Genomic DNA, 70916 nt, shown 5'->3' with positions numbered 1-70916 from the left:
TTTTAAAAATGTTAGCTTTTCTTTAATTATCACTTTATCACAATCTATCACTTTCAGATAAAGTGTTTCCTTAATGTAAGGCTACCTATAAAGAAGTGAAAAACAAAGCTGGTTGCTCAAAGGTTGTCCTAAGTGTCATTTCAAAACTCAGGTTCAAGGCGGATGAACTCAGACCAACTGATCGATCACTCTGTCGCTCTGTAGTACAAACAAAGTCCCTGCGGCCTCTCGGTGACCCCACGCGTCTGTGTCTGTCTCTCTCTCTCTCTCTCTCTCTCTCTCTCTCTCTCTCTCTCTCTCATCACGCAGCATATTGGATTAGTTCTGAAATAATAATAATGATAATAATAATACTAATAGAAAGACAAAATTTCTATTCTGAATCATATATTTGAACCACTTCGGATTATCTCCAGTTTGATGTGTTTTGGAGACCAAACTTAATCCTTGTGACTGCTGTCAATGTAGGCCTGTGATCAATAATACGAATCCTTATGAATGAGCAATTATTTTAAGTTAACATGCAGTGCTGTTTAACTGGTGAAGTACAACTCAGTCTTGTTGTGTGTGAAAATCGTCTTTAATATCAAGATTTTGTTGTGCATTATGAAACTATTCCTAAAAAGAGAGGGAAATCTGCCTGCTGTATATTTCTCCTGAAATAAAAGAGGTAGTATGAGGAAAAGGCCCTACTTACACTGTTAAATCTCGTGATGTTTAACCTTACCAACGTAAGAGCATTTAACCCACAAGAAACAATTCATTGTACAGTTCTGCACAACATTTAACGGTTCGGTTTACAGGGGTCCAAGACCGGTTTGGGGACACTAAATAACGGTAAGACAGTCCGGAAAGGCTGTCAGGGCTGCGCTCTCTGCGGTGTACCTCCACCTAAGTGGTCGAGCATTCCTGAGGATGCAGCCCTGTCAAATATTTCATGATGGGACGTCATGGAAAAGTGCACGACTGCGTCTGCGATGGAGCAACAGAGACTAGAACCAGAGTAACGAAAATAATCCGCCACCGACGCTGTTATGCCAACTACTTCCTCACGAAATACACGATATAATATAATTCCCGTATTTCGGATTCAGATTATAATTATTATTCTATAGAAAGTATTACATTAGAAATATTATGTTTGATTACTTACAGTTTTATAATTACTATACTTAACAATGGCATCAGTTGTATGTTCGTAAATAAATATACAACATTTTGGAGCCTTTTGATAGTGAATAAAAGATTGTAGTGGAGTTGCGCATCACTGCATGACTGTTGTTGCGTGGACATAAAATGGACATGCAAACTTGAAAATGGTTTGGTCTGTTTAACAAGGAAAGAATAACATGAAATCGTGTGAAGGAGTGTATGAGAGAGAAAAAACAGTCCTAATGGTATGAAGTCATCAGCGGTAATTAAATGCAGTGGGCAGAGAGGGAACGGGAGCGCGCCTGCTTCTGGTGCGCGCTGGGTGGTCTGCTGCGCTGATAAATGTGTGGCCCTCACTGCAGGCAGTGGCCGAGCAGGCACCGGTTAAAACAATACTTCCATCCAGTTATACGCCGGTTTAAATACCCTCCTCAACATCACAAACCAACATTGGCACGTCTGTCATTTTAAGTTTGACGATGACAATGCTCCAAAATAATTCATTTTTCCTTGCGGCATAGTTCCACAAATAAGAAGGCAGTGGCACGTGTTTTAGCAGTTCCGGTAATTCAGCATTTAATATTGAATCAATTCTTCAGATTTTTATCAACAAGTTTTGTTGGATTATATTTATAAATACACTTTATTTATAATTATAATACACTGTATGTATGTGTTGTAAATACAGTATATTTATAAATGTAAAAAATAAAACTGCAGCTTGAAGGGACATTTACGCACAGGCAACAGTCTCACAGCATTTGCTTGTTTACACACAGGATAGCGACTGTAAAAAGGCTCATTTCCATTCTGCCAAAACCCTCAGTTACCATGAGCATCTAATAGATTATAGACAGGGTAACCCCGGCAGGGATCAGAAGCACAACTAACTGAATCCACGGAGAGTCAATGGGCTGTCGGCTGCAGCTATCGACCTCTCCAGGGAACAATAAGAAACATACTGTCAACAATTTTAGGTTATGGACTGATCGTATTTCAGTAGCGTTTGTTCACAGCTATTTAAAAGGCAGTAAAACCGAACAAGATCAGGTTTTCTATACGATGGAAACACAAACAGATAAACAAATTGGAGCGTGTCTTCTTCTGGGTGAATTACGTTTAAACCAAACTTGTAGCCCTTAAGGCAACATCTTGGCTTCGTTTTTCTAAATTTTATTTAGTAAATGATGTTGAACTCAACCAACTAAAAGTTCCAGGTTTCCCAATGTAGTTCCTGATTACACCGACCACAGTTCTGCCTGTGGTATTGTGATTAAAAAGTTGTATATTCACTTTACCTTCATCCCTGGATCCTTCGATGTTAATCTGTCCGTAGGAGTCGATCGTAAGTCCGAGTCCAGTTTTGTGCACTCGCAGTTCGGCAGTTTCCACCACACTTCTCCTGCGTCCCATGCGTAAATATTATGACTTCATCATACAAACAATATCCATGCGCTAAAACGTCCAGCATCTAGTCAAGACAGTGCGGGCAGGCACATCAGATTGAGTATTAGCTGATCTAACGGAGCTTAACTTGATTTTTTATTTAAAGAAGGCCAGGGAAAATGTTTACATTCTGCTGTATAAACATCCTGCCCATGTTCCTGTCTATCTGCAGAAATCAGAACGGAGGCTTTGAATATGAGGGGCACGTTTTATGCTATATGCATTTTACTTCAAAAATTTTACAATTATGTCATACATCTAATAAGAATGGATTAATATTTGCCGTGCTGATGTGTCATTATTGTGGCCAGAAGAGGCGAGATCGTTTTTCTTTCACTCATCTGGTTTATGAATGCCCTACACTAAACATTCTAAGAAGCACAAGAAACTAAGAAGTACAAGAAAATAATGCTTATGTAAGAAAACAAAAGTAGGAGAAACATGCTGAAATATATAAGGCCTCAAATACTAAAGCCCAGAAATATTTCATGTTTCACCTTCAATATGTTATAAAGTCTTGACATTTCGTTTTTTCTTCTTCTATAGTATACATTGGAATAAAGGCGATTTATTTTTGTTTTGTAGATGTAGTCCCTATTTCAGTGTTAGAAAGGGGAAAACATTTCCCTGAAAAGTGAACGTATGCACACAGATGTGCATGCTCACAGCCCACCACTGGAGTAGGAGGGAACTGGGCGGGGCCCAACATTAGGATGGCCAAGACATCCAGCTTCCAATGCGCTGATGGCAACAGATAAGTAAAAAGTGAGCTCCTCGGACGCACGACAACACACCAACTGAAGTGGAAAGCGGCTCCTGTTCTGCTCCTTATCCTATTTCGGACGCCGCGTACAAGGCGGTGTGGCTTCTGACTGCTGCAGGACTTTACCACAGGGAAGAAGTCTGCTAAAAAAAGACAGCTCGCCTCCTACTTGTGCGTAAAGTTTTGTTTCAGTCACCCTTTTCTTTTTTTTTTTTGTATGTTCGGCTCTTAATGCATCTGCTTTAGTATCGTGACTGTAGTGTTTATAGTACAACAATTAGAAAAAAAAATTTGTTTGCAATCTCGAATATTACATTTAAACTAATGACGGCAGAGGTCCAGCAGTCCCCCGCGCAGCCTGCCCAGAGCAGTCCGATGTCTGCTCCGGAAAAGCCGCACGGGCAGACGGCGGTGATGGAAACTGCCTCCTCCACCACGAAAACTAAAAAGACAAACGCGGGGATCCGCAGACCAGAAAAACCTCCTTATTCATACATCGCTTTAATAGTTATGGCTATCCAGAGCTCTCCAACTAAGCGCCTGACGCTCAGTGAAATCTACCAGTTCCTCCAGAGCCGCTTCCCGTTTTTCAGGGGCTCATACCAGGGATGGAAGAACTCCGTGCGTCACAACTTGTCCCTCAACGAGTGCTTCATTAAGCTGCCTAAGGGCCTCGGACGGCCAGGAAAGGGCCACTACTGGACTATCGACCCGGCTAGTGAGTTCATGTTCGAGGAGGGCTCTTTCAGAAGGAGGCCTCGGGGTTTCAGGCGCAAGTGTCAGGCGCTAAAACCAATGTACAGCATGATGAACGGCCTGGGATTCAACCACATTCCAGAGTCCTATAACTTCCAGGGAAGCGGCGGGGGTCTGTCCTGTCCTCCCAACAGCTTGTCTCTGGACAGTGGGATCGGGATGATGAACGGACACTTGGCCGGTAATATGGAAGGGATGGGTCTGTCTGGACATACCATGTCTCACTTATCGACCAACGGAGGACATTCCTACATGGGAAGTTGTACAGGCTCCACAGGGAGTGATTATCCCCACCACGACAACTCTGCCTCCCCTCTGCTCACCAGTGGAGGGGTCATGGAGCCTCATCCCGTCTACTCGAGTTCTGCCTCCGCGTGGGCTCCAGCGCCTTCGGCCTCGCTGAATAACGGGGCCTCCTATATAAAACAGCAGCCTCTGTCTCCTTGTAATCCAGGAGCCAACCCACTGCAGCCCAGCCTGCCTACACATTCACTGGAGCAACCTTACCTGCACCAGAACGGGCATAGCACCACAGATTTACAAGGTAAGACCCATGGCACCATTTACCTTAACATTGTGCCATCGAGCAAAAAAAAAGCTCAGGCAATAATTAAAATACAGGGGGAAAAAGATGACGCAGAATATTTTTTAATACAAAAAGCAAACAGTGGAATTCTAAATTATATCTTCTGCACACTAAGTAACCTATTGATTGTACACAGATTTGTACTTTGTGCAGTTGGAAGCCGTGACAAAATATAAATAGGCCTGTTGCATTAAGGAATACTTTGCAAAGGTATACCTCTAGCACAATACAAAGTATTCCGAATCGAGGCCATGAACGGAATAGATAAAACTGCTCTCCGCATAGTCAATCCTATAAATGAAACAGTTCTCTGATATAAAAACAAAATACCAGCTGTTTTAAACTTGCACAATTTCAGTTTGGGGAAGCTATAAGAAAAAAATAACTAGGATTAAAAAAAATGTGCTGAAGTCTGGCGGGACAGTTTAGAGCTGTGCCAAACATGGGCAAAGAAAAACAAGCGAACAGCTTGCCTCGCCCCGAGGTTGAGTCCTTCGGGAATGGCGTGCAAGAGGGCCACTGTTAATTAGACCTGCAAATCTGCCTCCCCAATTTAACTATCTCAATGGTTCTTGCTTAATGGATTCCTGTTCGATGAGGAATAAACACGCATGGTTCTTCGAAGAACCTTTACAAATTCATCACATCATTCTAAGACAAGTATCGTTATTCATTTTCCAGAAAACGTAATTTAGGAGCATAAAAAAAGAGAATAAATTGACCCCCCCCCAACAAATTAGGACCTTTACTAAGGAACTGTCTAACTTTAATTGTATTTAACATTTTCAAGTCACTAATAAAAGACTGTTATTTTGTATTTTAATATTTGCTATGTTAACAAGAGTTTAATCACTAATCATCATCATATAAAATAGGAGGTAAATATATAGTAGTTAAAAAAATTAAAAAAGGCCTTGTGAAATATTTGTTTAGAACTGTGAACATTATTGTGATATTCAGTCTGATCTCATTTTACCTCCCTGGTGTGACATAATAGATCGTAATTGTTTTACCTTCAGGTATTCCTCGGTACCATTCCCAGTCCCCCAGCATGTGTGACCGGAAGGAGTTCGTCTTCTCGTTTAATGCCATGACCTCCTCAGCGATGCACACACCGAGCAGCAGCTCTTACTACCACCACCAGCAGGTCTACCAGGACATCAAGCCCTGCGTCATGTGATGCCTTAACGGACACTCAGCAGAGGGGCGGACGGTGCCACGGACTCGAAGCAAGCAAAACCGAAACGAGAAAACCCCTAAAGTAAAAAACCACTGAGACAGAAAGTATAGCCTCGGCGCTGCATGGAGAGAGCTCATCGTACTACTTTTACGCAATGTTTCATGCAGCGACGATAACGCGGAGGCAGGTCAACCATGAGTCAAATAAATAATAATATAAAATAATAAAACATTTTCATGGCATCGAGCAGCGGGATACAGACTGCATAAATCCGTGCTGTTGTTTGGTACGAAGTCCTGCAGAGCGGATGATTACCACTTCACACTTTGTATATTCCTGGTGTTAAAGTAGGCCCCTGTTAAAAATGTCCATGTCCAATTGCAACATCTGAACTTGAACTTCGACAATTAGACTGAGGCCCATGTTTTCCTTTCTGGACTTTCTTACCAGCGTTGAATTTTGAACTTTATTTTGGACATTGCATATTTATGTCCATATTTACTGTGTACAAACGATGAAGGCACTTTTTGAAAGCCTAAAAGCGCAACTTTTATTTATTCAGTAGGGCTTTATATTTTAATTTCAGGCGAATTGGCCAAGGAGGTTGTTTGCTTTATTGGCAATATTTGTCAGAGCGCTAGTTTGTTTTTAAATGGAAATTGAGGATATATTATTAGCACTGTTTTGTCATTTGTGTTACATCTATGTAGACCAGTACTTTCAGCACTGTATACTTGTATATTGTCAGGAAAATTAGCAAGGCTCCGTTAATGAGGGCTAATGTTGAGGCTTTAATACTACACATTTGTTAAAAAAATTAAATAAAAGTTTATCTGTTGGGCCTGCCTAAACCCACAAAACATATTAGTCAATTTCATTACAAACCCATGGTTGATTTTGTGGAACATTACATCTTTATAAATAATACAACAAAAAGCTAGGCATAGACCTGCTCTTTTTGTAAAAGTGTAATGACACACATTTAAAGGGAGCTATACAGGTAAAGTGGTTGCAAATAAACATTCCAGTATCAATGTAAATCTCTGTAGCTAATGAGCTAGTGATGATTTCTTTACTCAGTCAGAAATACAAAGGATTTGAAGGATTAAGAACAATCTTTTCGTTAATACATCGCAGTATTTAAAAGGACTCAGGATTCTAATATGTTAAAAAATCTCATTAGAAAGGGAGATTAAACCCAATTTATGTGGATTTAGTTAAATCTTCTTGTAACGCAGAAGAAAAATATTTGCAGCACAACATGCAGATAAGGGTCCCACTATAGAGAGACAATAGAAACGTGAATACCATAGTGGTGTTTTGGAGTTCATGACTGAGGCCAGGGTTTGTTTTTAGCTCTAAGCTGTTCATGCCAGTCAGTTTCACTGGCAAAACATAGATCAATATTATCTACAAAAAAGGCTGAATTTATTATGTATTTCCTATAAAAGCTTTTAAAAGTAAATTATATTATTGTATCTATACAGCAAGGATGTGCGTTTGAAGTAATGAGAGCGTAATATATCAGAGGCAGGGATCTTATCATGTTTGGTTAAAGGTTAACAAGACGCAACACTTCTGTCACAGTTGTTTCACTGAAAAGATATATAAACAATGTCTGCTGAAAAGCTTGGGGATGTACAAGATGCACTGTTGACAGAATAGGCTTTAGGAATATAAAAATCAAAGTGACCCCAAAAAAAGTCTTTCAAGCCAAGACAGAATTACTGCAAAACTCATAGTTGTATACTAGTCAAAGACTGTTGTAACTTGGAGTCTTACTAAAGACTTTTTCTAAATGTATCTATTTTTCAGGGAGGTCAGTGGTGTTGAACTCACAGTGCTCGTACACAAACACGAGCTGAACTTCACTTTTTCCTACAGTTAATCAAAACCGAATTCAAATAAGTTCAAGTTACTGAATCGTAGTTCAGTACACGTGTAAATCTGTACACATTGCCTTGTTCAAGCTGTTTCAATACTTTTGTGGCCTCCAAAATCTTACATGACCAAGGATTGAACTCTGTAAAATCAGTGTGCCATCGAGCAGTTAGCAAGCTGGAGAGTAGTGGAATAGCACATTAACAAACCGATGACACTAGCTGAGGTTTAGAGATCTGGAGTGGCTCAGGGAGAGAGAGATGGGGCTCCACAGCTGTTCCACTCACCAAGCCTGGATGACAGGTCCATAAAAAGCTCTGTGCAGACAGACGCTGTATGCATGCAAGTTAAAAGGACAGTTGTATGCTGATAGGAATGAGAAGGTATCATGAGAGGAGTGGCTTGTATGGTTTGTATGTGTACTGCACTCTAATGCTGCAGCTTCAGTAAGTATCCAGTGCAGCCACTGTTGCTGCAGGTATTTTCAAATCAAGACAACCATGAATTTTCAGCATAGGTTTTTTTTTTTTTTTTTTTAAAGAAGAGCATAAAGGTTTGCCCAAATTGCTGATGTAACACTTAGAAAGCTGACCTATTAATGAATTTTATTTGTATTTTTGATAAGTTTGACACTTGCAAGTGGACAATAATGCAGGAGTTATTTTAAAAAGTTAATAAAGAAATCACCCCTAAATGATGTCGTCATCAAATAAAGATACTGCTCAGTTCGAAAAAAGAAAGGCAACAAGCAAGTCATTTTTTTTAGCTCAAAGTTTAGTTAAGTTCAAGTAGAGAGTAGTCTTCTCTTACAGACTGTAAACGCTCTAATAGTCTATTCAGACATGTTAGTGCATCCTATATGTTAATTGGTGAGGTTAACTTTAAGTGAAAACTGACTTAACTAGACAAAATGCTTTTAATGTATTTTGTTAAAAAGAGGTACAAATATAAATGTTTAAAATCCCAGCATCTATTTTGAAATTTTCAGGAAAAAACCCAAGCCAATTACCAAAAAAAAAAAAAAAAAAAAACAGCCCTAGTGAGGTTGCTTGCAAAACTTTTAGTCATTCTGAAATAAAATACATTGAGGTGTTTCAGTGTCTGAAATGTGCACAATGTAAAGGACTCAGGATGGCAGTGGGCTGTACAAGGTTTATGCCAATTAATGTCAAATTGGGTGGATCCATTTCTCCAGGAGTAGTGAAAAATGGTCGAAAAATTGGTGGAAAATCTGTGTTCTAAATGGCCGATATGGATTTAGAAATGTAAGACCTTGAATTTCTGATAACATCCAGCGGTCAGTAATCTTCCAATGAAATGTAAAAATAACCACATGATGGCACTATCAGCTTTCTAACTAATGGGTCCCTTCTTTTGCCCATGACCATGGTTAAAGTAGATACACATCAAAACATGAGCTTATTGAAGACGCTAACACTGGTTGTAGAAATATATCAGAGTCAATCCTTGTAATTTTACAAAAGACAGGGGATACAGTCCTTGGTTTTGAAGGGAAATAACTTCAAATGGGCTCCTGGGATACACCCACCAGGAGGCGTGTCGGAAAAAAACAAGGCACAGAGGTGTTTGGTTAATCATTCTGAAATGATAAAAAAATACTTTGTGAAATGTGTTACGATGCTGGGATTCAGAAACTGCATATTTATTCATCATTTTTAGAGCTCGTTAGCCTTAATACCTTATTTTTTTAAATGTCTATGTAACTAACCTGAACTTGTATTAAATCCATATTTTTGTTTTATTCTTTAAAGCAAACCAAACTTTTCTTCAGGTACATAACCTTTTCCACTTTTATGGCTCAGTCACCACATCGACGGCACTCTCAGTATCCGGCTGTGCCTGTTGAGATTTCGGAGCCGTTGATGGTCTTGGTCTCCTGTTCCTGTCATGTCCGGACCTCTTGCCTCCCCGCTGGCTCTTAGCCAGCTCTGCCTGCAGACTGCTGCCGTTCAGACTGAGACCTTGCAGAGCCTCTAGGGCCTGCTCAGCAGCCTGGGGGTCAGTGTAGTCTAGGAAGGCCCTGTGCTGAGCTCCCTGCCAGGTGAGTCTCAGTGGCGTTGCCTCCCTCTCTCTGAGGGCCGTTTTCAGCTCACTGACACGCAGCCCAGCAGGAATTCCCCCGAGGTAAACTGTGGTCACACTCACTGGAAGCTTACGTTGAGATGAAACTTCACTTCCACCCTCCTCTGAGCCCTTGTCCCTAACGTTCCCCCCACTTTTACCCCTTCTTCTCTCATTGGTTTCTCCCTCTTTACCTGCATCTCCTCTGCTTCCTTTCCTCACTCGAGCTGGACGCTGTCTGGATTTCTGTTCTGACTCCACTGCTCTCTTCTGTCTGAACTCTCCCTCAACATCCTGCTGCATGCTCTGTCTTGGCCTCTGTCTAGTTTGTCTTATGGGTCTACTGGTGCGCAGACCTGACTCCGGTGAAGCAGGCAGGGCCCCCAGTGTTACATCTTTTCCAGCCTGTTCCTCAAGATCAATAAGCTTCTTTAGGATGGGAATCTTCAGCAGCTTGTCTGTGTTCAACTGGAGACACACAGAGGGACATATTCAGTGAGGCTGAAAGTTAGAGCTGTCACAGAAAACAAGCATATCCCTGCTCTGAATCGACACATTGTACCTTCAGATGAGTTGAAAATTACAAAGCTGACACATGAACTGGTATTATTCCACCCTGCCCACAGCTCATGCTAAAGTAATAACCCTCTTCATAGAAGCAGAACATTTCACTTCCGAAGCAGTTAAAAATAAAGCCTGCTCTCCTGGTTTGTTGGGCTGTAAGCGTCTTGGCAGCCTTTGATGCCGACCAGTCCTGTAAAGGATATACGGGGCTATTGTTTTTACACTGGCCTGTTTGACCCGTCGTTCCCCTGCCAAGAGCCAAGCTGGCTGGGCAGAGGAGCCTTTGATGATCAGACATGGCCTTCCTGCCAGTGAGGTCACTGGGTCCTGTTTACTCACAAGTCTGTCTAAGGAACCAAGAGGGGACACACGGACACACACACACACACACACACACACACACACACACACACACACACACACACACACACACACACACTAGATGGAAGGACATGTCTGACGTGCTCATGCCATAAATAAATAAAAATTGAAGAGTGACATAAAAATGGACACAATAGGATTCATACTGTATAATGATTACAGCACAGAGAAATTAGAAACAAGCAGAACCAAGCAGTTCTCTTACAAGGTGTGGTTATCAACTTATGTCCAGTAGAGGGCAGTGTCTCAAGTCCAAAAGCTCAGCGTTCAGGAGTGAAAGTATTGACAGCTACTCTTTTGACCACTTGTGTGGCCTTATGAACAACTGCCTGACTCTTCTCATAAAGTCAGAGCGGACGCAGGGATTAATTTAACACCGTTCTCTGTCACAAAGCACTCTGTTATGTTATTTTTATTTACCCGCCACCAACGGGTAGGTTGAGCAAATTCACCCGCCACTGCAAAAAAGATCACCCATTTTGGTGGGTGACGGCCGGGTGCTAATTTACAACCGGTAGCCTATGAGGGGGGACTATTTTCCTCAGTGACTTAAACTTTGTTTAAAACATATTTTTTTCCATCAACCTAAATATTGGTGTGGAAATTTCAGCCATTACTTAAGATTGGTATGGACACGTCCATACGGTCCATATTCTACACCCATGATCTGGATACGTTCTTTGTTACTGAAAACAATTCTTTATTAGAATATTATATTTAGATTTTCTAAACTAAACTTTAATATTAAGAACTTGAAATGCAGGACAACCACATTGTGCCACACTGTGAAGAATATCAATATATACATCGAATTTTTATGATATAACAATTACTTTTTTATATTTGATGCCCTTTTAATTAAATGTACGTAAATATTCAAAATCAATGGCCATACAAATTCTTAATCTGAAATGTGAGTCAGTATAACAAAGCTTCTGTTTACTTTCAAAAGCACCACACACACAGCAGACATAAATTCAATGATATTATTTACCTTACTCCAGATGATTCCCAGTGGTTTGGGGAACTGGCAGTTTGTTTTGATCACTCTGGTGGGTGTGAGGATGTAGTCCACAGTCAGGTCATGATTTTCTCTCAACTCATCTGGTATTTCCACCACCTGAGAGCACAAATACCACACTGATGAGATTGATCAAAAAGCTCCCATTGAGCAACATGGAGAGCAACTTTTTCAGTGCTATGGGTATACAGTACATTAGACTAGTGTTTGATAAAGCAGGGCCTGGCTTTCCACAGACATAAGGAGTAGTCAGCCAGTGGGAAAAGTAGCCAGCTAAGTGCAACACTTTATGCTACTTCCTGCATGAAGCTGTTTTCTTCTGTTTTCACATGTGCATTAAGAAAAATGAATATTTCAACATAAAACTAGAGAGAATTATGCTTACCACTTGAACACTTCAAATAAAAAAGACGTTCAGAGTTTAAAACCTAAATCACAAACTTGACATAACAGCCAAACATGAAAAGTATGAGATGTTTATATTGCATAGAAGCATTTTTAATCTCAATGTATTTGATGTTAAGTAAATATACACTGTGTATTGAAATGAAAGCTCTTTTCAATACACAGTCCAGATAGTTTAAATAATCCTGTAATGTAACAATATAATGCACCTTGTGGTGCACCTTGCAGTATGTCACAGCCTTTCTATTAGACACCAAAACCAACAAGTCAGGATGCTGAGTATTAATTTAATGGTAGGCTATCAAGAAGCATTTCTCTCCACTGAGTCGAGAGAGAGTGTTAACGTTTGGAAAGAGGAATAGACGCTAAAGGCAAATATAGCGCTAATGTGCAGCTCGTAATGGGCTAATTAAGATGAGTATCTGTGTCGTAAAATGCCAAATATTTTTTTCTCATATTTATCAAACACTGATGTCTCCTCTCAGCTGTGCTGAGTGCCACAGAGGGGCAGTGTTTACACTGATGGAGAGAGAGCTCCCTCATAATTCTGATGATTTTAGTCGAGTTGAGTGAGTTAGATTCTTAAATGAGCAGGGAAAGGCAAACTTAAAAAAAAAATCAGAAGAAACAATGGAAAAATGTAGCCGGCTGTTGTTCAGTGAGTAAGCGGCTGTTTGTTGAGGAAAGCCTTGATAAAGTGAGTCAGAGAGCAGGAAAGTGAATCTTAACTGCTTACAGAAAATAAATAAATCATAAATGATCCATAAAACCATTTGTTCAGATCTCTGGGTATAAAATAACGATACAATAAGTTTACTTACCTGACAGTCATGGACAACAGTGACCACGACAGTAAACTCATTCACAGCTCCCATTGAGGACATCATGCCGAACTCCAAGTCCGCAAAACCCTCTCCTTTTCCAATCCGAAGTCCTGCAAGAAAAGACAAGAACAATCTTTAAAATGAGTTAAAGCATGATGTGAGTTTAGACTTACTTCTGGCCTTTTGTGCTGCATTGTATTTTATAAAATAAAATCACAGATCCAGCGTTTGCATCACATTCTTTATTTGATCTTTTTATTTGGAGGAGTGTGAGTAACTGTGTCTTATGTTTTACAATCTCAGCTAAAAAGAAATGTTGGTCTACAATAAGAATATAACAGCATAATTCATCAACCTTTACAAAGTAATTTACAATATCCGTAAGCTTCCAGTATTGGAGTCAAGTGTGATTGTAAACTAAGACTTACCTTTCTCTGAAACTGCTACAGAGCCAACCACCACTAAGTCCACCTTCACCTTTGCATCCAGGCCAACAGGCACACTAAAGTCCTTCACACCCTGGAGGAAGAGGTTCAGAAGACAGGAAGAAAGTTTAACGTTGGAGTTAATCCACCAAAATCAATCCATGATTAGTGAAAATATTTAATCAGCAAATTCAAACCTGAGCAGAAGAACATATGCGTAGCTGTTCTTTGGTAGCCCCCGGAGGAGGAGTGATCTTATTGAAGAGACCGGTACGAAGTCGGGGAGTTGGGACTAAGAGAGTCTTCTGTGCCTGTGAGGATTACACCTGAAATTAGCCCCCAGACATATTTCACTGTGAATGCAGGCAAACACGGGAGTGGAAAAAACACAAATAGGTTGGTTAAGAGGTTGAAATGCATTCATGTGTCCTAAAAAGAATCTTATACAGAAAAATAGCTAAATATTTGGGAGTTTGTTAGAGTTTTGGAAAATCTTTTTTATAATATGGGTCAAATTAACATGGTTACAAAACAAATAAGGTCATAAAATATTTGCCATAAATGTTTTGATTGATGTCATCGCCCCCAGCGCAGCGCTACCTGAAGCACCGCCATTCGGACACCCTCCAGAGTTTTATCAGGATCCACCTTCACCTCACTTGTCGTGGTGAACGCCTGCAGCTCAGACACCTTGTTGCAGGCTGTGAAAGCACCCTGGTTGAGAGGAGAGGAACGCATAAGGGCTAAAATAGTCAACTTACTTCCAGAGTAACAAAGCGTGCCTGCAGCTGCGGTCTGTCTGGATTAACTTTGACTGTCTGGCTGGACTTGAACTCCTGCAGGTCTGGAAGCTTGTTGCATGCTTGGGTTGCACCCTGGTCAGTTAGTGCATAGCAAATAAACCATAAAAAAACGTCAGTCATGATTTGTTATGCAAACTTGCGCCCTGGTTTCTTCACTATAGATAAGCTTGTTTTACTGCATTTGAATTGTGTTGTGTATCTCAGAAATAATATTTGCCTAAATTATCAATATTCAGGGCTGCATAACCTAGACTGTTCAACTTCTTATTTGTGATTACTCACAATAGGCTTTGCTATATAAGTTTTTAGTCTTTGACATTTGTGTCTAATTATGTACTTTCTCTTTAACAATAGCTCTCTGTATCTACAATTTACAGTATGTATATTTATAATACACATATATACACTACTATATATATACACACACATACATATATATATATATATATATATATATATATATATATATATATATATATATATATATATATATAGTAGATGACTTATTTTACTGCCTGCTGTACACGTGGTCTCAACTGCAGAGTCAAGTCACTCTTAATGAAACCTGAATGCAGAGACTATTTTAACAGCAATCAACTATTTCCACATGAACGGACTGAAATGGTTATTTAACCAGTGTGTTGATTTTATTAATATCATCAGATAGCATTAGTGTGTTGGTAATAAATGCTGCGTCCATTAAGATGATTCAACCTGCCTTGAAATTTGGGATTCTGTTGTGAACAGGCCTTGGGAAATTGGCCAGATTATTTTCTTCAATGTAGTCCCAGACATTCTGACGAATATCCCATTTCGTCGCCCCTAGAAAAGAAAAAGTCACAGACATTGAACACAAGTGAAGTAACACCAAGCAGCCTTAGCCAAACGTTAAAGGGACAACTAGCCCACATTAGCATTCATCGACAATTTAACGTGAAAATGCGGCACCAACATTATACCTACCGGGTTTTATTTGTATAGCAGGCTCCATTATTTCTTACTGGTGACACAGATTTGTCTCTAACGCAACACTCGGTTACACTTATCAACGCAAAACCTACACGTGAGCTCTGTAAACTAATACTGAAGGAACAGCTGCTTGTCAATGTTTTTCACTGCAACGGCGGCCCAGAGAGGTCAATCTTAACCAAAACGCGAAAACGAGGCGTTAACGGCAAAGGACGCAAATAGAAAAATGTTTCAGGAGAGTTTCAGACTATTTCTTAACTTTTTCTTATTTCTTAACTATTTCGCCTCCATATATTTTATTCATTGCACATCTTACGACAACATATAGCGAAAAGAGTTCAAGATAGGTCTAAAGGGATATTAACATATTTTAAATAAAAGGAATTAAAGCAGTGTAAAGATAGAATAAAGATAATATAGCATGCTCTGAAATTCCTGCTGGTTTATAGATTAGATTAGATTAGAATAGATAGATAGATAGATAGATAGATAGATAGATAGATAGATAGATAGATAGATAGATAGATAGATAGATAGATAGATAGATAGATAGATAGATAGATAGATAGATAGATAGATAGGTTATTAATCCCGATGGAAATTGAAGTTGTTTGTTTTCTTTTGGGTGAACATTACCAATCCTGGTACCTGGAAATTGTCGATTTTGTGTTTTTTTCTGAGAAGACCGTTTCCCTGTGATAGAGGTGGGTGTCCATTGTTTTTTTTTTTGTTTTTTTTTAAACCATTCTATATCATATCTGTTTATTCCCCACAATGTTATGTATTTTGCTAGCTCTTGTTATATTGATCAGATCTAAATATTCTGTGGTAGTGTCATTTTTAATAAAAGCTATCTTAGATGCACACACATGAAGCTGACATATGTGCTGTACTTCTCAATAGGATCTGGAGTGAACTGGGACGTTAAATGGAGGGTTTTATTTGTGCTTTAATAGAAGGTGGACATTTAAAAGAATTACAGTGTCACATCATCATTTAGTACTTTCACAACACAACACAACACAACACACAAGCCCACCAGTTACATGGAGCATACATCAATTTAGGATAATATTTTGAAGATGATATAACATTCATGGAGGTTTTTTTTTTTTTCGAACTATGATACCCATGAAGCGTGCATATGTTCATATAGCAGGTGTTTGTGTAAATTTAGAGCAGTCTCACTAATGTAAGACAATGATCGTGTCCTAATCTACAGAGTTATCTGTATCGCCACCTGAGTTTTTCAGGCATCACACAGGTATTAGTTTTGTTTTAACACAATGATGTGTATAATCTGGTCACTGCATTCTGCACCCACACTTACCTCTCTGAAATGAACACATTCAACCTCTGCACGGGAGCTCTCTTTCAAGTCCTTTTCCCCGAAACTTCTGGACTGTGTTCTTTGCAGAGAAATTCTAGTGGCTGGTTGTGTATGTGGGCGTCTTGAAGTAGTTGCAGATGGCCTGAAATATTCCTGTGACGACAGTTTGACAGTCTGCCCCCAGATATTGAGAAACTGAGGAAAGTTTCTAATGCCAGTGAGTATTCTTCTATACAAGGAGCGAAGAGAAGTACAGTAAGAACAGGAGGAGATTTTTTTTTCCTTCATCAAGGTCAGGTACTTGACTGATACAAGGATCTTTATATCAATAATAACACTTTAATACATAACTGTCACATCTGCATTTATCTCAATGAAATAATTTAATTTGAATATCTATATCATTGAATTTCATTTGAAGGCAAAAAAGGATTATTGAACAGCCTAAAAATGTAGGCTGCCTGCTGCTGTCTAAATGCTGAGAGACTGTCAGAAGTTATTCCAATTTCTCTTAGGTTGGACATGAAATGATTGAGCCTGATTTCAGGGTTCAAGTTTGATCCTCTGTGGTCCACATGGATGGATAAACCCTACTATATGGCAATCAGTTATGTAACTGTCGAGACATGCCACTAAAAAGAGAGATGTTGGTCAGTGTGGAAAAGTTCATGCCACATCCAAACAAGAGAGTGTAAACAAAAAGCTGGTGGCCGAGCCAACTGCTCAGTAAACAAGCGTAAACAAGTTGAACCGCTGAGGCTTCATAAGTGTATCTGTCTCAAATTCCCACAATTTGTATGTCGATCACACAGATGTTACCACATGAAGGCCTATACAAGCCATGAGATCCATCCTGCTGGATTTAACAATGAAAAAGTTAAACTCATGTTAATTGTCAATGGTCAACAGTCCCAGCTTGAGATAAAAAAGATAAAAAAACAAACAGTTTCAGTCTTTTTTGAGGGGGGTCTTGCATGATTAGTTGGTATTTTCTTTTTAAAGAGGACATATTAGACCCCTTTTCCACCTTTTCAAACAGTCCCCAGTGATCAGAATAAAACACCAGAGGAGGATTGTGAAGCTTGAATAAACCAGCTCTCTCAGAATGGTCCAATTTGGTGTGTGTCTGTTTCACATTATGTGGGTCGGTAGACACTCAGGTTACACAATATGTTCCTCTTTAACAACAAATGTCATGGCATTAAGTTTTTCTAAGTAGCTAGGTAGGTTTATAGGGCTACTTTTTTCTACCCATAAAACTGACAGTAGTGAATAAAAAAACAGAAATTAGGATGTCAAGACTAGATCTGACATACAGTATAATATTTGTCCATTGTGAACTCTTTACTGCGTTACTACGAAATGTTATTTGAACTGGAGATAATAAAACTAAACTCGGATGGGAAACTTCTTCATTGCTTTCACTGAATTTAGTCAGGATTGTCGGCCAGTCAACTAAGTCAGGCCAATCTTCGAGAATATGAATAAAAAGAGAGCGTAGATTTGGTTGAGTGACTGTTTTCTTCTTCCTCGGAGATGCACAAATACAAGCATGTCAGTTGCCATGCAGTAAAACTAAAAGTAAAGAGAGTATTAGATCTTGCTGTGGTTTCTATAAGAAAAAAAATAGCAAAGTATAGGAACACAAATCTTACCACCATACTTTAGTAACATCAAAATACTATACAGTAATATAGTAAGTTGATTAGCAACTTAAAATTTACTGATAAACTAAATTAACACTAATATTAAACATGGGCAAGTATTGGCATAAACATGTAATGAACTCGACATGACCATTATTAGACTAGGCTACTATGTGGCTTCAACTCAGCAAAAGGACACTTTAGCAAGCATGTCGTACTGTCGACAGAAGATGAAGAACATCTAAACTCTGAATCATTAACTTCACCTCAACATCAAAGAACACACAATATGACATACCAGACTTAAGGTACAGTAAGTACTCACCCATTCCATTCATGCACAACCAATTTATAGACTGATTACTCTGCACACTGATGGCTCATCTGTCATCGACTGCTGCAGTCGAAACCTCTGCCCTAATGAGCATAATAACGTCACATTAAACAGAACAGCAACCAACCAATATTTTAACATAAAGCAAAAACGCTGACACGGCCTTTTCTACACCATTTGAATGCAACTTGTCTGTTTTGTTCTTTGACATTTCAATTTAAATGATCAATTATGAAACTGTCTTATCTGAATATCTCATGTTAGTAATGTTTTAATTACCTGGGGTTTCTATTTTTTTTTTGTAGCATGAAACCATAATAATATTATTACACTAAATGTATCAGAGCCTACCACTAGAGGGCGAGCGTTTCCAAGAGATGTCTTTCAGCAGAAAGGTGCAACATGGCCAGCTTTTTCTATTGCAACTAGGGTTGTAAAATTCCAGGAATTTTCAAATTTGGAAGCTTTCCATTGGAATTAACAGGGATTTATGGAAATAAACTGAGAATTTACAAAAATGAAACTTGACCCTTAACAGGGCACTTATATAAAGTTGGAGAAAATGTATGTTACGTTCCGAGCTGTCTAGGGCGCTCAGAAGCAACACAATTTATAAACTAAATAATACAAACCGGGAGGGGAAAAGATAAAGCGTCAGGTAGGATTATAAACAAACTTATTTATTTACAAACAACTCTCAACACAAAACAATCCACTCAAAATGAGGGACGACAAGCTACTAAACTAAACGGAAGATCCCAACACACAGGACCGACTGCACGACACGGGCAGCAACCACCGCAGCACACCAGCAACGTAGAAGGCGAGTACACAGCAAGCACACAGCAACGTGGACGGCGAGCACACAGAAGCGAGAGAGAGACAGCAGCACACCAGCTCCTCCTTTATATCTCCCACCCTGATTGCCTGATTGGAACCCACTGCGCGGCACCTCCGATGTGAACCTGCAACACAGACAGAGACACACACACACACACAACGGCACGTAACAATGTATTTTAACATAATCTTGATTAAAACAACCAGATATAATGTAAGTACACTTGATTATCTATGTTATTCCTCAATCACATGCACATAGCACACTGCTCACTGCAGGGATATTGAGGCCATGCCCCCTACATGCACTGTGCACTCCTCCATCACATGTATGGAAAGCCGATTGAACATATATTAGATATCTTTGATATCAAAGCTCGGTTTCCTGTACTAATGAGGTCTTTCACTGCACTAGAACACTGAAATATGTACTAGTAAACTAGTAGAAAGAAAAAATTCCAACATGTTAACTAGTAAGGTGATAAACGTCTACCAGTTAACTAGTAACACATATTTTGTGTCTACTAGTTAACTAGTAAGCCTAAAAATGTTTACTAGTTAACTAGTTAGAGCCAAGATGTCCACTAGTTAAACTAATTTGAGTCTTTTTAACCTTACTAGTTCACTAGTAAGTCTCTAAATGTTTACTAGTTAACTAGTAAGACCCAAATGTCCACTAGTATCACCAGTGATGAAGTTACACATTTTACTTGTTTACTAGTAAGGCTCTAAATGTTCACAAGTTAAGTTGTAAGAGAACATACGCCCACTAGTTGCACTAGCATTGTTTTTACGAGTCTTTCTAGTTAACTAGTGACCCTTACATGTTTTACTAGTTGACTAGTTAGATCTAAAATGTCACTAGTATCACTTGTTGCAAAAAATAATGATGAGGAGGTGGGGAATAAGTGAAGATTGAGGCTTCCAATAATAATAAAAATAAAAACAACATCAAATCAGGACCCAGGATTTTGTTATAATCCCACCCACCTCATTTACATATTGCACAGTAGTTAACTAGTTGGTTTAAATGATTTAAACAAATTAACTAGTTGATATGTCTTCATCTTACTAGTTAACTAATAAGACATACATGATTACTAGTTAAACTCATATTCTCAACTAGTTATACTAGTGAAGAATTGTTTCAGTGTTCTAGGTAACTAGTAAGATAAACTTTGTCACCAAGTCACAGTAGTTGGAGTTTCAAACCCTACTAGTTAACTAGTAAGGCTCAGAAATGTTTACTACTCAACTAGTAAATGCTAAAATGTCAACTAGTCACACTAGTGAGAACAATTTTTACTGTTCTAGGTTACTAGTAAAGCCCTGTACAGTTTACAAATAAACTAGTAAGTGCCTCAATGTCCACTAGTTAAACTAGCAGGAGTATTTTTGGCCCCAATAGTAAACTAGTGGAAGACTTTATGTGGCACTAGTAAACTTGTTGTAGACAAAACAGAATACTAGTGGACGTCTGCTTTCGACTAGTTAACTAGTTGTATCCAACAATTTGACAAGTTTACAAGCTAAGCAGTCAAAACACTTTACTGGTTAACTAGTTGAACACAGATATCTACTAGTATCCTGATTTATTGACTACTAGTTAACTTGTGACGGAAAATTTCTCTAACTAGTTAACTAGTACTGCCAAAAAGACCCTGATAAGTACAACTAGTGGACATTTTGCTCTTACTTGTTAACTAGTTAACTGTGTTTGGCCTCACTAGTTAATTATCAAGGTCACACTGGGTTTAACTGGTGAAGCTAGTGGACATTTTGACAATTTGTAATTAACTAGTACACATTTAAAGCCTCACTAGTTTACAAGTAAGGGCTTAAAGACCCAAGTAGTGATACAAGTGTGCATTTTGACTTTTACTAGTACTGCTAGTAAACATCTTAAACCCTATTTGTTAACAAGTAAGATCAATAAGACTAACACAAGTGGTACTAGTGACATTATGCCCTTAGTAAATAACTAGCTATGGTTTTTTAACATAATTACTTTACTGGTAAAGTCCAAATGCCTTTTACAAGTGTAACTATTGGACATGTGTAGTAATCCCAACAAGAGCCCTGCAAGTGCCACTAGTGACATTGTGGGTCTTACTAGATAACTAGTTAACCATTTTGAGCCTTACTAGTTCACTAGTAAGACTAAAGGGACTTAACATGTTGGAATTTTTTCTTTCTACTAGTACATATTTCAGTGTTCTACTAGTGTTCTAGTGCATTGAAAGACCTCACTAGTACAGGAAACTGAGCTTTGATATCAAAGATATCTAATATATGTTCAATCGGCTTTCCATACACATGCACAGATGATTTCTAGAAACCTGAACCTTACTTTGAGTCCAGAACATAAGAATATAGGCTACTGAAGCCACACATATTAGCCCGTGTACTAAATAAAGGGAAGTATTTTTTGATGATATTATGGGGTTAAATACTTTTTTTAAAAAATGTGCTGCAAATCTGTTCAAATGTTTTTTTAATTGTATTATTTTTGCATGAATGTCTGCTTAGGAAAAAAACTAAATGTTTGTATTTATTCAGCATGCTTGGATATGATACAATTTGATAAGATTACCCTCAATTTCCAGTTAATTCTAATAAATTCCCATAAATTTCTCTAATTCCCGTGAAAAGTTTCCGATTTGGAATCTTTACAAAATTCCCAAGCTTAACTTCCCATGGAAAGTTTCCAGAGATTTACTGTAAATGTTCCACACCTTTCTAACCCTAATTGCAACCATTTTTTTGTTAATTATATTCATCCCCTATTTTACTTTTGGATTCATTACTGTATTGATATGACAGAAGTTATAGTGAGATTGTAACACACCAATATGTAGGCCAACATGCAATGAAAATTATATATTGAGAAAAGAAGAAAAATAAGCGAAATGGATAAAATAGAAATGTTAGAAATGTGTCAAGACCACCATAGTAAGCACATTGGTATGCCTAGCGCTATATAAACATTTATATTATTGTTATATAAGACATGTTTTTCTAGGCTATTGAGAGCTGTGATAATCCACTGATGAAAGAAAAAGATAACGTATCACATCTTATTATCTACCGATTCGTTTTACGATTAGTCCTTAAACTGTTTAGTGGCGCAAAGTTATTCTATCTGATCAGCTGTCTTTCTGTCATCCAAGGCAGAATGCTGAACTGGTTGTATTCAGCATGAACTGTCCCATCATCAGCTTTAACAGTTTGCCACCTGGTTTATCCATACATTGTTATACCAACACATTCATTCGCACACTGATTTACCCCCTCCACTGCCACCTCTCTGTCACCCCACTCTCTGTCTGTCAGTCTGGGCACTTTGCCAGAGCCCCTCTCCACCCCCTCTTTTTTTAATCCTTTGTTTTCTGAACATTCAAAGCCAAGTCTCACAATGCTGCATTTACTAAACCAAGTGGTTCAGCCGTGATGTCGCTGTTCCCAGACCCCCCTCTCTGGAGCAGACTCTCTGTGAGGCAGTGCAGAGCTCACGTACTGTACTGCGATCAAGCCAGCCTCTACTTCAGAAAACGATAGTCAAGCCAGCCCTCACACTATTATAAGGTGCGCGTGTAATAGAAGCATTACGGGGAAAGCGCCTCACAAGAAAGCTTTCATCTTAAAATGACTTGTTTATCGTTTTTAGAAGTGGATGTTTACTTAAAAAGAGTAAATGAAAGGACATTTTGGTATGACTTTTCAAAATAAAAGCCATGTGAAATATGTAAAAATGTATATTCAAGGCCTTTTTCAATTTGACATAAATTTTCAAAATAAAAGCCATGTGAAATATGTAAAAATGTATATTCAAGGCCTTTTTCAATTTGACATAAAAATGAATTACCTATAACCAAAGATTCATGTCAGTTTATATATATATATATATATATATATATATATATATATATATATATATATATATATATATATATATATATATATATATATACACACACACACACACACACACACACACACACACACACAGACACACACACACACACACACACACAGAGACACACATATATATAGACACACATCCACATTATCATATAATTCACTTGCAGGCGAAATGTGTTCCATCCATCCATCCATTTTCTGCCGCTTATCCGGGGCCGGGTCGCGGGGGCAGCAGTCTAAGCAGAGACACCCAGACTTCCCTCACCCCAGACACCTCCTCCAGCTCTTCCGGTGGGACCCCAAGGCGTTCCCAAGCCAGCCGAGAGACATAGTCTCTCCAGCGTGTCCTGGGTCTACCCCGAGGCCTCCTCCCGGAGGGACATGCCCGGAACACCTCCCTAGGGAGGCGTCCAGGGGGCATCCGGACCAGATGCCCGAACCACCTCAACTGACTCCTCTCGATGTGGAGGAGTAACGGCTCTACTCCGAGCTCCTCCCTGGTGACCGAGCTCCTCACCCTATCTCTAAGGGTAGTCCTCCTCCATGGCCTCCCCGAACTCCTCCCAGGCCCGAGTTTTTGCCTCCACGACCGCCCGGGCTGCGGAACGCCTGGCCTGCCGGTACCCGTCAGCTGCCTCAGGAGTCCTATGCGCTAGCAACGCCCGATAGGACTCCTTCTTCAGCTTGACGGCCTCCCTTACTTCCGGTGTCCACCACCGGGTTCGGGGATTGCCGCCACGACAGGCACCAGAGACCCTGCGACCACAGCTCAGAGCAGCTGCTTTGACAATGGAGGTGGAGAACATGGTCCACTCGGACTCAATGCACCCAGCCTCCCCCGGGATCTGCGAAAAGCTCGTCCGGAGGTGGGAGTTGAAGACCTCACTAACAGAGGGTTCAGCCAGGCGTTCCCAGCAGACCCTCACTACACGTTTGGGCCTGCCGAGTCTGACCGGCTTCCTCCCCTGCCAGCGCATCCAACTCACCACCAGGTGGTGATCAGTTGACAGCTCAGCCCCTCTCTTCACCCGAGTGTCCGAGACACACGGCCGAAGGTCAGATGACACGACCACAAAGTCTATCATCGACCTCCGGCCTAGGGAGTCCTGGTGCCACGTGCACTTATGGACATCCCTGTGCTCGAACATGGTGTTCGTTATGGACAAACTGTGACTAGCACAGAAGTCCAATAACAGAACACCACTCTGGTTCAGATCAGGGAGGCCGTTCATCCCAATCACCCCACTCCAGATCTCGCTGTCATTGCCCACGTGAGCGTTGAAGTCCCCCAGTAGAACAATGGAGTCCCCAGTCGGAGCACTGTCCAGCACCCCTCCCAGGGACTCCAAGAAGGCCGGGTACTCCACACTGCCGTTCGGACCGTAGGCCGAGACGACAGTGAGAGACCTGTCCCCTACCCGAAGGCGCAGGGACACGACCCTCTCGTTCACCGGGGTGAACTCCAACACCTGGCGGCTGAGCTGGGGGGCTATGAGCAAGCCCACACCAGCCCGCCGCCTCTCACCGCGGGCAACTCCAGAGAAGTAGAGAGTCCAGCCCCTCTCAAGGAGCTGGGTTCCAGAGCCCAAGCAGTGCGTGGAGGTGCGCCCGACTATATCTAGCCGGTACCTCTCAACCTCCTGCACAAGCTCAGGCTCCTTCCCCCCCAGTGAGGTGACGTTCCATGTACCAAACGCCAGAAGCTGCGTCCGGGGATCGGGTCGCCGAGGCCCCCGCCGTCGACTGCCGCCCGATCCACATTGCACCCGACCCCTACGGCTTCCTCTGTGGGTGGTGGGTCCACAGGAGGACGGGCCCGCGTCATCCTTTTGGGCTGAGCCCGGCCGGGCCCCACGGGCAAAAGCCCGGCCACCAGGCGCTCTCCTGCGGGCCCCAACCCCAGGCCTGGCTCCAGGGTGGGGCCCTGGCTCCGCCATGCCGGGCGACGTCACGGTCCTTGTTGGTATTCCTCTCATAGGGGTGTTGTGAACTGCTTTTGGTCTGACCCGTCACCTAGGACCTGTTTGCCTTGGGTGACCCTGCTGGGGGCTCAAAGCCCCCGACAACATAGCTCCTAGGGTCATTCGGGTGCTCAAACTCCCCCACCACGATAAGGTAGCAGTTCAGGGGGGAGAATGTGTTCAGACAATATCTTATTTTGTACTTTATGTGCCAGTGTTGAAGTTATGCTCCTGGAATCTCAATGGTGTTCACACTCCTATCAAACGGAAAAAGGTTCTGATTTATCTTAAAAGAGAGGCCCATTTAAGTGACAGTGAACACTAGAAATTGCAACAAAGGGGTTTTGGACAGGTTTTTTTTTTCAATCTTTTACATCAAGGAGTAGAGGTGTGGCTATTTTTTATCAAGAAAAATATGCTATTCAAACTTAGTTCCGTTATATGGGCTAAGAAGAAGCCACCAATCAAAATAGCCAAATGTCTACGTGATTACAGGTAGGTCTTGACCTCCCGAGTATTAGCAAATAGCTGCTTAGTGCTCATTTGTGAATTATATCTGATTGGGTGCGCAACAAACCTACATCTTTTTCTCTCAGGTAATCTCTGTCTGTATTTCATTATGTGACAACCCTGGATTGATGGACAGTGTAAATTTTGTGTCTGGGAAAATAACGGCTTACTAATTTTTATTTTTTTAAAAAAACAATAAAAACGATGATCCCAGGACCTGTTGAAAATTTTAATGTAAACACTAAGGACAAGCTGTGTGGACTTATAGGCAGGGGGGCTTTGCAAGAGACAACCAGCAGGTGGCAGTGATGTTTATGTGGACAGTTTTTTCAGTTTTAAGTGTTTGGTGTAAAAAAAAAAAAAAAAAAAGTGTAAAAAATGTTCAGGAAATACGATTAAGCCGCAGACCTGCTGAAAATTTTTGAGAACGAAATGATGATCGTGGTCCTGTTGAAAGTTTTTATGAATAAAATGTCTTCAAGCTTTTCATGAAAAAACAATGAACGCTTACCTGTTTTTCCTGAAAAAAAAGCGTCCAAATTTTCAAGGAAATATGATTACTATGAAATATATATATATATATATATATATATATATATATATATATATATATATATAAAATAAAATTTTAAATAATCTTTTATTGCAGACTTGTTTTAGTCCAAATTGGTAGGCTAGTTCACAACCTTATCACATGATTAACATCAGATAGTCCTTATTTTGGCTTAATCACATTATGAAGTGGTGAAGTACCAGCCCAAACTAAAATGACTGTGGTAACTGGTGATTTATTTCCAATGTTAAATTGAAATAAGCCTGGATTTTTTTTTTCTGACAGGCTAACTTTTATTTTGAAATTCTACGTCAGATTTTCTTGATATTTGATAAATAACATTGTGAAGTAGTGAACTACCAGTCTGGATTGAAATTAATCTGTGGTAACAGGTAGTTTATTTTGTAATCATGTCAAATTGAAATAAGCCTTGAATATATTTTATGTTCAATATTTCAGATAGCTTTTACTTTGAAACGTCATATCAAAACGTCTTATTTTCTCTTTATAAGCAAGCATCCTCTTCTAAAAAACGATAGACAAGCCTGTGGGGGGATTTTAAATTGAAACCTTTCTTGTTAGGCGTTTATCCCGTAATGCTTCTACTACACGTACACCTTGTAATTGCGCGAGTGCTGGCTTGACTGTCGTTTCTGAAGTGGAGGCTGGCTTGACCGCAGTGCTCACATGGCAAAGCAGAGCGGTGAAGCGACAAGAGAGGAGAACCCAACATCGTCTGGGAAATATAGATCATCGCAGTACATTAAAAGAAGGAAGAGCAGTTTCTTTGGAGAGCTGAAGTATCACTGTGTCTACCAAACCTACCTTCCTCTCACATGAACGCCCACAGACACACACTCCCCTTGCCTCTCCCTTCTTCCCTCCCCGTTCGTCTCCTCCACTCTCCGATGCTGGTGTGGTGAACAGCAGGACACTCTCGGCTGAGCTGCATGGAGGCTCAGGGAGGGGCAGGGAGCCCAGGTAAGGGCCATTTTTCTATTCTTTTTCTCCGCGTTGCAGCTTTTGTTTCACTACACAGGCATTGTGGATACCAAGTGTCTTTGTCCTCTGAGTAGTCTGCCAGCTTTAAGTAAATGGCTTTCCTAGAACAGCTTCTTTATGCTGCTTCTAACTTACATGTTGGAACTGAAAAATATGATTCAGAGAAGCCACTCTTTAATCATGACACTTATTTTTGTTTGTGTCTAGTCAAGATAAAATATTACAGTGCACCAGTCCAGTTGTGAAGGGATGGTCTAAACCATCAAGTTTGATGTTTTATCTATTGCACCAGCAGTACAGGTCTTTTTATATCCTACACTGTAGGTCAACAACACAAAAGCCGGAGCATAATGCTACCAGAGAAGCCTGGTAGCAGTACACAATGCCTTAGTGACAGTACTGGACTATAACAGCTTCAAAGAATGGATCATTTAACTGTTTATCTAGAGGGTATATGGAGGAGTATTATGAGGGATACAGGTCTTAATAGCATGTGAAACTGATTATGACATTGGATTTGATAAATGAAAAAGAAGTGCATGGTATGATGTTTAAAGTGAAACAAAGCAGCAGAGGCTTGGTTTATGCGTCAGCTGTGCTTTCAACCTCTGCCAAAAGATGATGCTTTTCTCAATTGTATCTTGAGCTCAAAAAACAGTCTCTATGCTGTTACTGCAGCATCATGCACATATATTCACCCCCTTCAACTGTCTAGATATGTCATGTTGAAAACTAAAAATGTCCCTTATAGTGATTACTGTACATCATTAATAAACAAGCATCACTCAGAATTGTTTAGTGTGTGTGTGTGTGTGTGTGTGTGTGTGTGTGGTTAACCTTAATCTAAGATAAGGTGCAAAAATGTGTCCCGAAGTTAAGTCGTGCATCCAGACTTCTCTTCCGGGTCTTTAAGCAGTAAATATAATAAAAAAAATAACTTAACTCCAGGCGATTGAATACTTGTGCCTGTCACTGTATATTGCAATTTCTGTACTACAGCTATATTGTTTCATTATATTTTAATCTTTTTCCTGCTGTGGTTTTGAGCCCACACCTCTAAGTTGACATGAGTATCTGAATGCTGCACATTAATACTGACAGCAAAAAATACCTGACTGATGCCCATGACAAAATATATGATATGCTCATTATACAATTTAATTTAGCTAACCATGTTATGATGAATCACAAGACAGGGTTTTAAAGTGTGACTTGTAGGAATAAGGATTTGTGCTGGTTCGACCCAACAATGTCCTTTAATAAAGACATTTGCAGATAAAACATGTCCCTCCCTGCTTGTTAAATATAACTTATATTGTTAGTAAATGCTCCGATAATGTTAAAAAGTATTGACAAATAACTCCGTTAAGAAGTTGACATCTTCTGAGCTCGTCCCTTGTGTTCAGTAAGTGTCCTCTTAGAGACACTAAATATTAGATAGTAAATATTTTCAAAGCATTACTATAAATAGACTAATCAGCAGATAAGGAATGACCGAGCTAAAACGGTGTTGTAGAGGATTTTTAATTCCTTCTGCCTGAGCAATCACTTTATTGAACAGAGACAGTAAGTTTGAGTCGAGTTTTGGCAAATGTACAATACATTGCTCTCATCCTCCCTCTCCCTCTCTCCATCTGTCTTCACAGACAGGCATGGCTCACAGCTTAAGATAGGATCAGACATAACCTGAACAGAACATATATCTTATAGCAGACTGTCATTTTACCAGCATTATATTCGTTATTCTGTTTTCTTCTTTTGGCTCAGAAGGTGGTGGCTAGAGCAGGCCATGGATGTACAAAGCACCTCAAAAACATGAGGATAACATTGTGACTTTTTTTAAAACTGACTTTCTTCTGCCATTCACATCCTGACTGCTTTTGTACCATCCAATCAGCAGAAAAAATAACAGCAGTTAGAAGTTTTTAGTTTCTATCGGTTTTTGTAAAACAGAGGTCATTTCTTCATGTGTCTCTAGTCTACATCATCCTGAGCTCATTCAAACCATTACAACAGTATTTTTCCCTGATGAATGCACTGCTCCGAGGCTCTGCTGCTCTGGAGATGACATATCCCAGATTATTTAATGGATTAATTAAGAGTTTGGCGGGATGAGTTGATGGAAAAAGGTCAGAAACTGTAATGAGTTCAACAGTCAATGTTTGCTGAAGTAGGTGAGGGAAATGGAAACCAAAGCCAGTCCAAATATTGAACAAACATTTTGTTATAACAGCAGCACTAATGCTATACTCCCTTCAGTTTGTGTGGCTATGTGCTTGGAGGACGAAAAAAAAAAAGATCAATAACCAACAATAAACAGTGGGTCTCTCAGGGTGAATTCAGAATGTCATTTTCTGCCTTGTCCTTGGCTGTAGCATCAGATAAATGGTTCTATATAAAAACATACAAGTAGAAATAGCTCCACCAGCCATCTGCTGCCAGCTCTGCATGTTATCATTGAAAGCAATACTGCCATCATTTTGGCCAATGTTTGTTTCCGAGAGTTTTCTGTTTCAATGTTCCTTAAAATGCTATTTGTTTTTAAAATCAACACCCTTGCCATCGGCAACTGAGGTAATTTATGTTGTACTTTCCCACTTTTATTGTTGTTAAAAATGGGCATCTTCAGTACTCTTGTTTTCAGCTGTTTCAAACAGAAGAACGTTTGTGCAGACACCTTCATTTCAAGGGAGGCTATTTTAAGTGGCCTACACTCTATTTCGAGACTTTGTTTAACACCTGATGTGGACTTTGTTTTTCTATTTTTGAATAGGTGTTTGGGATGTTTGTCATGTGGTTGGATTTAAGAGCATTGTCACAGATGGTTTGAAAACAGGGAATGAGGACCCAATTGCAGATGAAACAAAAAGGGTTTATTAAAACAAAAGGCAAAAACAAAACTTACTCAGATACTTTCAAAATGCCCAGAAAGTCATGCAGAGAAAATCAAAGTAAATCATGGAGCACAGGGAGACAAACTACAGATTACTGACTACAGAAGACATACACACTAAACCGACAAACTCCAATGAACTGACACAGAGGGTAAGAAACACAGAGACTAAATAGACATGGGGTAATCAGACACAGGTTAGACTAATGAGACAGGTGATACTAATCAGGGTAATCAAGACAGGAGGGAAACAGAGAAGCAGGAAACACTGAAAACTACAAAGTAAAATACTGGCCACTGAAGAAACACAGGGAATTGAAGACTGTAAGAAAACACAGAGAAGCACAGGGAGAAGACATTACAAAATAAAACTGGAAACACTAAAGACGAAACAAGTAAACACAATAACACTACACTATGAAACAATCGACACGAAGAAACATTAACACACAGAAAAACTCGGGAAAAAATGAGAACTAAAACAAGACAGACAATCAAAACTCTGGAAATCAAAACTAAATCATGACAATATTGGCGGCAAATTGGCGCAAAATCTAATTTACAGTATCTTCACATTTCAAGATATTTATACAGAAGTGGTTAGGTTCAATTGTTTAAGTGTGGGGAGATAAAAATATGGACGGGCTGGCTTATTTGTAACTGGTTATTGGTTTTTGACCCAAACAATAGCAAAAGCTAAACTACAGTAAAATGATTTTAAAATATTTAAATTGCATCAAATGCATGGCAGTGGGCCAAATACTATTAATAGGCCTATAAATAATAGTGAAAAACTATGCAACAACAACCATGAAGAACAACCAAAATCATAGTCGACATAAATAGATATTAAAGTTCTATTTTCATCTTGCGTTACTATGAAAGCAATAAACTCCTAGCAGCTGCTCACGCAGGTAACTTTCACGACTGTAATTGGTGAAGCTGTTGTTCCTTTCAAAAGTTGCCCCTGACATCAAACACCTCTTTTTAAATCAAACAAATGTTAGTCTGTAATTTATCACCTAACTTGCTTTAACACAGAATGTGTTATACGTCACCGTTGTAGTCACAGGTTAAGTAAAAAATGTTTGCTGACTTCAACTTTTAACTTAAACAAAGCAGTGATATGAACCAACCAATCAAGCCGCAAGTTACTGAAATGTCATTGCATGAACGACCACCAGACGTCAGTTGCTGCTAGCTATTTTGCATCCCTTGTATAAATTCAAAACATCTAGCATACGATCACTATCTACCTTTTAATTCCTACATCGCCTTATCTTACTGTTCCTGTGTCTCTGTGTCTTTATAGAGCCCAATAAGGACATCCAAAAGCTGCTGAAACCCTCCAGCTCAGGTGACCTGTCCAAGGAGCTCTTCCAGCACACAGCAGGTGGGGAGGAGGAGGGAAGCCTGTCAGGGCACACCGCAAGCCTGCTGCACATCACAGAAAAGAGACGTGAGTACCAGGGGCAGGGGGCAGGAGGGGGCCATATTAAGCCTGCAGAACAGACTGTAATGAATATGAATTGGTAAGAGGTGTTTAAGGGGCTAATTATGGATGGAAAAAGGTCTGGATCATCTCCACAAGACAAGGATATGGCAAAGGTTAGAGAAAGACACAAGATGATTAACTTTTATTAAGCAGTTTCTTATCATTGACACTCACTAGATGTATCTACTGTGAACTAGAAACAAATTCAAAATCTATCATTGTCAATCTATGGAGAACTGATGCATTTACTGCTTATGCCTTTACTCACTTAGTTTGATCTTTACTGATCTTGAATCCCACTGAGTGATCACTGCCTCTTTTAGGTGTTCTCCCACATTCTCAGAGACCAGTACAGCTAAGTCCTTGTTGAAAGGATTCATTGTGCATCCGTCCAGTACAGAGGCTTCTCTGTACGTGCTAGACTCAAGGCCAAGGTCACAACACCACAGTGACAGATACTGGGGCTGCAAGGGTTGACAAGGCAGCCATTATCTGCTTTACTAACTAAACACTTTTTCAGAGAGACAGCTCATCCAGACGCTAATGTCCGCTCCTCTGTGATTGAACGTGATCTATTAACACAACTGGCCCCCTGGAACACTAATACAGTAATAGTGTGTCAAGCAAACAATGAGAAATAAAAGATCGCTGCCGCTCTTAATATTCACAAAGTGTTAGTCAAATCTTATCTTGAGAAATTGAAAATGAGCTCTCTCCTTTTATAGGACGTAATTCTTACTCTTATGTTGTTGAGAGATTAGGAGTCTAACTCAAATGTACAGTATCTGTGCTTTCAATTTTCAAAAGTTTGTCCAGAGCCATATTGCAGATTAAGTCTCGATGACACAGTTTTATCTTCTGAAAAAGGTCACCACAAATACCCCTGATTCACCAAATGTTTTTTACTCCTGTTGCAATCTGCCTAAAATCTTCATTGACATCTTAATAAAATCCTGGATAAAAAAACAAGCTCTTATCTGTTTTTTAGCTAAATAAATTCCCTTATTAGAAAAACAACAGCACTCAGGACAGGTACACCAGCACAAATCCAAATAAAACTGCAGTGCAGAGAACTTTTCTATTGTTGATTTTTGTTTGGGAAGCTGTAAACGAATTTGAGCTTAAAAATGTGTGGCTACTGCTGGGAAGCCTAAGAGTGGAAATAAAAGAGTTTGTCTGTATTGATCTTTAATAGCAGAAACCAGCTGTTAAAGGGAAGAAGTAAGACATGTTGGATTTACAGCTCAAAATAAAACACATCTTACATCTCTTCCCCAGAAAGTTTTATCAGGCCCCATTGCAAACATTTTTGGTTAAGTAGCCTTCATCAGGGGGTGTTGAATAAACCATGATGTACTGTAGAGGGGTTTGCAATATGCTCAGTGTGTGTGTGGGACTTCTCAAAGGAGGAAAATATAACTTAGTTTAGCTAAAAGCTATGGATGAGTATAATGCAACCAGATTTACTCTGGAAAAAAAAACTGCACTGATCAGATTTTTTTCAAAATTTGGTTTGACTATTTACTGAGCCACTGTTCGAAAATACACTTACAACATATGTTATTTGTTTGAGAAAACAATTATTTTCAGACTGGATTGTTGATAACAGAAAAGTGGGACTGGACCGATCCACATACCAGGCACTTACCTCCTGCTCTCTTATCATTTTAACAAATCTGAACCCCTCCTTCTCTCCAATCCTCCCTTTTCTTTGTTCATCCTGTTCAGTACATCTACATTTCTACAGATGGAGTAGGGAGAAAGAAAAGGAAAAGAACATTTTTTTATAGAACATCCAAACAGCAAGCAAATATTTTCTTTGATATTTAAGGTTCCATGAAACATAATTTAAGGATCTTAATTTCACACACATTAACTACAAAGGCTGGTCTATAAAGTGTGACATAATTGACATGTTGTAGTTATAAATATGTGTAGTGAAGGGTTACAAATGGATCTGCACACTCATTTGATTTTGTAGGCCATGAAGGATGTGTTTGCTGTAAGAAGAAAAGGTGTTCCATTACATCATCCATCTGCTTCAGACGCAGACTCCTCTGTTTTTTTGTCTCAGCGTGAATTCTTCATTGTCAGTCATCCCCACCGGCGTCTCCAAGCTCCCCTGATTGGCTTGTAAAAAGGCAGTTGTTTCAGTGTGTCTGTCTGAGAGAGAAAACGTACTGATCAATTATTCAAGGAGAAAGGGTGTGGGAGAGAAAAAAAGAGATGGGGTAGAGGCAGTGAAAAAAAAACGTGCAGTTGAATGGGAAGAACGTTGGAACCAATTGAAAATAATGGCAACAAATAATGCTTAGTTTTGCTTCGCATAACGCCTTCTTTCCTCTTCTTGATCCTCTTTCCTGACACTAAATCTCCCATCACCTTGCGTATGCTTTTGCCTCCTCTCTCTATTATCTTCTCATCCTCAGTTTCCAACCTCCCTGTTTCACTGCCTCCAGCCTCCTGAAAAAGGGTGGAAACCCCCCTGATAGCTATAAGCGGACAGCTTTTAGCCTGTAAGAAATGTAAAATATATTCACAAACTGTGAAGAAAAAAGCTGAAGTGATAAAAAGGTGAAATTAGTCTAATCTTTTTTTAGTCTTTGTCACACAGCAATTTGTACAGCATATTGTCATTATTGTTTCTTCATCCGAGGATGGACAAAAATATTTGAAGCTTTTGATTGAAGAAGCGCTCACTGTATACCACAGACTCTATTGGGGCTCTTTCATTACATGTGGTGCAGTGGTTTATGATGCAAAAATTGAAATAGTTAAGTTGAACAATTCTATTAATTGGCATGTGGCCTCAGAGCCTTTAAATAATTAATAGATCGGTTATATTACACTGAAGTAGTCAAGCCTCAGACAGCTCGTTTCACACAATGGTAAGGAAGTTGGATATTTGTAATGTTTCTGGGTATAACATCTAGTTAAGACTCCAGTGTGGCCTAGAAAATGTGTCATTTATTGAATGTCTTATTGGTAGTCTGTCATCACTTAACATACAGTATAACTTTGCATGGTATACTATCCAGGCTTCTCACATAGAGCAAGAGCCCATAATGGTAATAGCCCCATCCTCAGGAAAACCAGTTGTTTTCACAAGTTTAGGCTGAATTTCTGATGTGACAGACAAACAGAGAAAAAAATGTTAATTGACATTATCAATTTGAACATGCAGAGAAGAAACAAAGCCGGGCTGGAATTAAGTCCAGAGGGATCTCCCAGAATGACAACAGTTCAACTTGTCTGATCCAACTCAATACTTCTCTTGCGAGCTACTTTATCTGTTTTTGTGCAGTTTCCTTCTTTCGTATTCTTCAGTGTCCTTTTGTAGACCTATGATTTCTAATATTTCCTGTGGAGCATTTACAGTGTGGTCGCTTGATCACTGGCTTTGATCATGCTTGTCGTATTATTATTATTTTCTACATGGGTCAGTGGTTCTTAGCTGATCTAGCCTCAGGACCCACCTGTTATTGAGAAATCCAAATTTTTATGAAAAATGGTGCAGTTGGGACCTCAGATGGCACAAAATATGTGACTGAAAACAGAGACGGAGCAAAACTTATGTTTAAAATTTACCTTTTTCCACCAGGAACACATTAGCAACTCATAGAAAATGGCTCTGCGACCCACTTTTGGGTCCTGACCTACTAGTTGACCACATTATCAGGAGAAGGTGTTCAATCCACTCGATCCCCTTCCTTTTTCCAAAGGAATTCAAACTCCAAAATGCTCAAAATTTTCTTGCTTCTTTTTTCTTATTTGTATTCTCTCATACCCACTGCCTTCTTATTTTCCATTCCACAAGTCTGCTAGCAGGGTGAATGTTTTTTTAATGAAACATTTCAAAAAGACACTGCTTAAAATCAATACGTGCTTATTAATAAGGAGTACAATGCAGGGTCTTGAGTGCAGCCTCAGAAAAGTAGGACTCATTCTAAAGCAAAGCATTTTCACACACAGCCTGAAAAACAATAGGCAAACAAGCGTTAATAACACTGTTCAACCTGTCACACAACCTATTGTTTTCTCCCACACTCAACCAGTCAAGTGCTCCATTCAGACATGGCATTGCATGGCAGACAAGCATGAATCCACTGCTTCATATCACATCATATCTTCATATCACTTCATAGCACATTCACACCACCATCTGCCTCAGTGCAATCTCCAAACAGCCTTTATACTAATGGTCACTAATGTTACTTAAAGAACCCTTGAGCCGTGTTACAAAGAATTGGTTCCTAATTTGGTAGATCCTGAGACAAGCAGCTGTTTTTGTACCCTTGCTAAGCTTGAAAGTATACCCAGAAGTTAAATAACATTAAAAATGTCAGCTTTCAGACAGTCTAATTGGAATGCTGAGCTTGGCATGTTGATGCACACCACATGGGTATATGACCCTGCTGTATGTAGCCGTAGCTTGTGCAGAAATGAATAGGTGCAACACTCCCAGGAGAAAGATGAACACCACAATGATTTAAAAAACGTTCTATTTTCATCTCTGCTAATTTCAGCTCCGGTTTCCATTTGTTTAGTTACTGCCTGTGCTAAAACACAAGTGGTGTAGCAAAACGGAGATACTCACAGACTACAGTGCAGTGTGACAAATGACACTCGTATGCATTAGATGTGTTGATATTTAGTAAATATGTTCTTTGTTGAAATCCATTTGCGTGCCAGCTATTGACCTGCATAAGGAAGGTTTCGCTTGTAGAGCAGCTGAGGAGGGGGTTTGTGTTTACAATAAATGCAGTTCTTCTCCAACTTCTCTTTAAGGAGCAACTTTTCTTCTGCTATGTTCTTAATCTCTCAGCTTCTCTTGTCTTTCTCTCTGTTGGCCTTCTAGAACCGCTGAGCAGCGTGTCTTCTCTGGAGGTGCATTTTGACCTCCTGGATCTGACAGAGCTGACTGACATGTCAGACCAGGAACTGGCTGAAGTTTTTGCCGACTCTGATGAGGAGAACCACAACGAGTCCCCAGCAGGTAAAAGATTATATGCCTATGTCTTCAAACAGATGAAAAAAAACTGAAATAAAAGGTTGTTTTTCACTGGACCATAGTCCATGTACATACTTAAATTCCTAAAACAAATAATTTAAATGTCTTCTGCATATTTTCTTTGCATCCTTTAGCTTCATTTAAAAAAAGGCTTGGTTGGGTCAGTGTTACTCATATCCTTTGATTGCTCAGGGAAGCATTTGCCAAATTAAATTTGTCCCTGCAGTCTTTTTTTCATATCTTGACTGTGTGTTAGAAAGACAGGGAGAGAGAAAAAAGGGAATGAGCTTTTTATATCTTTATAGCCCAGCAGGGTCCTTAAAAGGGCTGCTGAGCTGTAACGATTCCTTCAGGGACTCGTAAAAGAAACATATTTTAAAATGTCACGGATAAACTGCTCCTTGAACATAAAAAGGTTACACTTAGGTCCTCACTTCGTTTGATTCTTATGAGAATCTATTACATTGAGATACTATGGAATGATAACATTTAGAGACACAACTTGGGAGCATATCATTCAAAAACACTGTTAGCTTAAGGTGCACCAAACCAGTGGCATACAAGTCAAATTGATTAAATGTGGTATGTGGACTTCATGCACATACACAATCAAGATGTAAGATTACATTTATTGGCACTTGCTGACTGTCTCAGCATTAATGCAGGTAATGCAGCAGCAGGTACAAGATAAAGGTTAGCATGTCTTCCCGCCAGTTTCCAAAAGGAAGCATAAAGTCTTTGTCATGTTTTATTCATGACCCGAGCATGCATCCTGCACAGTGAACTCTCTTCTCCTCAAACACTGTTGCCTCTCAGCATGCACAGAGGGGTATTAAGATTTTAAGTTCCACTGAAAACCTCTTTTACATCCTGTTCATGGACTGAGCCTGTCAGAATGTAATATAGTAATTTCCTAATAAAAATGTCTGACTTCTTATGGTCATATTTGAAATAAAAAGGGCTGTGATCATGCTGTGTTTTTCTGAGAATAAATCGTCACTCTGCTGAAAGGTCAAAATGTTCATAATGGTCAGAGGGTGAATGATCAAACCTCTAACAGTGGCTGGAGGGTGATAGCATTTTTTTTAAAAACCTAATGAGGTTTTTGTATCTACATAATACTATATCGTTCCTTTTCCATCTTCTTTCCACAATCTTTGACAATCTCTTCCTTCCCTCTTTACCGCTACTTGTCTGTTTATGTTCTGTATCATGGCACAGTGTGCACAGTGTGTGTTATGGTCCCTGTGGACCATCTGTCTGCAAGCTACTGTCTACAGCTCCACAGCCAGTCTAGAGGTTTTTATGTCTCTACCATCTCCTGAAGAAAATATCGGCCCCTCGAGCTGCTTAAGATTCAGATTCTCCCCTATTTCAGCTTGTTGCTCACTGTGTCTTGTCTACCTATTGTTGGTAATGTAAACAGTGTTTTGTAGTAGAGACCAAAGGGTTATTGTTAATGTCAGATGAGAGGCAGCTGTGGATCTCAACCAGAAGGTCGGGAGTTCGATTCCCCAGCCCCTGCCATGTCTGATGTGTCCTTGGGCAAGACACTCAACCCTGAATGTGTATGAATAGGATTAGTAACTAATAGGCGCTTTGAGTATTCAGAAGACGAGAAGTCAATTTACCAAATGTGGCAATCAAAGTCATCAACATCATTGAGCAGAGTTTGATCCAACTGCAGCAAATGAACCTAGCATATTGTGCTTTATTTACTTTGGTCCTGCATGCATTCAATAAAACACTTATTAAGATAAGTCCTGAGATAATAGTTTAGGGCAAAGTGTCACATAATCACACGATTCATTCATTCACAACTAATTTATTGTGATGTTAATCACTTTGATTGATTTGAAAAGACATTGAATCCCACACTAATTCCATGGTGGCTCTTTCATTTCACACATCAAATCTCACATTCTGCTATAATATGATTAACTTAATTTTGATGGAAGTTTATTCAATAACTAACTAATAAACTAACTGATCTGGAGTCAAACAAGCACTCACCGTTTTTTATGGTTAAGACTATAGTAACAAGCAGAAGTCTTCAACCTTTCAAAATGAGATGTATCATTTTGAGCAGCACCTTCTGTCAAACAGCTTCAGAAATATCTCCTCACCTCTGTGCTGTTTTTGTCTCTCACTCATTGCAGACACAATCCTCCTTCCCTGCCATGCTCTGTCTCTCAGCTTGCCTTTTTACTTTATTCCCAATATCTGTCTCTATGCCGACTACAGATCGGTCTTATACAGAGGGCAGATAGCAGTCCCAAGAGGATGCAGCATGTGAAGTTGATGCTCATGATTTTGTCTGCAGAAAGATACTCTGGAACAGCCACATATTGTGCAGCTCAGGGTAATACAAGATTTATTGTAAATGACATGATCATAAAAGGCATAAAAAAAGTGGTTTTCACATAATGTCAGTTAGGCCTAAAGTGATAGAATCGGACAATATGTTAGCTTCTATGAGCATCTATGATAGGTTAAAAAAAGACAGAAACAAACAAAGTAACATTAAATGATCAATGCACCTGATCAACATAAAACGTTAAAAGTAATGGTGTTGACTAATATGTGCAATGGCCCACAGTTTAGGCTGCATGTAATCCATGGATAGTATCAAATGTAACACATGGTGTAAAATATATTTACTGCCGCTAAATCCCTGTGCAGAGTCTAAAAAGAAGGCTGCATTTAAATAGTGTGTGTAGGCGCCATGGAGATCTGTTTAACAAATAGGAAAACTATTCCTCATGATTACACATTATATACCAAAAAACTTCTAGATCACAGCACATTGTTTCAAACTGAAACAATTCTATTTTTTCTTTATAAAGTTGATGTCCTTGATTGAGGATAACACACTCGTATTGAAGCACTTTCATGTTACAGTCTCATGTTCTCCAATTATTGAAATTACTTTCAAAATAACACAAGAGAGTTTGTGTTTATGTAACTGCCTGTATTGATATAAGTGGAATTGTAGCGATGTAAATATAGTGAAGACAATTAAAGATGTGATACTTTAATAAGATGCATTTTAGTATATAGTGCTTGTAAAAAAACACAGTTTGGGTCATGGCTAGCTGAGGGGTAGAACATTTATGGTATAGAATCATTATTTTTATAATTATTATCCAAGCTAACTGAGATTTGTTCTGAGTTACACCACAACTAATAAGTAACTAATTCAGAGTAGTTGTTATCACACAGATTGGGATTCTGCCTTGTTCTAGGAAAGACATGCTTGGTGGTTATCATCGTATCATAGTTTTGGTCCTTTTGACACTTAACTTTGTTTACTGTCCATCAAATGATCTCTGGTTAATTCTGCTGTATATATACTGTAATGGGACGTTGATGCTATACAATGAAATAGCTCTTTTCTTGTCATATCATTTTATAATGTTAATGTTTCAACTATTATTAAAGTACATGTCCTCAAACATACACCAGTGTTTTTAACTCTAAACTCTGGGGCACTGGCTTAGACTGGAGATGACTGAGACAAAGAAGGATTGTTGGTTTTGTTGTGACAGATAATGACGAAGATGTGTGATGCAAAAGATCTATTTAAACAGCAATTATTTGGAAAAATCTTGTAGCGCTGTGAGGACCAGCTATTCTGTTTCATCAGGAAACCCCTCTTCATTTTTCAGTTCTCTGTAATTGATAAGTCTTTATAAACCCTGCCAAGAGTATATTAGTTACATATTGCAAACAGGACTAATGTAATTTAACGAATAATTCATTTATTTTAAGTGAGTTCTTGGTGGAGGAAAAAGAGAAGAACTGCAATTTAACAAACTTGTTTGCATTGCAAATATGGTAACATTGAGTTGTGTGAGTTTGAAACTGTACAAGAAACTGTTGACTGTGTTGAGATGGTAAGAGAACAATTACATGTAGAGAGGAGAGGAGGGGAGAGGACAGGGAGAAGGAGAGGAGAGGATGGGTGGGTTCGCGGGTTCATCCTTAATGTAGGTTCCTGAATAATTCACTCTCCCTGCTGGAAACAAGGCCAGCCCTTTAAAGCCATTTAGACAGCTATCATAACCTGGGAGCTACACTAGCACATTATTTATAAATTGGTGTGTTGTTTTTTTTTACCTTGCTGTCTTTCTTCCCCATTTTTCCTTCACGCATTCCCATGTCTCTGTCCTTCACTTTAGGCTATCTGGCTGCTTAAAGCCTACTTCAGATTCCTTTATGTTCAGTTGTACTTTATAACTAGAACCCAGAGAGCACAGAACTTGCAGTAAAAGCTCCACAGCCACAGAACAAAAGGCTGACTCTGTCCAGTAGATTTGCTCGTTAGTCAACTATAAAGATACCAACAAGGAATTTTATGTAATGTTTAAGTACTATTAGTTGCATTTAAGAGAGTTTTTTTTAACAGTTTCATTAACAATTCTGTAGTAGAGCAAACCATGGTAGACATTCAAATTCTTTGACAATAATGTTTGACTGCATTATTCGACAGTGAGTCCCATGACAAGGTTTTTTCACTCTGCCAGTTTGTTTGGTTTCTGCAGGGGACAGAAACATCTCCCTGAAAACACATCTTTTACACACAGACAAGAAAAAATGGACCACACCCTAATAAATGACATCACAGCAGGTGTTTCCCATCTTCTGTCAAGGAGACATACAACACCTGCAGTGATGTCACTGCTTCAGCCAGAGCCAGGAAGTACTCTGTGGGGTATCCGAACCACCTTATAAAGACTGATTCCAGCTCATGTGCTCCCTTTGGGATCGCTCCAGACATTACAGATGATAGTAGTTGAAAAATTCTTGCTCTACATCTCAATCATTGATTGGGCTGAACAAGGATTAGTACACAAACAAGTAGGATTTCTCTGAAATGAAGGGCCTTGTCCAGCACATATACGTGTGTGCTCTACACACAAACGTAATTCTTTCGTTTCTACATTTGTTTCCCGTTTCTTCACAGATTTTCTGTGTTGTACACTGCCATGCATGACAGAAGTGATAGTGAATGGTAGCCTATAGATCAGAGTACTCTATGTATGTGACAACAATGGAGAAGAAAAAAAAGTGTGTGTTCGCTTGTGCGGGCATGGGTGTGTGGTCAATAGTGTTTGAGAATTCCTGTCCATCAGTTATTTTCACTGGATATCAATAAAAAATGGGTCAAGTAGGACCTGAGTTTTGATTGAACGAATAAAAACATGCATCGCCCACGCACTCACATTATACTGTACGTGCATGCACAGACACTGCATATATGAATGCATAAACACCACTAGCAGTTGTCAGCAGGTGTCCATAGTGCTCAGTGTAGCCGAGTCCTTCATGCTGCTTATGAGGATGTTGTCCTCATTAAATTCAAGCAGAGATGCCATTAATCTTTTGAAATCAATACGTGTTCCACCATCCCATTCTCTTGTTCTTTTTCCCCTCATTCTTTGCCTCTCAGAGTTTAATGTGTGTGAGTTTATAGACCTGCCTTTAGGGAAATATGTCCAGGTACTGAGTATGACCTTCATTTCAGAGATCCACATTAAAATGGTTTAAAAAGCAAGAAAGAGCCCATTAGTCATTCCCTTTTGCTTCATTGTCCTCATGCTGTGTTCAACATCACCATCTAGTGGTGTAAGGAAGAACTAACCAAGGTGGCTTTCACATTTTAAGAGCAAAGCTGTGGAAGCTCTCTCATGCTTTCAGAAGTTACAGAGTGGTGTGCAATATATTCAGTACTTAAGGAATACTGTAGTTCAACCTTGTTAAACACAACAGGTGGTCAGATGTTTTTTTTGTTCACTTGAACCTGTATTTATTTGTGGTTACAAGCCATTGTGTGTTATGTTGGTTCTTAGGTTCCCACCAGCCCATGCTGCCCAGAGGTGGTTACATGCGCTCCCCCTCGTGGACACGCTGCAGCAAGGTCGAGCATCCAAGAGAGAGAAAACACCACAGTGACTCGGACACCGCGGAGCCCTTAATGAAACTGGAAAGGCCGAAGCAGCCATGATAACCGAAGAGAAGAGAAAACATCAGAGAAAGGGAGACAACCTAGAGCAGTACAGGAACAGCCAGAGTGGGAATGCGAAGCGGGCCGAGAGGCCCCCAATCTGCCACTGTGCACTCACATGTTTTCATGGTGCTCAAGTCCAGACACTGGACAAAGAACTTTGTGCTCTAACTTAAGATTTTGAGATGTGCAAAACACACTCTCCTCTTTTTAGATAAACACACACAATCATTGTGTTTCTCATGCAAGGGGCTCTTAATGCACTCTGAGCTGCCAGATGATTTTAAGCTTTGTTTTTCAATGACAGACAGGGTATAAGGATGGCCTCCATCCTGATGGGAAAAAGCAAGGACAACATGAGTGGCTCCAAAATTGTGTATGTTGACTTTCAGAAACTGGGGTTCACACTGAATTACCAGCTAATGAGAATGATAAATCAATTGAGCTTTTCAAAGTTAAACACTAAGCTGAGGCTGCTGCTAAATATATTGATTTATATATATTACAGGGTGATTTTTCTTGCTTTTCCTGCAGTAAAGTGGAAGTGCATGTCACTGAGGCCAAGCTGTTTGTATCCATCACACCTTCTACATCTCAGTGACAAAGGTTTGCTGGTCCCTCAATGAATATTTTGCATTTCTTTCACTAAACTTGGTTTACAGTGCCCTCAAGAATTATTGGCATTTGGTGCAGAAGACAAGATAAACAGACCAAGTATCAAGCTATGTGCAATACGTTTTTCCTTACTTTCATCCTTTTTTTTAGTAAGGGTAGATGTTTTTTGGATCATTTATAAATGACAGCTGCATGCATTCATGTGGCTATAGTAATAAGTTCCCTTCAAAGTTGTAAGTCATATGCCAGTGACAGAGACGAGCCTAATGAAGGATGTTTGAAGACAGAGTAAAGAGAAGCTGCACCAGTTGTGAGTTTTGCATGAATGCCAAAAATACAACAAAGTGCCAACAGTTTTGATGTTTTGAAGCTGCATTTTACATTTGATGCAATATTTCTTCATCTCTCTAGTCTAGGCAAAGGTTATAGCTGATCACTTGATTTATTTATCTCATGTCCAGCTTTTCTTTACCAGGAGTGCCAATAATTCTGAATGCTGTGATATAATGGATCAAAAGTGACACAGGAATGAAAGAAGAATGAATAAAACATCCTGAAAATGTGTCTGTTGTGGTGTTTTATTTTTTGTACTCTACAAAGCCTTAGCTTCAGTAAGTAATGCATGGAAACGCATTTATAGTACATGCACTACTGGTGTCTGGTGCCTATCCTTGTATAAAGCTCAACAGGGTTTTTTTTAAATTTCATATATCCCAAGGGGGAAATTCTGGTTGGCACTCTGTTATTTTTAGAGACATGCTCCTCACACACATGCACAGTAGTACCTGTGGACATAAATTATTGGCACCCCCTGAGGTGGTAGAGGTTCGGTGCCTAGCTCAAGGGCACCTCAGCAGTGCTCGAGAAGTGGTTTGGCACCTCTCCAGCCTCTTCCATATTTTGGTCCACATTGGGACATGAACCGGCAACCCTCCGGTTCCCAACCCAAGTCCTTACTGACTGAACTACTGCCGCCTCAATTACAGTAAATACAACTGGTTATAGTTTTTATTTTTCCTTGAAGGGAAAACTCAGACAATTAGTCACAATATAAAAAGTCCAAAACACTTTAATATTGTTCTGAGTCACTTTAGATGCATCAGTCTTCATCTTTAGATCAATGTCAAGTAAACATTCATTACTTCATGTCAAAAGAAATCAAGAGTAATAAAGAGTGAATTGCCAAACACACAATATCAGAATAGATCCAGCCTGCTTTTAATTTATGGTTGTTTTTTTAATCTGAAGGATGAAAGCGTTCCGGTGTCAGCTGGGCAGAGTCTTAAACAGGAACACTTAATTACAGTCTTACACTGCAAGGCATTATTATAGTTCAAGTACATTTTCAGATTCAACCTGTTTTCCCATCTAAAGAGATACAGTTTTAACCCTTAAGAGACCTCTGGCATATTATATATAGCTGAGTCAGAAACCTTCCTAGGAGTGATTCTCATACACATCTGAGATGAGCGTGCTATGCAAACTGCTATGGCTGAAAGAAAGAGTTCCTGAATATCAGGAATTTGTAATCACATTTCTAAATGAGAAGATTTAAGGAAGACCCTATCCAAATAATCTTCCCTTTATTGTGAGCCCTTACTTATCAACATGAAATACAGTAAAGCACGGCAAGGCTCTGCCTGAAAGTTGTTTTTTATATCCTAAACGCGTAAAAAAAAAAGAAGATGTTTTCAGAGGCACCATAGAAAGACTGAGGTAGTGTGAGTGAGGGAAGAGATACAAATCAGTTTTAGAGTAAAAATGTAAGTACTAACTTGTGTTGCTGTGGGAAACAAGCCGAGTAAACAACCTACAGTACATGTGATCCAAATCTATTTGTAACATCGCACGGATATCCACGTTACAACTCATTAACAATGAGTTCTAACAGCTGCGTGTTTAGGGTGCGATACATCACCCATGAAATGTAAGAAAGTCTTCATAGTACAGAGTGAAGAAAGCTCCAGTCAAATTACACAAACTGGTTTCCCTAATCATGGAAAACTCATTTATAATATTCATTCACTAACAGAATGAAGTGGTGGAGCGTATTTCATATATTTATAGATGTATGATCATCTCTAAAAAACCCAAAGATTAAAACTCAGTATAATGAGACTGATTGAATCTTCTTTTGTGACATGCCTTTCTGTGTCACTTAGAGCTAAAGCATATTTAATCAATCATTAGTTATTATTTGCCAACTATTTTAATGATCGATTACTCATTTCAGTCACTTTTCAAGCAGATATGTCAGCAAAGACTTACAGATTTTTGTGTATGACGACTTGCTGTATTCTGATGAGGATGGTAAATAGAGTGTTTGGGTGTTGTTGCACTGTTGGTTGGACAAAGGAAGACGTTTTTTACTTATGAAGTTTGGAACATGTGATGTACATCACTTTAACATTTGGATATGTACTTGACTCAATAACTAAAGAACATGTAGAATAATAAATTATAAAACAAACCTTAGTTTCAGCACTGGTGTCAATAAGATGTGAGGCGGCACTAGATTGTGAACATGAGGGCGTCCACAGTTAAAAACTGAACTCTGCAAAGAAACCTTGGCTCACTGCCACTTAAACAGTTTTTGACCTTTTTAAGACCCATGGATCAAAACTCTATCCCTCCCCTTGTGGCTGTCCTTGAGTTGAAGACGTTTTTTTTGTTTAAAGGCCTGACAGGCTGCAGTCTGAACTACATGGTTCTGCACTTCTTTGAAATTCACCTGACTTCGGGGGGATATTTTCCTTGAGGCTCTGTGTCCACCTACAGGTAAAGGGCTGATTTCTTATGCTGATCCTGCAGGGGCTTTTCCTCATTTTTGTTCTTGTTCCAGTCCTTCAGCCCTACAGGTAGAGATGTGTCCTCCTCAAATTCCCCCAACACTTCAACAAACTCCTCATATGACGTCTTTTCCTGAAAGGGACGGTTTCCCAGCAGCTCAATCATGTCGGCTCTGTCTAGGATTTCCTTTTCTAGAAGACGCTTTGCCACCTGCAACACATCACAGCAATTATTAAAAGCTAAAATATCACACCTAGCTGGGAAGTACAATGCATTGTAACGTCTCTTAATTCTTCTCGTCTTGACAGAAACAGCTTTTCTCACCCTCTCCACCATCTCTCTCTTATCGGTGACGAGCTTCAGTGTCCTCTGGAAGGCAGTATCTACAAGCAAGCGGACCTCCTGGTCTATAAGCTGGCCTGTAGACTCACTGAAGGGTTTCTCTGTGACTATATCGCCCTGCTGAGGGAGGTCGAAGGACACCTGGCCCACAGCCTCATTCATTCCAAACTGTACAACCTGAAATATGAGGAGAAATGGGAACTGGAATGAAACGTTGCTCCTTATCAAGCCATTCTGAATTCTTGACTCAAATCTGAGTGCATTAATATAATATCTAACTACAGTGTAGTTTTTGTATCCATGATTATGATCTACTGCCTTGTGTGTCAGTTAAACAGTTGTTGTAAACTGTGGTTACCTGAGCATAAGCAGACTGTGTGACTTTCCTGAGGTCATCCTGTGCCCCAGTAGTGATTCTGCGGAAAAAGACCTGCTCAGCCACACGGCCTCCCAGCATCATGCACATTCTGTCAAACAGCTGCTCCTGGTTAAACAGGTACTGTTCTTTGGGCAGATACTGGGCATAACCTAGACCTTTCCCTCTGGGAACAATGGACACCTGAGGAAGCACATTAATAGTCTTATTACCAATATAATCATTTTCCGTGAGATCCTAAGGCAAAGGATGGAGAGTAACAACAGTCAAGCAGTGATAAAATCAGGGATAAAAAGAAAAGAGAGCTACTACCTTAAGTAGGGGGTCTGCATGTTCCAGAAACCAGCCCACCACAGCGTGTCCTGCCTCATGGTATGCCACAGTGGTCTTCTCTGGAAGCTGAAGTACCTGAGACTTTTTCTCCAAACCTGAGAGTGACGAGGATTTCTTACCAAACGGCTCGTTGTGTTTCTCGTAAACAAGCGTCAGTGTAGTTGTGCCCTTCAAGGAGCACATGAGCCGAAGGCGCGAACTCTTTATGGTGCATGAACTCCCTGTGTTTAGTAGTGTTGTAGTCAAGACCACACTAACCGAGACATAGACATACCCGAGACCTGAGTGCTCTGAGACCGAGACAAGGCTAAGACATTTAGAGATCAAGACCGAGTCCGGACCGAGACCAAGGCAGGGCGAGACCGAGACAAGCACAACACCATAAATATCACAGAAAAATCCTCATCTTGGTGTGCAGGGGGCGTGTCACCCACTGAGACCGTAACACCAAAAAGGTTGTGGCCGTTAGCGGGAGATAAAAATCCAATTATAAATGAATTGAAGTTCCTGGTTCTTTCAGATAAAGGTGTTTCACCCAGTCAGAGATCGAGACAAGACCCAGTAACAATGCTATTGATTCCGAGACGAGACCTTCAAAAAGTGTCCTAAAGACCAAGACCGATTCCGAGTACCACGACACTAGCATTTAGTAATGTAGAATCAACGTCTCATAGGCAGTCTTAGTTAGATAGATACGAATATACTCTCAGCTACTACATTTGTATAAAAATCAAAAATGCAAGCATTGAGGAATTAATTGAATGGTAAATATCTTTTCTAAATGAACACTAATACAGTCAAAGAGTTTGCAACACCACTTAAACACTCTCTCTTACTAAAGAGTGAAATCCGTTCACAGCAGTTACTCTATGAACACACACCGTCATGAGATTTAGTGCGATTGTTAACTCACCTCCGATAACTCTGTCCACTGCCTGTTCAAAGTGCTTCGTGCTGATATGTTGGTGGAGGTGACGTGCAGCAATTAGAGCAGCTTCATTACACACATTAGCAATATCAGCCCCTGAAAAAACAACAAGAAAACACGATAATCCAGTTACTCCAAAACAGACAAAGAGGATGAACTGTACAGTGTCTGTCAGTCAACCAAAAGAGTGAGTTTACATTAACATGTGTTGTTCTTACCAGTAAAACCTGGGGTCAGTGCAGCTAGCTTTCTGGCCAAAGCCTCGACTTCTATACTGGGGTCCAGCTTTAAAGGTCTTAGATGCACCTTGAAGATGGAGGCCCTACCTTTTATATCTGGTGGACCTAAAGAAAGAAGAAATAAATAAAAAAACCATCAGGGATCTTTAGTTTTAGGACATGTTTATCCTTAAAACAACATGACAAAGCATTGAGAGAAAAACATTTAAAATGAAGTCTTAACTATGATAATGCTTCTAATAGAGAGACAAACTTAAATTGGATTGATTTTTAAGCACCATGACAGTGTGCAGGATGTTTTCAATCAAAACTACAGGAGCATATCAGATGAGGGTAAGTGTCACAGCTAAAGAAAGTTCATTTTTAAACAGTGCTTCCAACGGCTGTAATGAAAGATTTATTTTGTAGAACTGTGCATCCAAGTGCAACACTAGAGCATAAATGTACATCTGTGACAGAAATGGATGGCCATGAGGGACTCAGCACAGCAGCGTGAGTCCTTACATGCGGGAGAAGTGTTTTGAGGGGTTAGCGGAGTCACAAGGTTAGACTTTGGTTTCTAATCTGACGGTTTCCATGTAACAGAAAGACTTCAAGTAAGAAAAAAGAGAAACTCATCATCAACACACAGAGGAGTGCCAGCTGATGTCCCTGATCTTTGCCTCCAGATATTCAATATATTTTCATCTAAGAGACAGCCCTCTCCTTTTATTTTTACATAGTTTTTTTGTCTGAGAAAAAAACTGCCCTGCCCACTAATGTCCAACACTGCTGAGAAGAAAAAAAAACTAATTACTCTCAGTCAATCTATTGAAGGCAGAAACAAGATTAACCACTTTAACAGCAAAGATAAAAGCATGCAGCCACATGCTTTTCATGACATGAGTGAACAGATGCCAAAAAAGAACAGAAGCCAGTCTAATAGGCTTGAAGTTATTTTGACCAGAAGCAAACAGATCACAAGAAAACATCAGCTGGTCTAAAGCAGACAAACAGAGCTTACTCTGGCTCTGCATGTGTATTACTGACACTAAATTGTGTTTGATTCACAATGCCTGGTGCACAGTTACATGTGTTACCATGCCACAGAGGTGCATCCACAGAGTTGAGTCTAATAAAATGAGCAGCAGTTACAAACCGTATTAAAAAAAGGAGTTTCTGTATGGTTTATTTGAAGGAAACCATTCAGGTAAGAGCAGACAATGTAGGTCTAGAAAGCTGTCTATAACAGAGGCAGAGGTTCAGGAGTGTTACCTATGTATATGTGTCGATCAAATCGCCCTGGCCTCATCAAAGCTGGATCCAGTATATCAGCTCGATTGGTCCCAGCTAAAATGACCACGTTAGTGCTACTGTTGAACCCTGTGACGACAAAAGTAAATAGCATGGTAAAAAAAACAAACAAAAAAAACATAGTAGGAAGAAACACAGTTTGAGAGGTGAAGGAGATGAGATGAATGTCTACCATCCATTTCCACGAGCAGCTGGTTGAGAGTGTTTTCCTGCTCACTTTGGTTGCCAAAGTTCCCTCCACCTCTCTTTCTGCCCACTGCGTCGATTTCATCGATGAAAAGGATGCAGGGGGCATTTTTCCGTGCCGTGGAAAACGTATCTCTGATCTTTCAAAAGGGAAAAAAACAACCACTTAGCTATCTCACTTGTCCATCATATTTACAATTTAACAATCCAAACAACATTCCTGAATTCAGCCCAGTACTGACCCTCGCTGGACCCACTCCTACAAACATTTCCTGAAACTCCGAGCCGTTGACAGTGATGAAGGGGACGTCGGCTTCTCCTGCAGTGGCTTTAGCTAGCAAGGTTTTGCCAGTACCAGGAGGACCCGATAACACTGCACCCTGAAAACAATGCCGTTACTAGGTGATGAATATCAGGGTCAACAAATCCTTATTTTCTAACCTGGAATTCTTTGAAGGGGAAAGTTCCTCATGTTAAAAGTGTAAGTGTTATCCTAACTTCTAATCCTTTCTGACATACAGCATGCCTCACCTTTGGGATCTTGGCTCCGAGGTCCTGGTACTGTTGAGGGTTCTTCAAGTAGTTTACAAACTCCAAAATCTCCAGTTTGGCCTCCTCGCAACCTGCAACATCCTTAAATCGAACACTGATACTGTCTTTTATGACCCTGGCTTTGGATTCACTCATGCTAAAGGGGTTTCCTCGCCCCATACCTCCACGGCCTCCTGCCATTGGTCCCTGCCGTGAGGCAAAAAGTAAAAAGCCCACCAGCAGTAATGCAGGGAGAACAGAGAAAAGCAGAGTCCTGTCAGGGAAAGAGAAGACACTCTTTAAAAACATTGCCAGCCTCAGCAATTTTCATGTGCATTAGAGTCACTTCCATATGATTGTCTCCATTTCTACTCAGACGAGATCCTCACCCATCACTTCCACTACTGAAGAACACCGGTACTTTCTGTGTGGGCCCCACACCCATCTCTTTATGGGCCATCTCCAGGTTATGCTCAAATGACTCAACACTGCCAATGTTGAACCACAAATAGCTCTGAAACGTACAGATGACAGAAAACCCATTTCTGTACATGCAGGATGCCATTTATAAACTCTCAAGCTGAAACAAAGAAGGAGGGATATTTAACATTTTACAGAAAAATGTGCCTCTTACAGTGCACTCTTGGCTGTGTGCTGCTCCAGTTCTACTTTGGGTGGTAGGACCAGAAGCTTAAAGCTAACGTTAGCAAACTGTTGAGCTATTGAGGTCATTTGAGACTTTGAAAATAAAAGCTTAAAATCCACTTACAGCATAGTGTTTGGTTGGAATTTGCTCAGGTATCAGTTAAGACTGAGAACTTCAAGAGTAAATGTTTGCTAGAAAAAAAGGTTGTGTAATATTCTTATTGTGATGATTGCACAATGAATTCAAAACTCACCTTTATTCCCCGGGTCTTTAAAACCAGCCCCGTTTTTTTCAATTTTATTTGTAATTTTGATTTGATATGCACTTATATGTATGTATCCCTGTACATGTATATGTGAGTGTGTGTATTTGTATTAAATGCATATGTAGGCTACAAGTGTATCCTGTCTTTCTTTGCTTTTATTTTTATTTGATTATGTTTTTATGCACTGCCTGTAAAGCACTTTGGTCAGCTAAATTAAACTTTGACTTGACAATGGAGCTAACCATTCTCAAAATGTGAGCAGTCTGTTAAGCAGTGCGTCGTCTGACTTCAACTTTAAAATGTGAAATATTTTTCTTAAGGCTGTACCTGGTTGTGCAATGGTATCATGTTGTTCTTATCTGTTCATTGATGATTTTGTGTTTCGTGCATTGCTGATCTTTCACAATATAGATAATGTGCAAAGTGTTGTATGTTGTTTTTGTTTGTCATTGTTCTGTGCTTCTTTGCTTACATGTGGATTCTTGTTTGCTTTTGTTTATTTTTTATTAATACTACTGTGAAGGAAGCGTGCAGTCCTTGAAGTCCAAAACAACATTCTCCCAGGGAACATCGGTATGGTATCATTTGGCATTAAAAACTGGTGAGTCTTTTAAGGAGGCCATAAGCACAGTTACACCTAAGCAAGCTACGAACACAAGTTTAGAGCTAAAATACGAAATTATAAATTAAAGAAAGAAGAAAATGTAGCGAACCACTTCTGAAGAGTTTACTCCATGGGCAGGAATCACTTTGACATATTGTTTATTGACAACTTCCAGGTGATCAACCTGTGGAGATGGCACAATTACACATTTGTTCACACAAATAAGCGGATTCAGTAAGCAAATTATGTATCTAAAACCTATGGCTCTTACCAAGCCTCTGTTCAAGTAGTACTGCACAAAGTCCTTCCAGGAGATCTGGACCCCCGTCTCTCGGAAGTAGAAGTATAAAAAAGCTGAGGTCATGCCGGCTGCGCCGATTGCAAAGTTGCGTACAGCTTTTGCATCGAAAGGAAAATCCTCCTGAAAAAAACAACGTGAGACAGAAGTCCACAAACCACTTAGTTTCATCAGTATTGTACATTGGTACATACAGTATGTGTATATATGCATGTATATATGCATGTATATATATATATATATATATATATATATATATATATATCAGATGGATCAACAGCCTCAAGAAAAGACAAACGTGTTTTAACTTGTAAAAAAGAATATTGCCATGATTCAAACCTGAAAACGCGTCCATGAATACCATTCATCTTTTTTATCTCCTCTTCCTCTTTCGTCCTTATCACTTTGGTCCTGCCTTTCACATGCAAGAGATTCTTGCTCTTTGGTGTTTTCTTGAAGGAGCGATATAAGATCTTATGAAACACTACAAAAAACAACTGATAACATAAAATACAAATGCTGCTCTGCAGAGTCAAAACTTCCTCACCTTTAGCTGGTTTGTTGACACCAGAGCTTTCTTCATTCTTTGGAAAAAACTTTTCAAAACCTGAACGAGCATTTAAATAGAAAATAAAATAAATGAAGTGCTGAAGCTTGACCTTAAAAGATGGGGGTTATTGTGTCTAGACAGAATTAGGAGGTACATTACCTCTTGGTGGTTTGTTGGAGCTCAGGAACCGAGCGAGTTGAAAACTCTGTTGGCATAAACCAAATCTCTTTTGGACCAGTGACGACTTCTGAAATCCAATGAAGGCATGATCAGATGATAAGCAATGTAGACAAAGACAACAACCTATGCCAGGGTCAATACATGTACACAATATGAAATAACATAACATGCTGGAAGTGATAGAAGTTTGACTAATGTTGAATGTCAAACGGGCAGCAGAAAATGAAGGATATTAATCCACAGTGGCTTTGTATCATCAGCTCTTATGAATCTGACATCAGTACTTTAATGCTTATCAAAGAAATCTATCCTGATACTTGACTTATAATAAACAACTCAGAATAACATTATGTACTGGCTAGCTGTAAACCCATCATGACCTTTCTTTACTGTGTCAGTTAAGCCAATATCATGTCATTCCCACACTGCTTCTGATAAAACACTAAACAGTTTGAACATGAGTCACATGATGTCTGTTTACAATCCGTCACCTTGATATAAAAACATGAAATATTCTGAAAGATTACAGAGAACCTCTTTCCACCAAACAATGGGCAAATGTTTGCTTGGGATTTTTTATTTAAACACAAACGTGCAATTTGTAGAGGTCCAAATTATTATTAAAAGCCAATAATGATAAAAACCTGACAAAAACATTAAATATTAACTGTGCATTAGAACAAAAATTCACTCCAGTTTTGATCCTGATTCCATTTCTATCCTCAAACAGAACAGTACAACCTTTAATAACCATTTACTTTTGTCTTTACTATGCAATAAAGCAAAGAGAAAAATATCCTGTAAGGTTTAAAGAAGACAGCACAGGATGTTTTCATGATAAAGAAATAGGGGCCCACCTGTAATATTTACAGTCTATGGGCTCATCATATCTCTATCGTAGACATACAGTTTGCCGTCGAGGTGTGCAGGTACAGCAACATGCTTTATCGTCTGTGTACAAATGGTTCAACTCTTCAAGATGTTTATCTGGCTTTTTTTAATTCGATGATTGATTCAAATGTCTGCATAGGTATTCAAAATACAGCAGATGCAATCAAATGAAAAGATAAGGGCATTGTGACCATACACACCCCCTTCTTCGCATGTCAGAATAAAGACACGCCCCCTTCATATGAAACATTATGAAACTGTGCAAACTGACTTCTAAACTACAGCGTGAAACAAACATCTTGTTAAAGTATGTATCCTAAAAAGGGACTGTTGCACAACAATAGTTGTACATCAGGCTTGTTTTGAGGGTCTGCTGCATGCACAAAGGAACATTGTGTCCCTACACCACAGACTTAAAATTTAGTGGAAAATCTCTCTCATGCAGACTACGGTTTAACAAACCGAGGTATTTTTTTTTTTAACGGAACAATTTGCATTTTATTTTACCCCAAATGGTCTGAATGGTGGTTTTAAAATGATCAGAACAAAACAAAGTGTAATCCTACCGAGACGAGAACTCCAGTGTTACGAAAAGTGGCAGAGATAGTGGATAGGTCTCTACTCCACGACCGAAGCGTCCGGACCCGGTTCCTAAAAGGTCCAACACTAAAAGAGATCAGACCCATCACACCGACTGTCTCCTCTGCTTCACTAGGACTGGTAGAAGGAGCAAAATAATGCACCCGGTGCCAACAGAAGTTGAGTCTGTAATCTCGCGAGATCTGTGTATGATAGGACTTTACCGACGGTAAACATTTTTGCGCTGATTACAGGGGGTATATCTCTGGCGGTTCCGGGCTTGAAAAGTCTACCATGCCAAAGCACATCTGACTATTGCATATCAGATTTCTAGCGCGTTGAAATAGCCGGGTGTTTAAATTCTGCATAAAGGGGATGATGTAAGCTGGTTTTGTGTTTGTTTTTGGAGAACCACGCGTGGACTCAATGGGTTCAGTGTGTGCATCTGTCTTTCAGTGACCAGTGTTTCTTTTTTAACCAACCATTCATAAATGCGTGTTACTTAAAACATGTGCGTTATGTCTTTACACTGGTTGGATTTTGAGTCGTCTCCAAAGTTAGGACGTCTTACTGTATTTGTATTGTTCACAATAATTGGCGGAAGTCCAAGTCCCTTATCAATTCTCACGTAGACGTGCATTCACTGTACACTGCAGGACAACATCTGACTCAAGTTAGCAAAGTGGAACATTTTTCAGCCTTTAAACAAACATCCTGTTACATATTGTATAGCCTACTTGATACTTGGACCAAGTTTGAGATGTTACAAAATCAACACTACCAGCATTGTTTTAAATTGTTATTCACAAGGAGCCATGTTTATGAACTTTAGCTATATCTGAATATGTAAAACAGTATTTCCTTTTACTTTTCTCATGTAATCCTCACGAACCATTAAAAAAAAAAGAAAGTGCATCAAACTAACAAAAGATTTAATTAAACAATGGCAAAAAGTTTCTCTTTTAGACTGATTAAAAAAAAATCCAACAAGTCAAAAACTACTGCACTGGTGGACTAAACATGGAAATAATAGCCTACAATAAAAATAAACAAGGGAAACGAGCACAAGGAGAAAGGAACGAGACAAAACGGGAAAGGAAATCTAAACACTGATACACAAAATACAAAACTCATCTTTAACAAATCATGATCACAATGTTCACAGCATTGCAACTTATTTCAATAGTTTTGTTTGTTGTGTAGGTATCCTGTCTTTTTTTTTTTTTTTGAAAACCAAAAAACAAATCTTATTTATAGGAACATGGACATATTAACAAACAGTCCTGTGGGACAGGCTTGCAAAGGTCCACTACAAGAGGTCAAGTCAGAGCGCTAAGGAAGATGAAGAGCGGCATTAAGCAATGTTCTTGCACATTCATGGTTCAATAAGAACAAGGGATGTGATTTTCAGGGACTACCAGCTAGTATCATCTGATTAAAAAAGCAGACTTTGACGGATGACCCTAGTGTTAATGTTGTAATTTGACAATGGTGTCAGAGTCCTCTGACATCAAGCCACATCAAGACTGCAAATCACATTTCAACAACCCTAAGATCTCTACACTGTTTCCCTGTGAGTCACCGGATGCATCTTAAAATGATTATCCTTGGATATAAAACACCAAATGGTCTTGGACCAAAACGCCTTTCAGACATGCTCTCCCATGAGGCATCCAGACCCCTCATGTCCTGTGGGACAAGTTTACTGTGTTCCCAGAAACAAGAAGACTGTGGAAAATGCTAACAGAGAACCTGAGGCTCCCTTTATCCATTACTATTTCACAGAGCTTTAAACTTTTTGTAAATGTTGTGGTCCCATACCTTCAATCACCTCTGATCTATGCACAATTCATGGTTCTTTATTCACTTTGTAAGTGATCTTATGATTGTATAATTACATTTCTATGCTTTTTTAATTTATTTTTTTACAGTTTTGCTCAATTCAGTCACTATACTTTTTTCCGTAACATGTCTCTTTTCATACTTTTAATGTTCCGTTTTTAAATTCTGTAAAGCACCTTTAATTGTCCTACTAAACAACTTGAACACAATACTGAAGCTTGAATGCATTTCACATTTACATTTATTCATGCATACTCCATGTTTTCTAACAGGACATGGCTCTTCCAGAAGCCATATCTGTCCATTAGTTTAAATGAAAAAACAAAATACAATGCATCATGCTGAAAGATAACACAGCCAAAACTGATTATTTTAAAACAAATACTTCAGAATTCAACTTTTACACATTGGTAAAGGTGTCAAATAACATCTTTTTGTATTCTCTGATCATGACCAATGACATGTGAAAGAGTAACTTAAAGACTAAAACCATTAACATGATGGTTAGTGTACCGAGACAGTTGTAGAACAGCTGCAAGTAACCTGACAAACGGAGGCACAAAACTTTCACAACTATTTGTTACACAGTGCACTAAACTTGGCTAAAGACATCAGGCTGACAACAAGGAGTTCACAGTATTCAGCACAAGGAAAGCACATTTTATTTTTGTTAACGGATTCTAAACTTAAGAGAACGCACCAATGATGCATGCTTTGTTTCTGTTGCAGATATATGGTATGTTCCAGGTATGTATATATTTCACATTTTGGTTTTTAGATTTTTGTCAGACTGCAAGCCGTATGCATGTTGGCTTTTTACAGATCTCCTGCCTTCGCTTCAAGATAACTTACAAGAGGATATAAATATGACTCTACAACTTGAAAATGTATGCTGTAACTTTTACAGTTATAGCCGATAAACATAATACGACTAAAGAAAAAGGCAGATAATGAACGGGAATGGAACTGCTCATGGAATGTTTAAAGAACGAAAAAATAAAGTGAAGTTTTGATCATATCATCTATCAGTTTTAACCAATTTCTTACTGTTAACTAGTTAAACACTGCATCCAACTAACTAATACTTAACAATACATTGATGCTTGTAAATTGGGAAGTGCAAGGTTGCTCACTCAGGATTTTCCTAAAGAAAAAATATACATTTGGTAGCTGAAAGGCAGATTTCTGGTAAATATAGATTTCAGATCTTTTATCAGTAAGCTAGAGTTATAGTTTTTCAAATTTAAAACCACTGACTAAATGTATAACCTTAAAGTCAACTAGTTAGCTAAGTTGGCAGTACAGGTAAATGCAGCCCAGACGTGTAACGTGCATGACACACTACTGATAGTGTGGCTTGTTTTGGTCGGTCATATTTATATTGTACAATGATACCAGCAGACACTCACACAAACGTACAAGTGTTCAGTCCATCCAACTTCATTATGTAAAAAGTTTGATACAAAATACACATTAATTTTTAAGTGGGCTTTTGGTTAACGTCATTATGGTTAACCCTGTAACATTAAGACACCACAGTTAGAACCAGTGCACAAAACAAGACAGGGAGCTAGTCCCCAGGCAGAATAGAGAACACCAGGCAAAGTGCAACATCCTGCCATCGTCTTCAGACTTAAGCATCTTTCACATCTGACTCGTCATCCTGCTTGCGATCAGTCATCCGAGCACATCGAGGACATGTTGTGGAGTTGTCATAGTAACAATCTCTGAAGGGAAACACAATCATCACAAAAAGACATTAAATTCATGATGTCCATTTGGATAATTGTATACATTTTATTTTTAGTTTGGATATTTTTTTGTATTTTTCTGTCATCAGTGTGTTAGGTAGAACGCCACACGTCTTGGTTTATTTCACTGTATGTAGATTATCCTGCTGCGTCTTTGGGATTATATGTAGCTCCACAAAGACAGGGAATAATGCTTATTCAGCAGTGAGGCTGTGTTTTCTTAGACCAGTGGTCACACATTACATTTACAAGAATGTCAAAGTTCCTGTAGATGTAAAGTTCTTACAATCCCATGATTTCTCCTGTATGATTCAGTCTGACATGTTGGGCGTGACTGACCTGTGGAATACGGCAGAGCAGTCATGGCAGACCGAGGTGTGACTGTCAAAAGGAAACAGGATGTCTCCTTCTTTACACAGCTCACATACAAATCCTTTGGCCTGACAACGCTACAGACAAAAAAATAGACAGAAGGTTTTACAGAAAAGCACACATTGTATATTTTCTACTCATTCAGCCAATAATCCAGCCATCAAAAATGTCTACTACTGTAAACTGGCTACATAGTAAAAATAATAAAATTACATTACATGCGATACTTACAAAAGAAATGCACTTTATTAAAGAAAAGTATTTTCTTTGTGCTTTGAACTCACGTCACAGTCAAGTTTGATGTGCTTTGCAAATGTGGTGTGTATCTCTGTGAGGGAGCAGCTGAGTCTGCCACTGGAAATGTCAATCAAATCCTGCAGTGAGTACATGTCATCGTTCTCCACAAAGTGCTGTCGATCTTGAAGCTGGAAAACACAAACAAAGCTATTGCCAATGATGAAATGCATCAAGGAACATATCACACCTGCACTCTGCTGGACAAAACAGACTATAATCAATTTTTTTTTTTTTTTATCTTTTGAGAAAATATACAAAAAAACACTGAATGAACGAGCGCAGGAGAACATACTGCCGAGCAGAAAACATAACGCAGCAGCTTTATTAAATGCATCAAGATCCAATCAGTCAACATGCCTGATTTGATCTTAAAAAAAAAAACACATTTTCACATGGTTTTGGTTGGAATCTCGGGACCCCCGCCTGGGAGTTCCGATCGATAGTTTGTGAACCACTGATATAGACTTCATCACTACCTCCTGCTCACAATTAATTTGTCCTGGATATTACCTGCTGTGTTCACACATTCACCCCAAAACTTTCAGGAATATTTCAGGAGTTTTGTGCATGCGTGATCATCAGTGCTTAAGTCTCAATCAGGAACATTCTTCAATGCACCCCAAGATACTCGACTTTTACCAGATGATGGTGCTGTTGTAACATTACTCAGTGGTGACTTGATCATGCAGAGAAAATGCGTTGACTGCGGAGTACATAATGCGGAGAGCTGCTGACCTGTAGTAATAGCCGAGCCTCCATGGCCTCCTTACAAGTAATGAAATAAGGTTTCATCAGCAGGATGTCTTGACGCAGTTTCTGTGACAGAGACAATGTTGAACGAAGTTGCACTTCATGTAAGTAGTTGTAGGTTTCACATCTCACATCACTGCATGTGCTAGCAGATATCCATACATGGGTTACGAAAACTGTGACAACAAAATATGCAACATTTCATTTTTGATGATTTCAACAGAATGCGTGTACCCGGATCTCGACCAGTTCCTCCACAAAGTTGAACAGCAGTGGGTTGATTTCTTTCAGCCTCAGCACAGGTCGTGATATCATCAGGGCCAGGTAACGCATGGAGGACCGACAAACCTGGGAAAGAGAAGTGCTGTCAGAATACAGAGACAGGATTGGGGCAAACCAAAATGAACAGCCTTATAACGCCTTGATACAGACAAAGTGAGTGAAGTGAAACCTACATAAGTAAAGGTTGTAAAGGTCTGTGTGTATCAGCCAGCCTGGATTGAAAGTTGGTCAGCTGCTAAATGGCCATCATAAAAAAAGGCGTTTTTTTTTTAGTTATTGAAAACTGATTTAATTTCATTCATGCTTAAACATTAGAAACACGACAAGAAACCTACTTAGACTGCTTTCTTCGCCTGTGTAGCACTCGTGACTGTCAAATTGAACTCCCTAATGTAATTCTGATGTTTGGGACAAAAATATATAATTGCATGAGTAACTTAAAATATAAAATGACTATGGCACCATGCAGTCTCACAGACATGCATAGAATATATTCAAAAGAGTCACTCCATCTTCCGAGTACTTCAAGGCTCTTCAGGGTACCTTTCGTGGTTCAAACTCCCAGTTGTGGATGACCCGAGCTGGTACGATGGCTGTGTCATTCCAGTGGCATGTGCTGCAGTAATACTGGCCTGTGTAGTCACACTGTCTGGCTTCACTGGGCACTCCCCCTGAAAAATAAATCTGCGAGTCAAACTGAGAAACAAGGGAAGCAAGATGCCACACCCTGGTTAAAGCTCCTGTGAGGAATCTTAGGCTGCTAATAAAACGGAGCACAGTGCGGTACGGATTTCCAGTGTGACTGCGCCCTAATACTGATTCTTCTACTGAGCTACAACAGTAAAGAAGAGAATCAGCATGAAGATTGCTTTTTCCTTTTATCATTATTTTAATGTCTTTTCTGTTATAATTGATCAAATTTAAAAAAACAAACAGTAAAATAGACACTGAATAGAACTCAACAAGCTTCAACAGAAAAATATCTGCACATGTACAGATCAAGTTAGGGTAAGAGATCAGACTTAGTCAAACCAAAATTAAAATCTTCATATCCAAATTCAAAACTCTCAGGAGGAACTTTTGGTTTGTGTTGCACCCCCCGGTGAAAAAAGTGGAATATCTTATTTGCTAACCATTTCCAGTACACGAGTAAGAGGTATTTAAAGAGCATATTGCAGGTTAAAAAAAAGTTGAGATTAACACTTCATGTTGTCAGATAAGGGCTGCAGAATAAGTACATCAATTTTCTGTATGTTCTTCAAAACATAAGTGCTCTAATTTAGAGGAGAAAGTGGCTGTTTTTAGCATAGCTGTTTAGAACTCGCTTTTTTTCAACAACGCGTCATATGACGTAACATAAGGGAGTCGCGTTCTGTCACTCTGCTTTGATCGGCTTAATGCGTCCGTGTATGAATGAATGAAGCCTTTATTGCCCCTGGGGGAACATGTCTTGCATCGAGAGCATGAAACACTTTACAAACAAACATTTAGAAAGCAGCACAAAAGAATTAAAGCACAAAAAACAGGCTAAAACATGATTAAAGAGCTGTAATGATACGTGGTAGTGAGTGAGAATAGACAGGATGCCTCCTTGCAATAGTTTGTAACTTGCGCGGCGCACATTCGGGTGCATAGTGTAAGTGGCTTGATTATTCAGTGTTTTTTGGTGAATTATTCCCACAACCTCAGAAACGATCGAACAGACACGTTGAATATTTCAGCATCAGACATAAAAGCGTTTCCTTATTAATGATTTAAATCTCTGGCTGTTTAACATAAAATATTATATACGCAGACAAGCATTTAATGATTTGATCTGCTGGAATCCTCTGTTATATTCTCTAGTTTGCGCGTAATAGACACCGGACAGTCTGTATTAATATATGTAGTCATACGATTTATTATAAATCCAACTCTGTTGCAACAGAGCGTGCGTGCGTGTGCGTGTGCGTGTGTGTGCGTGTGTGTGCGCGCGCGCGCAGTGGGGAAAGACGGAACGCGCGGTTTGGAAACAAACAGAAACACAAGCTTTACGTCTGTCGGTCGTCTATCCCATTAAAACTTTAAACTTTTTGTAGTAGCCTAATATATGTGCACGTATTAAAGTGTGGAGTGTGTGCGCTGTTGTGCATGTTTGTGTGGATTACGTGCGCTGTGAACTCACGTCAGGAGCATCCTGCAACATACACTGTATTTAACAATAAAGACAAAGTGCTGCATTTGCACAGGCCGTGAAATCGGGTTCTATGACTGTCTGTCTCTCCCTCTCTCTCTTGCGCGCACAGCGCGGCACCGTAATACGTTGTACAGATTTGCCGTTTTGACGATTAACTCCCATACAATGTAAAGGGGAATGATCGGCACTTGCACCTTCTACAAATTGTTTTTTAATGGATTGAATGTGATTACAAACTTTACATATGCTGATGTGAACACAGCACTCGCCCATATATGGCGAGCTGACACCTGTCACTCAGCAGGACGCCTGCTCCGGGTCTCTACTCACACCACAGCTTCACTTCTCTCCTGAGGCCGTTATTCCTCTAATCCTGCCTGTTTCTGCTCTCTATCACATCTAACAGGTTCAGAATAAGCCAGTGGACCATTATATGTAAAGGAATACATATTTTCTTCCTCTTTATTGACGGGAGTGACACTCGGATCCATGCTTTTCTATGTTAAACAGACTGGGATTCAGCGGGACTCCCTTATGTTACGTCACAGCCGAATGCGCAAGTAAAGAGCAAAGACGTGCGAACACGTACTAAAACGTCTCCAGGAGACCCTGTGGGTTATTAATTTCAGAATTTCTTTAAAAACAGTATTGTTAACGTATTTTCCTATGATTAGTTAAGTTTTGTCTTTAACCTGCAATATGCTCTTTAAAAAAAATAATCCTGCTTTTATCCTAATAAAATTAATAAGGAATAATCCTGCTTTCTTCTAACAGTCAAATCAATCACTCAGTGAACATTTGCTTTAGTAAAGTATGAAGCATGCTGAAAATCTTCTCGCTCAACAAAGTTTAAACACAAACCCCTTCCAGAAACGATAAGCATCAGAGCTAACTGTACAGAAATAATCAATCTTGTTCTTGTGAGTCTTGTTTGCTTTTGTGGGTCATGAAGAGGCAACAGTAAAAATGTCAGTCTGTTTTATAATCCCCTTCTGTTTCTATATTTTCACCTGAAGATCATAAACCAACACAACATTTGCACTCACTCAGTGAAATAGGTGAGCGACATTCTGCACAGCGGTAGTCTTGCCGGTCCAGTCCTATCTCGGGACAGATGCTGAGCTCATATTCTGATTGGTGGCTAACCTTTGACCTTACACAGGGCTTGGTGATAAGGTTCATACACTTGCTATGGCAGCGATAATAGCAACCTGAAACAAAATCAATGTGGAAAAAAATGACATTTTGATATTTGTGTGATATGAATGTCTTGGTTACAGATTCAAAGAGTTGTATCATGCTGAAATACTCGGTAAATCAATTCCAAGAAAATTAACTAAACACCCTGCAATTTTAAACAATGAACCAAAGTGAAAGCATAGGGCGCAACAGGAAACGCACAATGAGAGCTCTTGATCTTTTGAATAAGCCGATTTTTTGTGTGGAAAAATTGGTGTGACTTTAAAAAATCCACTTCCCTGTAAAATGTGGTGTTTTATAATGTTGGAACTACATCATCTCCACAGAACCATGGCTGTGACCAGCTATGAGGACACCGCGGTCTGGACCTCTGGTTTATTTTTGAAACAAGACAGCAAAGATTGTTACCAATCAATGTGTGAAGCGCTGGACTTCTTTTACTCTGAAAATACTCACACAGACACGCAACAAAGTCACACACCGTTCTACACTGTTTCTCGCTGCGTCATTCCTACGTGTGCATAAATAAAATAAGTTCATAATTATAGATGAGCTTTAGATACTGTATAGGCTACTTGTATGAAGAAACGCTGTAGGGCAGAAACAACTGTCCAGTCCACATGTTGATAGAAGTATTCAATAAATACATTCATTACTGAGTATGAATCACAAAAAGGACAAAAAGACGAGATAAGAATCATAAAGTGAATTAAAACCGCAAGCGGTGATGAAGGGTCCGAAGCACCCCGTGCATGTCGGTGTGTGTTGCGACCGCGAGAGTGCAACCGCGAGAGTGGCCAAGCAGCAGGCCTTACGGTCATTACGGGTAAAAAAAAAAAAAAAAAAAGGGGTGCGCCGGGACATCAAAGTTTGAGTCCGTGGCCACGCCCTTTAACGAAATAACGTGCGGAGCACAACGAGAGATCTTAAACATGTCTACAACAGACTGACTCTTAGTGTACGATGATTTTGGAGTTCGTTCAAATAGGTAACCTGTGAAACGCGAAAGCCATTTTTCTTGCATTCAAAAAAGTATGGCGGACTTCCTGTTTGGTTACGACTATGGGTGTCAAGAGGATTTTATGCAGCTCCTGACATGTCTAATGAGTATAAAAAAAATTGTGCATGTAGGCCAAGAAAACCTCTCTGGGGAGGCCTTTTTGAAAATTCCAAGGGGGCGCCACTGAGTCATTTAGCCACGCCCACTTTCTCTACCCACATGTAAAGTTTAATTTTTCGACTGGGATCATGCGTGTGATGTTTGGTGAATGTATGACTATATTAAGTGCCGTAACAAACTACTTCCTGTTTGTGACGAACACGTCCGTATGGCTATGATCTTCAACATGTCAAGAACACACAGATAAACGCTTTTGTAGGAGTTCGTTCAAATAGCTAACCTGTGAAACGCGAATTTGAAGCACTCAAAAAAAAATATGGCGGACATCCTGTTTGGTTTTGACTATGGGTGTATCTCGCATACTTAATGTGCATAAAAAATGTCATGCACGTACAACGAAAAAACCTCTATGGGGGGCCCTTTTGAAAATTTGAAAGGGGCGCCACTGAGTCATTTTGCGAATTTTTTTACGAAACTACTAGAATATCAAATTTTTCGCCAGACCCAATGACCTTGGTAATTTCGGGGAGTTTTCATTTACGTTCAGGCAGTGAAAAATGGCATCAAAGAGGCAGACCGAAAAAAAGAGGAAAAAGGAGAAAAATAATCGTAACGAATACAATAGGGTCCTTCGCACTGGTCAGTGCTTCCTAATCAAAACCGAGAAGAATGCAGGAAAAAAATTTAAGCTGCTTCAAATGTTCTTGGGGAATAAAGATATTTTTACTTAAGTCATGGGTGATGAACACCCGTGGTTCAGGCTGCACATGGTCCAAGGATCATTCACTTTACAAACAGGAAGCAGTGTGCGCCAGTCCGTTTCGGTTGGGTTTTTAAGCTTGGGTTGCATCTGAAGGTATCATTTGAGCATGAATTATGCATGCCCTGAAATGCTTTCAATGTGACAAATAAAAAAAATTTGGACCTCACTATTTTTAAAACCCTGGTTACAGCCCTACACAGAACTATTGTGGAGTGATACAATTGGATAGTGTATCTCACCTGTGCAGGTATACCAGGTCTGGATAAGGCCCCAGATGATAGTGCTGCACTTGTCACAAGTCTGTTTCACGCTCTTGCTCTTCTCTTTTGAGAATCGATGCTCCAGTAAAGTTCGTAGATTGGGCTCGTCCTCCTCAGGGTCCTTTAAGGGCGCAGGAACAAAATCCACTTAGAGCAATAACAGTCAGTTTACAGTTGTTGAAGTTATTGATAAAGTTCTGTGAGTCTGATTTAAAAAAATGTGATCTCACATAAAACTTATAGTTTAATCGGGGAAAAAAAGGCAATACATCACTCGTTTATTTTTGTGCCTTATCTCATAATCCTTCTGTTGTTGTGCACAATTCTCCAGAAGCATCAAAGACTGTTCAAGTTGAATCACGCAATGCAACAAAACACGACAATTTTATGTAACATAGAATACACTGTTGTATATTTATATGAAACTCCATTTGCATGATATGGTCCCGATTGATTTAATATCAGTCAAAAACATCTTTAAAAGAAAGGACTTACTCAATTTCAACGAGCTCAGCGGTTGAATTAACATTTTGTTTCCTATAAGACGCATTAAACTTCTGACATGACTAAAGTACAGATGTATCGCAGATTCCTCGATGTGTAGCTTTACCTGTTTCAACACTAGTTATGATACAATAGTTACCAAAACACTCAAGAAACAGACACTGTGCAAAAGTAAGAGGAGGATCTGCAGGATGTTACTGACCACCTAACTAGAGACTAAGAATGCTGCCATGTTTGGTGTGATTCATCTATATCAGGGTACTGTACATGAGGTCAGCATTAATCTAACAAGGAAAGTCTTTACCTTAAATGGGTTGTTAGCATAAAAAAAAAAGACTTCACAACCTGTCTTTCACTAAGTGTTACAAGCTGCAGTTTGACACGAAGGAAGCCTTGGCCTACAGCTCTAATAAATCGAAAAGTCAAATTTGGTCTTCTCTACATATCCGAGTTTCTTAGTACACTTGTGAACTGTTAGTCACTTTTATTCCGTGCATTGCAGGAAAAGACCTGCCAAAAGTTTCTCTACCACTTCAACTTCTTTGTCCTAGCAGTCATGTTCAGTGAAGTGTGCGTCTAGAAAGCCTGGAAAAACTTGAACTGTCCTCTTAAACTCGTGTACCATTTACATTATTCTTAAACCCTTACTGAAATAATATATCAGTAAGTACATTTACAAAATATTATTTTTTTGTAAATACAAAATATTATTTTGTAAATGCACTTGATGCAGCAAACCTTTAAGAAATGCCTCTCCAGAAACTGTATGATGCCTCTCCAAAACATGCTTTCCATGGTGCATTCTTGTCTCCGTACGACTGTGAAAAGCCTTGTATTCCATTAAATCAAAAGCATGCGACTGAAATGGATCAGTTATGAATGTTCTTGTTCTGATAACATCTATTCCGTCTCATGCTCCAACCTTCAGCTCCTGTAGTTTGAGACGAAGGTGTATAAGTTTCACCACGGTGTCCTTCTGTCTCTCTGAGTGTTCTGGCAGCTCCAGGATCAGCTTTTTACACTCCTCTATGGCCAGTTTGAGCTGTTCAATGTCGGATGCCACAAATGATCCCTGCAGTAAAAAGCAGCAATAAAAACAGTATAGGAACTTCTATATGCATGTATACTTCATTTATACAAAATGAAACACTTTCAGAGTGATGGAGTAGATTTATAAGACATGAACGAAGCTTTACTCACAGGCCTTGAGAAGTGGTCTTCAGCTAGCCCCAGGTCCATGGTCCGATCTGAGCTGTGGGTTCTGGTGCCGGAGAACAGCTCTGGCCTTGATTCTGAAAAGCAGTTACCGTAGTGTGAAGAAGCGTTCTCTGAAGTGTTACCGTCCTCTAAGTGAACACAGTCATGCATGCTAGTGTCACACACACATGACCGTGGCCTTTAAAGAGACAACCCTTAAACTGTGACTTAATACTGAAGACGTCAACAGGATCGGGGGGCGGGGGGGGGGGGGGGGGGGGGGGTGGGAGAGAGAGAAAAAAAAGCACAAAAACAAACTAAGAATCTGCTGTGAAGGTAAAATTCCTATCAGTTCAGGTAATGTAACCAGGTCGGCTGATGAGACAAACTACGACTCACTAAGCCGATAAAATGAAGCTGAATATCTGATCATCTCAGTTTCTGATGAAAATATCTGTTAACCATCTTTTAAATGGGCCAGAACAATATGAGATATGTGATGTGTAAATACATACTGATAAAGATAAGTATGATGAATGAAAAGATATTAAAGAGTGGATATTAGCTTTAAAGGGGGCATTATACTCCCCTTTTTTCAAAAAGTCCCCTGTGGTCTATATGAAACATCTGTGCTGTGCTTTGGTCCAAATGTACAGTGGGTACAGAAAGTATTCAGACCCCTTTAAATTCTTCACTCATTTTCATTGCAGCCATTTGCTAAAATCGAAAAAGTTCATTTTATCTGAATGAATGAAGCACCAGAGGAGGTTTGTGATCCTGTAGAAACCAGCTCTTACAGAAAGCTCCGTTTTGGTGTATGTCTCTTTAAATGCAATGAGCCCCCCTGAGTTTTCCCGGGAGACATCACCTCTGTAGAGAAAATAATGACAGACTTGCGTGAAAGTGTTGGTCCGGGATGGGGGTGGAGATACCAAGGGAGTGGTGGGATTTTTTTATACCAGAGATTTCACAAGTTGAGAAAATTTGACACGGAGCATTTTTCTCTGTCTTGTAAGACTTATGCAGACCAACAAAGGACTGGACGGATTTATTTCACATTCTGTGGGTTGATAGGCACTCAGGTTACCCAAACAAACAACGTTATTTTCACACTACACTACTTTTAGTAAAATTATTCAGTTTGATTTGCCTGATACAGCTTTTCTCACTTGTTTTCTGCTGAATAGAGGTGAATAGTATGGATGTCCTGATTTCGCATCATCAGTATTGTTCCCCTTTAACAATTTTATAACAACAACAAGAAATGATTACTGAAATATTTACCTGCATAGATGTCAGAGCAAAACATGTTGGATCCATAAAGCTTCTTAAAGAGAGTGCAAAGAGACGCAGGGAAACACTGCGAGCTGATTCATAAGGATTTTGATCAGAAATGTTTGAATTCCTTGAAACGTGAAATACGGGAAATGCTACAGGAGAAGTGCTTACAATGATGTTTTTCATTTCCTCTGGTTCAGCTAAAGTGCTTCCCTTTTCCATAAACTTATAATAGTCCAGTGTTATTGTTAATGGGTGAGCATCAAACGGATAGAGAGCAGATTAATCTGTGTAAAGCTTTAAGGGAACTGACTGATCAAACTCAGGTTCATAAGGTCCCTGCACTGCATAGCCAGTGAGCAGTCGACTGGAATGGATGTTTGCTAACGCAGGCTACACCTATTCAGGCCACTGGATCCATATCACGTTTTTATTTTCCTTTAACTCAAGCTGTGAACGTCACCTTAAGGTAAGGTCACATTCCACAGTTTGGATGACCTGGTGTCCTGTGATCATATTTACCATGAGGTGGGGGCGTCTTTCCTCCATGGAGACCATCTTCTTCCTCTCCACGGTCAAAGGGATTGAGGCGGGTTTGGCGGAAATGTGCAAGTCTCTCATCATAAGCCATGTTCATAGGCTACATCTACGGAAAACAAAGCACAAATGCAGCCTCATTATTCTCCCGCTGTGTTTGATTAATTGAAGGGGGAAGAACGATCACAGCTGACAGTTTACGCGTCCTTGCGTGGTTGCTTATTTCTGTTCAATTCACAATTATTCACGTCTCTGCCAACACAATTCTTCCTGGTTACAACAGATTGATCAACGTCCCTTGGTTTCATGGTTACTTTTTCCTCAGACTTTATGAAACTAACATGGACCCTGACCTCTAGAAAATTATACAACTTCTATTATGGGCTGGATTTTAACACTATTCTTTTAGGCCTATATTGGATTATGTTTTGAAGGTTAAGAGCCTTAAAGGTTTATCCACAGCTCCTTCTGAAAACAAAACGGGTCTTTTTTCTTGTAACCACAACAAGGACTTATCATTATCTTCATCATCATTGCAATAGATCAAGGAATAGACAACAGAGGAACACCACAACAGTGATATTGTCACACAACACTCCCATTTAGACGAGATTGTGGTTAAGAAGCTTACATGGCTAAATGTGTTTCACTTCTTAGCTTTCTTTTAGTTATCACTAACAGAAGTAAACTGAAGCCTGCACAGTAACATGAGGTCAGCATGTTCACAGTCCTCCATTAGAAAGGGGCAGCAACCATTGCGCTTTGAGTATTATTGTTTTGTTAAACATGTAGCTAGAGTATCAAATATAATCATGTGAGAAATGTGGAAAAAGACAACAAATCAATATAAACATCAACAGCAAGCTATGCTAGCTAACTCCCTTCATAAACAAATCAGTCATGTGTTTGGATGTTAACTTTGATCGACTTGGTGTGGTGTGCAGCTTACCCCGGTGTTCTCCTTATATATCACCAAGGTACGGTAGAGTAAAGATAAGTTTAACGTCCACGCTTGGGATGAATATACACAGTCCACCGTGTTCCGTCTGTCATCTACAGCAGCATCACAAGGTAAACAGCATCAAGTCACGTGGTGTTAACAAGTCCATATCCGGTTATGGTTTTTCAAAATTAAATTTCTCAGGCACGCCTCGAGGTAGCATTATGAAATAAATCTGCCAAAAGCTTCTCTTTTCCTTTTAGATTCATTAATACAAATCACTGGTGTTTAACATGAATTGGAAACATAACTCCGCATGGTTTATAAGTTTGGCTTACTACGTTGTTATAGTTTATTTGCTTATTGACTTTAATGTTGATTTAGGCTGAATAAAAACAGGTTTGCGCCTTTCTGTTAAATAAGGGGATCGTTACTTTGTAAAATTCGATTACAAGGCACGCACAAATTATTAAGCATCTTCAGTAAATTAAAAAGTATCTTACAGAGCACACTATTCCCGGTGGTAACGCTGTATTTTACTAGGCCCTATACAGACTGTTAGGAAGGGTTCTAAAGAGAGGGACTGTCACCATGGGCATCGGTCAATGCAAGACTTCTGAGACAATAGGATTGAATCAGTTCAACAGGTTTATTTGGTTAGCTTGGAAATAATAGCCACAGAAAACACATGAAATGACCTTGGTGCTGAAAGACAAAATAAAATATTAGAATAATTAACAAGTTCAACTTAGAGTTCCTTTTTAAAGGGAATAATGATAAAGTACTTAAGATAAATTAAAGTGGTCTCATAACTAAAACAGTAATGAGGAAAAAAAAAAAAAAAAAAAAAACACCTTACCATTGCTGAACCGTCACCCCATGTGAAGATCCAAACGTGAGTGAAAGGGAGTGCCAGCTTAAATAAGCAGTGACCAGGTGGATGCAATCTAACTAATCAGAGTGCAAACCACATGCAATCAAGGAGGAAGGGAGACACCAGGAAGTGTTCTGAAGGGAGGTGCAGTATAAAAAAAAAGAGAGGAAACGTGGGAAAACTAGTGATCTTTGCTACAGACAACAGGCCATCATCAAAGCAATGAAAAAAATATTTGACTAATATTGAAAGACTTGTATAGGTGATATAACTGATTAAGAAAAAAAACTGGCCTATGTCTTTCTAAAGATACTTCTTTTCGAGCAGATTGATGTCAGGACACATTTTTATTTGTTTGTTCAATTGAACTTTAATACTTACAACTC

The 70916-nt window shown here is 39.5% G+C and overlaps 5 protein-coding genes across 9 annotated transcripts; 2 read left to right on the top strand and 3 right to left on the bottom strand.

The window, feature by feature from the left end:
• The first annotated feature begins 3383 nt into the window (after positions 1-3383).
• On the top strand, positions 3384-6923 carry foxf1 (forkhead box F1). Its single transcript, XM_079339096.1, has 2 exons — positions 3384-4661; positions 5723-6923. Exons 1-2 carry the CDS (start codon positions 3686-3688, stop codon positions 5881-5883), a joined length of 1137 nt encoding a protein of 378 aa, XP_079195222.1. The 5' UTR covers positions 3384-3685; the 3' UTR covers positions 5884-6923.
• A 1429-nt stretch (positions 6924-8352) lies between these two features.
• Positions 8353-15422, bottom strand: mthfsd (methenyltetrahydrofolate synthetase domain containing). Of its 2 annotated transcripts, none has more exons than XM_079339095.1 (8): positions 15233-15422; positions 14988-15091; positions 14067-14180; positions 13664-13777; positions 13470-13560; positions 13039-13151; positions 11786-11911; positions 8353-10314 (listed from the first exon to the last, which is right to left on the bottom strand). In XM_079339095.1, the coding sequence occupies exons 1-8, from the start codon at positions 15258-15260 to the stop codon at positions 9577-9579; spliced, it is 1428 nt and encodes a 475-aa protein (XP_079195221.1). In that variant the 5' UTR covers positions 15261-15422; the 3' UTR covers positions 8353-9576. The 2 variants fall into 2 exon arrangements, with proteins under 2 accessions (XP_079195221.1, XP_079195220.1); XM_079339094.1 differs by lacking the exon at positions 14067-14180 and adding an exon at positions 14228-14341 and having other exon boundaries at positions 15233-15421.
• An 11514-nt stretch (positions 15423-26936) lies between these two features.
• dbndd1 (dysbindin domain containing 1) lies at positions 26937-43920 on the top strand. The gene is made up of 4 exons (XM_079339347.1): positions 26937-27314; positions 31541-31687; positions 36582-36719; positions 42587-43920. Exons 1-4 carry the CDS (start codon positions 27284-27286, stop codon positions 42739-42741), a joined length of 471 nt encoding a protein of 156 aa, XP_079195473.1. The 5' UTR covers positions 26937-27283; the 3' UTR covers positions 42742-43920.
• A 479-nt stretch (positions 43921-44399) lies between these two features.
• On the bottom strand, positions 44400-54591 carry LOC306821122 (mitochondrial inner membrane m-AAA protease component AFG3L1-like). 3 transcript variants are annotated; one of them, XM_079339345.1, is made up of 17 exons: positions 54375-54591; positions 52897-52981; positions 52735-52794; positions 52527-52639; positions 52161-52310; positions 51999-52073; positions 50764-50888; positions 50375-50648; positions 50086-50223; positions 49830-49983; positions 49619-49726; positions 48344-48469; positions 48111-48221; positions 47177-47292; positions 46847-47047; positions 46471-46665; positions 44400-46356 (listed from the first exon to the last, which is right to left on the bottom strand). In XM_079339345.1, exons 1-17 carry the CDS (start codon positions 54492-54494, stop codon positions 46129-46131), a joined length of 2379 nt encoding a protein of 792 aa, XP_079195471.1. In that variant the 5' UTR covers positions 54495-54591; the 3' UTR covers positions 44400-46128. The 3 variants fall into 3 exon arrangements, with proteins under 3 accessions (XP_079195471.1, XP_079195472.1, XP_079195470.1); XM_079339346.1 differs by having other exon boundaries at positions 52897-52942; XM_079339344.1 differs by having other exon boundaries at positions 52897-52984; positions 54375-54590.
• Positions 54592-56452: 1861 nt separating this feature from the next.
• On the bottom strand, positions 56453-70609 carry def8 (differentially expressed in FDCP 8 homolog). 2 transcript variants are annotated; one of them, XM_079338747.1, is made up of 12 exons: positions 70516-70609; positions 68702-68825; positions 66905-66996; positions 66627-66776; positions 65180-65321; positions 62904-63068; positions 60225-60352; positions 59634-59747; positions 59385-59465; positions 58637-58777; positions 58320-58429; positions 56453-57956 (listed from the first exon to the last, which is right to left on the bottom strand). In XM_079338747.1, exons 2-12 carry the CDS (start codon positions 68814-68816, stop codon positions 57863-57865), a joined length of 1332 nt encoding a protein of 443 aa, XP_079194873.1. In that variant the 5' UTR covers positions 68817-68825; positions 70516-70609; the 3' UTR covers positions 56453-57862. The 2 variants fall into 2 exon arrangements, with proteins under 2 accessions (XP_079194873.1, XP_079194872.1); XM_079338746.1 differs by lacking the exon at positions 70516-70609 and adding an exon at positions 69666-69825.
• Positions 70610-70916: the final 307 nt, after the last annotated feature.

The sequence above is a fragment of the Symphodus melops genome, assembly GCF_947650265.1.
Source record: "Symphodus melops genome assembly, chromosome: 3".
Classification (NCBI taxonomy): Eukaryota; Metazoa; Chordata; class Actinopteri; order Labriformes; family Labridae; genus Symphodus; species Symphodus melops.
Note: the sequence above shows the minus strand (reverse complement) of the source record. Positions and strands in the feature narration are given on the sequence as shown.

Excerpts from the sequence above, each read along its gene's own strand:
- mthfsd (XM_079339095.1), bottom strand. The coding sequence starts at position 15,260 with ATGGAGCCTGCTATACAAATAAAACCCG. Across the intron at positions 13,152-13,469 it reads TGTAGCAGTTTCAGAGAAAG|GACTTCGGATTGGAAAAGGA; the intron begins GTAAGTCTTAGT and ends CTTTTCTTGCAG. Across the intron at positions 10,315-11,785 it reads TGGGAATCATCTGGAGTAAG|TTGAACACAGACAAGCTGCT; the intron begins GTAAATAATATC and ends GTGTGTCTCCAG.
- foxf1 (XM_079339096.1), top strand. The coding sequence starts at position 3,686 with ATGACGGCAGAGGTCCAGCAGTCCCCCGCGCAGCCTGCCCAGAGCAGT. Across the intron at positions 4,662-5,722 it reads TAGCACCACAGATTTACAAG|GTATTCCTCGGTACCATTCC; the intron begins GTAAGACCCATG and ends TTTTACCTTCAG.
- def8 (XM_079338747.1), bottom strand. The coding sequence starts at position 68,816 with ATGAACATGGCTTATGATGAGAGACTTGCACATTTCCGCCAAACCCGC. Across the intron at positions 66,997-68,701 it reads AAAGACGCCCCCACCTCATG|AATCAAGGCCAGAGCTGTTC; the intron begins GTAAATATGATC and ends ACTGCTTTTCAG. Across the intron at positions 58,778-59,384 it reads AGGCTCGGCTATTACTACAG|CTTCAAGATCGACAGCACTT; the intron begins GTCAGCAGCTCT and ends TGTGTTTTCCAG.
- dbndd1 (XM_079339347.1), top strand. The coding sequence starts at position 27,284 with ATGGAGGCTCAGGGAGGGGCAGGGAGCCCAG. Across the intron at positions 27,315-31,540 it reads GGGAGGGGCAGGGAGCCCAG|AGCCCAATAAGGACATCCAA; the intron begins GTAAGGGCCATT and ends GTGTCTTTATAG. Across the intron at positions 36,720-42,586 it reads CCACAACGAGTCCCCAGCAG|GTTCCCACCAGCCCATGCTG; the intron begins GTAAAAGATTAT and ends GTTGGTTCTTAG.
- LOC306821122 (XM_079339344.1), bottom strand. The coding sequence starts at position 54,494 with ATGGGTCTGATCTCTTTTAGTGTTGGACCTTTTAGGAACCGGGTCCGG. Across the intron at positions 50,889-51,998 it reads GAGTAAACTCTTCAGAAGTG|AGCTATTTGTGGTTCAACAT; the intron begins GTTCGCTACATT and ends TGTACGTTTCAG. Across the intron at positions 47,293-48,110 it reads AGTGGACAGAGTTATCGGAG|GTTTGGAGAAAAAGTCTCAG; the intron begins GTGAGTTAACAA and ends CGTCACTCTCAG.